Source organism: Trichosurus vulpecula, chromosome X, assembly GCF_011100635.1.
Source record: "Trichosurus vulpecula isolate mTriVul1 chromosome X, mTriVul1.pri, whole genome shotgun sequence".
NCBI lineage: Eukaryota > Metazoa > Chordata > Mammalia > Diprotodontia > Phalangeridae > Trichosurus > Trichosurus vulpecula.
The window spans coordinates 205008-273540 of record NC_050582.1 but is presented as its reverse complement, the minus strand read 5'-3'; the positions used below and the strand labels follow the sequence as shown (position 1 = coordinate 273540).

Here is a 68533-nt window from a genome sequence, read left to right as displayed (position 1 = left end):
TACAAAAACCCTGGATGGCTCCAGATTCCAGAGGCCGTGTGCTCTGTGGGAAGTCAGTGGGAGAAAGAAGAAAAGCTCTTAGACACCCAGGCCCAAATTGGGCCTACATACATCTACACAGGCCCAGACACACATACACGTTTACATAGATCTACATGGCCACCCACACATATGTGCATACATAGTACACATGTGTGGCATCATGCAGTGGGTGGGGATGGAGCAGGGAAAAGCATCAGGAATTGGGCTCTCTTTGCTATATTTCTTAGTAAACAACTTCCAAAGAAACCAGCTGAGGCTTTTGGTAGTGAGTTTGTGGAGTTCTTGCCATTTCTGTGATAGTTTGGATGGCAGCTGAAAGGGCAAGCCTGACTTGGAGGCATTTTTTTTCCTTACTCCTCCAGGTACCCATTTGGGGGTGGGGGAGGAATCCCACTTCTGTTAGTGCTTGTGGCCACGAGCACAGGGACCGGCTCCCAGGTTTAGACCACAGCTTAAAGACCTTCATGGGTGGTTACTTGGGACCAACTCCACCAATGGTTTGCTTGTTGAGCAAAAAAAAAGAGCCCAGGTGAAGTCGTGACAAATTAGGGGGAATGAAGCTGACCCCAACTTTGACTTGATGAAGAATTTCCTCTCCAACATTCCCAATCAAGCAAGCAGTGAGCAAGCACTGAGTGGGGGAGGGGCAGGCACTGCTTCCCATTCCATTTGTGGACAAGGTTTCCTGCTAGGAGACTGAGTCCTTTCTCACATATAGACAGCCTCTGGAAAACACTGATTTGATCTCCTGGAGCATTTGCTGTCTGTTTCCGCAAGCAAATCAGAATTTGTTGGCTTTTTTTTTTATTGAAGTGAAAGATTACCATCCAGAGGCAGAGGTGAGGCATGTGTGAGTGGATTCAGAAGCCCCTGAGTCCGACCCTCTCATTCTGAATAGGCCCGGAGAAGGGCTGGGGGTGACCATCCGTCCAACAGAAGGAAGAGCGAGCCTCTTCTCATTGAAGAGAAACAAGGATCTCCTCCATTCCTTGAAAGTTGGCCAGAGGAGCTTCCACTTGGGCTGAACACCTGAAGGGTCTTAAGGGGTGAATCCCACTTCACTTATTTTTCAGAAACAGGATGCTCTGTAGGCTCCTCTTGGTCTCAAAGGGTACAGTGGGACTTGAGCTGCCCCAAAGCACTAGCGGAACCCTCCCAATCATAGAGCTTCAGGGGGAAAGAGCTAAACTGAGTTCAGGTTTTTGGAATGTGAATTTGGGGGCAGGGGCTCCTAGCCTCCACACACACTCCTACTCTGGAACACGGTTGGTTTTTTCAAAATAGAAGGAAATGCTAACTTTGTTAAGAAGGGGATGAATTTTTTACTCCTACCCCAGTTCACAGACCTCCAAAATCCCTCCGCAGAACAAGTGTCTAAGAAGCCCTGCCTTAGAGTGAGGGCGCCTGGCTCTTTACTTCCTCCCCTGGCAGATGAGGGGAGCTTGCACTTGCTGGCCACCTCAGGATCACCCATCCGTCTTGTTTGGACTCTCAGCCTCCCTCCCGGAGGTTGTTGCCTATTCATCTGATTATCCCTCAAGCCAGTGCACATTAAGGACCTACTGTGTTCCAGACACTGTGCCACAGTTTAGTGAGGGCGACAACGTACAAGCAACAATGTAAAAGCAAGCTCTAGCCAGGCTAACTTGGGGGTTCCCAGTAGATTAAGGAGGCCTGGGAAGGGAAGCCACGGGGAGTGACAGAAGGGGATTATAATGATGGCAGCACCACTTCCGTAAGCTGAACTTTGCAAGGAGCAGTTTCATGGAGTTTATACATGTGTGGGCCTCTCTTCTATCGTTTCAGTAGTGCCCTTCATGACCCCATTTGGGGTTTTCTTGGCAAAGATACAGGAGTGGTTTGCCGTTGCCTTCTGCAGCTCATTTGACAGATTAGAAAACTGAGGCGGCAGGCAGTGACTTGCCCAGGGTCACACAGCCAGATTTGAACTCTGGAGATGAGTCTTCCTGACTCCAGGCCCAATGGCGCTCTATCCACTACAGGACCACCTAACTACCCATTGTGATGTGAGAGATTCCATCCTCTCTCCTGCTGCCACAAGGGACCCTCTCCTGTGCCACAAGCTGCAGAAGGTTCCTTGCTTCTCAGCCTTTCAGAAACTAGCCCCGTTCCACACTACTGACCAAGCCAAATAAACCTACTGACTCATGCATCAGAGGCCTTCGCAAGCTGCTACCCACTGGCCCATTCAGCGTCTTCTTATGCTGTTCCCCGCCAAGCACTCTGTGGTCAAGCCAAATGTGTGTACTCTCCAGCCCTTGGATCTTGTTCTGCTCTCTCTTGTCAGAGACACAAATTTATGTCCATCTGTCAAAGCCTAACCTTCCTAGCACGGGGAGATCATAGTGGCCCCTCCTCTAGTTCAACTGTAAGCCTCCTAAGAGCAGGACTATGTCAGCCTGTTTTTTCATCCACAGTACAGTACCGTGCACACAGTAGTGGGTGAATAAGTGTTTATCAAATTGAAGATCCCGTGAGTGTTTAATATGTTCCACTTCTCAGTTTTTCTCTGTTCATCCCTGTGTCCCTCCCCATCTGTCCATCCATATCTCTGTGTCCTTGTCTCTCCATGTGTGTCCACGTTTGTGTGTCCATGTCCATCTCTGTTTCCCTGTCCCATCCTTGTCTGTCTGTGTCCACGTCTGTCCATCTTTATGTGTCTCTCTGAAGAGCTCAGTCTGGGGCTCTAGATGGGAACCTAGAGGCAATCTGGTGGGGGCTTCCTAGGAGCCCAATCCCTTCTGTGCTCAAGATGGACATAGTGCTTGCTGCTACTCACTTTATCTCTGGCCTCCGAGTCGGGGTGAGATCAGGAAATCTGGCCCTTGTTCCTGTATGCTTTCTTCAGCACTTTGTGAACTAGATACAGAAAGAGTAGCAGTAAATTTGTACATTCCTTTGGGTCTACATGGATAGGTTTCAGAGACCAGAAAATCCCCCAAGCTACGTGAGCCATGGAAAATAGAAGAGTTCCAGTCTTAGAGCGCCCTGACCTTCAGCTGCCTGTGCATCCTCAGCACTGTGACTGTGTCCAAATAAATTCCCAAATCTCAGCTTCTCTACTCATGACTGTGTGTTAGTTTGTCCTCATCATTCTTCCTCCCCCATCCCACTTGTTTAGGGGGGCCATGAGCTGCCCTGTCCCATTTGGGGAATGGGCAGAAGCCAAGCCACCTAGAAACTGATGGAAATATTGAGAATGGATGTTAGAGAATAACATCATTTTGCATGACTTCACGTGTATTTGTTCAGTTGTTTCAGTCATGTCCGACTCTCTATGACCCCATTTGGGGTTTTCTTGGCAAAGATACTGAAGAGGTTTGCCATTTCCTTCTCCAGCTCATATTACAGATGAGGAAACTGAGGCAAATAGGGTAAAGTGACTTGCCTAGGGTCACACAGCTAGTAAGTATCTGAGACTGGATTCGAACTCAGATGAGTCTTCCTGACCCCAGGCTCAGTGTCACTCTATTCACAGCAGGACCACCTAGCTGCACCTTGACCAACTCACAAGGCAGGACAACAGGCTGGCAGGATTCCTTTGACAATGGGGTGCGTTTAAATCTCTAATCTCTCAAATTTCTCCTAATCTTTATCAAGAACTTTGCCTCTTCCCTCCTCTTTGGCTTCCAGGTATAGTCAGTGGTGGGACTTGAAGGTGGGACCTTGTGCTACCCCAGAATCCATTGGGCCCCTCCTGTGCTGTGGTCTGTTGAAGCCTCCTACTCTCACTTTCACAGTAGCCATAGGCTTAGATCATAGAGGCCAATCATGGGATGGAGGTTGGCTGGAGGAGTGAAGCCCCCAAGAGGAGAGGGGAGTTGTCCAAGGTGACACGCTGAGTAGAGGTAGGGCTCCCAGTTCCTTGGCTCTGGTAGAAAAGGGCCTAGGTTGTCTCTGGGAAGGGGGAGCCAGATGGAAGCAGGTATTAATTCAGTCAGGAAAGGGTAAAGCATCCTAGAAATAGGTGTTACACTCTGTACTTCTAATGAGCTCAGTGTGGTGGAATCTGCCAACACCAGCCAGTAGCCCCAGAAGGTGGTAGGAATTTTCTGGCTTTAGGCCTGGTGAGATAGAGCTGGAGGGCCAGTATATGAAGTGGAAGCAAAAGGGAGGGAGGGTCTATCCCCTTCACTAGAATGTCTGCATTGGTCAGACAGAGCCAGGGCCATAGTGTGCTGAGGTCATGGATATGCCCCCCATCACCGAATTCAGATTGGAAATCCCAACCTGGCATCGGAAATCCTACATGTGGAAAATTAGCAGGAAGAGAGCATACCTGCCTGATAAATACCAGTTCAGATCGAAGCAAGTGAGCAAGGACTGATGGGTGGAGAAAAGGTAGGAGAACTGGCCAGAGTCCCTCACCTCCCCATCACCAATACATGCTCCTCTTCCGTCAAGTGTAGGAGGCACCACCTGGCTCAAAGGCACTAAAGGATGCAGGAAAATACGGGGAGGGAGAGCTTCCCCCTACACCTCGTCTTCCTCTAGGATTGGGTGGCACACCCTGCCCTGCAGTGGCTTTGTAAAGAGCTCTTTAAACCAAAGGGTACTTTTGAAACTATGGAAGCCCTTGTAAATGCTAGAGGACTTTGTAAGCCATAGAAAATTTGTCCAACTTGAAAGGAATTTGTAAACCATAAACCTAGGGAGCTTGCTCACACATGCGTGCCACCACCCCTACCCCGTCAGTTGGGAGAATTGCCTACAGATTAATCAAGCAGACTGAGCAAGTCCTATGCTAGAGGCTGGGCATACAGAGACAAAAACCAAGAGTCCCTCCCTCCCACGTGGGTACAACTTGTGTTAACTTAAGTAAATACGAAGTAATAGAGGAAAGAAGGAAGGAGGAGGAGGAAGAGAGGGAGGGAGGAAGAAAGAAGGAAGGAAGGGAGAAAGAGAGAAAGACTACAGTACATGTAAAGGAGAAACAAAGGAGAGAGAATAATAGGAAAGAACTCAAACAGTGGACAGAGGCACTGAGCTGGAAAGAAGTTAAGGATTTTAAGGGGTTGGAGTGGAGGAGGAAATTAATTGGGGGGCGGGTAGAGGGTGGAGACAACCTCTGCAAAAGTATGGAGGTGGGAGATGGAATATTTCTTCCTGGGAACAGCTAGCAGGCCAGTTAAAATAGCTACGAGGTCCCTCAAAGGCAGCTCTCAAAGGAAGAAATCTGAGTCATCTAAAGCCAAATCACTAATAAGTGGAGAAACAAAAATTAAAACTACTCTGAGGTTCAACGTCACCCCCATCAGATTGGCAAAATTGACAAAAATAGAAAATGGCTTTTCTGGGCATGCCTAGTACTATTAACATGGAGAGGCCTTTAAGGGGTCTTTGGAGGTCTTTGTCCAGAGGCCACCATGGTAGACAAGCCTGGGTTACATGGCAAATGTTGGAAGAGCTGCAGGAAAACCAGCACATTAACATGCTATTGGTAGAGCCTTGGGTTGGTCCAATCATTGTAAAAAGCAATTTGGAACTCTGCCCCCAAAATCACTATGTGGTACATACCCTTTGACCCAGAGACAGCATTACTTGGCTTATTCACCAAAGAGGTTAAAGAAAGAGCGAAAAGTTCTGTGTGTCCAAAAATATTTATAGCAGTTCTTTTTGTGGTGGCAAAGAATTGGAAATTAAAGTAGTATCTATCAACTGGGGAATGGCTGAACAAGTTATGATATATGAATACAGTGGAATATTATTGTGTTATAAGAAACAATGAAGGGGAGGGTTTCAGATAAACCTCAGAGGACTCATACAAACTAATGTGGTGAAGTGAGCAGAACTTGAGAACAATTTATATAAAAAGAACATTATAAAAACAAACAACTATGAAAAACTTGAGAACTCTGATCAACACAGTCATACATGATGATTCCAGAGGACTAATGTCTAAGGGTAGCATTCCAGAGTGAGAAGCTGTTGTGGTCTATAGGCTGTGTATTGAGCTAGGAACAAGTTCAGAAATAAATAGTAGCTGTGTGACTTTGAGCCTAAGAGTGAAGTTGAGTCTCATTTTCAGCCAAGTCTGAAGCCTGAAGAACCAAGGCAGAAATTCTACACCAAAGGAGAGCCTGTATGTAGTTCTGTCCATCTGAAACCTACCAACCTTTCCAGCTGGCTGATAGTGGCTGAGTCCGGTACAGTCTACTGGAACTTCCAGTCAGGAGCAAGCCTGCAAGAGTGTTTCACAGACCTAAATGCAGGTCAGGAACTTGCAGAACTCAGATCAGGAAGGAAGTGCTTAGGTTTGCTCTGGATCAGACCACTTTGAGAGCAGTGTAAGCTTTCAGGTCTCCATCCTGAGTTGTACTTGAAATCCTGAAATATCACAATACTCACTAAACCAAGAAATCAAGAGGATCGAAGAGAACACAAACCCAGTTCAGACATTCTCCCCAGAAGTTCACAGAGACCAACCCTAACATAAAGTCTAAAGTCAAGAAGTAAGCTAGAAGAATGAGAAAAAATATCTCACCATAAAGAGGTATAATGGTGACAGAGATGCTCAAGACACAAACCCAGAAGAAGAGAATGACTCCAAAACACCTACAAGCAAAGCCTAGGAAGAAAGAAAGAAAGAAAGACAGCTTGGGCACAAGTTCAACTAGAATTTCTGGAAGAGATGAAACAAAAAAAAATCTTAAAGAGCTAAAAATGATTTTTAAAAACCAAATCCGAAGGTAGAGGAAAAAAAATTGGAGAAAAAATTAGTTATGGAAGAAAGATTTGGAAAGAGAATGAATAGCTTGAAACAAGAGATACTCAAGGAGAAAACTACCTACAAAGTAGAATTGGCCAAACAGAAGCTAATGATTCCATGAGGTAGTAAGAAATATTAAAAAGAGGGTGGAGCCAAGATGGTGGCAGGAAAGCAGGGACTCGCTTAGGCTCTCCCCCAAATCCCTCCAAACACCTGTAAAAATGGCTCTAAACAAATTCTAGAGCTACAGAACCCATGAAATACCAGAGGGAAGCAGGTCTCCAGCCCAAGATGGCACAGATGGTCGCTGGGAAGGGTCTATCACACTGTGCTAGGAGCGGGGCGCAGCCCAGCATGGGCCACACCAGGACAGACCAGGCACTGAGGAGATCGGGTGGAGCAAGCTGTAGGACCCTGAATCACTAAGCTGTGGCAGCTACCAGACTTCTCAACCCACAAACTCCAAAGACAACTTAGCAGGTCAGGGGGAAAACTGGAACAGGGTGAGAGGAGTGCATGGTCAGTCCCAGCCCTGGGGGCTGCAGAGGTGGTGCAGCTCTACGGCTGCAGCAGCAGGAAGCTCCTGCGGCTGCTTCCAGAGCTTCAGCTGTGGTTGCTTCCGGCCCTAGGCCAGGTAGGAGGAATCTAGCAGTGGATCAGAGCAGGGGTGCACAGAGGCAGCCCTGCTTGGATCTAGGTCGCTGTCCTGGTTGGTGGTTCTTGGGGGAGGAGGAGTGCTGGTGTGGCAGAGCTGGCTGCATAGAAATAGCTCTGAAAACAACAGCACATCCCCTCAAGCTTGGAACAAAGTACTCGCCATTCTGAAGCCAGTCATACCCTGACAAAAACCTCAAGGGTCAAGTAGTTGGCTGGGAACATGGCCAGGCAGTGAAAGACTCAGACTCTTGAATCTTTTTTTGGTGACGAAGATCAAAACATACAGCCAGAAGAAGTCAACAAGGTCAAAGAGCCTACACCAAAAGCCTCTAAGAAAAATATGAATTAGTCTCAGGCCATGGAAGAGCTCAAAAAGGATTTGGAAAGGCAAGTAAGAGAAGTAGAGGAAAATTTGGGAATAGAAATGAGAGTAATGAAGATGGCGGCTGGTAAGCAGGGAATAGCATGAGCTCTGTACTGACTCCCTCCAAAAACCTATGAAAAATGGCTCTGAACCAATTCTAGAACAGCAGAACCCACAAAACAGCAGAGGGAAGCAGGGCTCCAGCCCAGGACAACCTGGATGGTCTCTGGGTGAGGTCTATCCCACACGGAGCTGGGAGCTGGGAGCTGGGAACGGAGTGGAGCAGAGCCCAGCCTGAGCGGCCTGGACCAACAAGACCAGCAACCGGGCAGAGCATGCCCTAGCGCCCTGAATCAGTGAGCTGCAGCAGTTACGAGACTTCTCAACCCACAAACACCAAAGACTGCGGAGAAGGTTAGTGGGAAAAGCTGCGGGAGTGGAAGGAGTTCGCGGTTCGGCTTCCAGCCCCAGGGGCAGCGGAGGTGGGGCAGCTACGGCTGTTTCTGTTTCCAGCTCCAGGCCCACCTGGTGGGAGGAATTAAGTGGCGGATCAGAGCAGGGGTGCACAGCCTGCTGAAGATCTAAGCCCAGTTCGGGTTGGGGGTTCTTGGGGAAGGAGCAGTGCTGGTGTGGCAGAGCTGGCACCTCCCCCCCAAACGTGGAACATAGAACTCTGTAGTCTACAAGCAGTCATACCCCACTGAAAAACTCAAAGGTCAAGTTAGTTGGCTGGGAATATGGCCAGGCAGCAAAAACGCACCGAGATTCAGTCTCAGACTTTGCATTCTTTCTTTGCTGACAAAGAAGACCAAAACATACAGACAGAAGAAATTAATAAAGTCAAAGAGCCTACAACAGAAACCTCCAAGAAAAACATGAACTGGTCCCAGGCCATGGAAGAGCTCAAAAAGGATTCGGAAAAGCAAGTTAGAAAAGTAGAGGAAAAATTGGGAAGAGGAATGAGAAGGATGAGAGAAAACCATGAAAAACAAGTCAATGACTTGCTAAAGGAGACCCAAAAAATACTGAAAAATACACTGAAGAAAACAACACCTTAAAAAACAGACTAACTCAAATGGCAAAGGAGCTCCAAAAAGCCAATGAGGAGAAGAATGCCTTGAAAGGCAGAATTAGCCAAATGGAAAAGGAGGTCCAAAACACCACTGAAGAAAATACTGCTTTAAAAATTAGATTGGAGCAAGTGGAAGCTAGTGACTTTATGAGAAATCAAGATATTATAAAACAGAACCAAAGGAATGAAAAAACGGAAGACAATGTAAAATATCTCATTGGAAAAACCACTGACCTGGAAAATAGGTCCAGGAGAGAGAATTTAAAAATTATTGGACTACCTGAAAGCCATGATCAAAAAAAGAGCCTAGATATCATCTTTCAAGAAATTATGAAGGAGAACTGCCCTGATATTCTAGAGCCACAGGGCAAAATAGAAATTGAAAGAATCCATCGATCACCTCCTCAAATAGATCCCAAAAAGAAATCTCCCAGGAATATTGTCGCCAAATTCCAGAGCTCCCAGATCAAGGAGAAAATACTGCAAGCAGCCAGAAAGAAACAATTTGAGTACTGTGGAAACCCAATCAGAATAACCCAAGATCTGGCAGCCTCTACATTAAGAGATCAAAGGGCTTGGAATACGATATTCCGGAAGTCAATGGAGCTAGGATTAAAACCAAGAATCACCTACCCAGCAAAACTGAGTATCATGCTCCAAGGCAAAATATGGATTTTCAATAAAATAGAGGACTTTCAAGCTTTCTCAGTGAAAAGACCAGAACTGAATAGAAAATTTGACTTTCAAACACAAGAATCAAGAGAAGCATGAAAAGGTAATGAAGGAAAAGAACAAGAAAAGGAAATTGCAAGGGACTTACTAAAGTTGAACTGTTTTGTTGACATTCCTACATGGAAAGATGATGTGTATGATTCATGAGACCTCAGTATTAGGGTAGCTGAAGGGAATATGCATACGTATATGTTTATGTATATATATGGGCGAATGTGTATATATATATATATATATATATATATATATATATATATACATATACATATATATGGAGAGAGAGAGAGAGAGAGAGAGAGAGGACACAGGGTGAGTTGAAGATGAAGGGAAGATATCTAAAAGAAATAAAATCAAATTAAGGGATGAGAGAGGAACATACTGAGAGAGGGAGATAAGGAGAGATAGAATGGGGTGGATTATCTCGCATACAGAAGGCAAGAGCAAGCAGTTCTGTGGGAGGAGGGGAGAGGGCGGATGAGGGGGGAAATGAGTGAACATTGCTCTCATCAGATTTGGCCTAAGGAGGGAATACCATACATACCCAATTGGGAATCTTACCCTACAGGAAAGAAGAGGGAAGAAGATAAAAATAAATGGGGGGGATGACGGAGGGGAGGGCTGATGGGAGTGGAGGTAGTTAAAAACAAACACTTTTGAAAGGGGACAGGGTCAAGGGAGAAAATTCAATAAAGGGTGATGGGTTGGGAAGGAGCAAAATATAGTTAGTCTTTCACAACATGAGTATTGTGGAAGGGTTATACATAATGATACACATGTGGCCTATGTTGAATTGCTTGACTTCTTAGGGAGGGTGGGTGGGAAGGGAAGAGGGGAGAGAATTTGGAACTCAAAGTTTTAAAAACAGATGGTCAAAAACAACAAAAATGTTTTTGCATGCAACTAGAAAATAAGATACACAGGCAATGGGGTGTAGAAATTTATCTTGCCCTACAAGAAAGGAAGGGAAAAGGGGATGGGAGGGGAGTGGGGTTACAGAGGGGAGCGCTGACTGGGGAGCAGGGCAACCAGAATATACGCCATCTTGGAGTGGGTGGGAGGGTAGAAATGGGGAGAAAATTTGTAATTCAAACTATTGTGAAAATGCTGAAAACTAAATATGTTAAATAAATTTTAAAAAAATTAAATTAAATTAAATTTTAAAAAAAGAAAGAAATGAGAGTAATGCAAGAAAATCATAAAAAACAAGTCAATGACTTGCTAAAGGAGACCCAAAGGGGTAGCTAGGTGGCACAGTGAGTAGAGCACCAGCCCTGGAATCATGAGGACCTGAGTTCAAATCCAGTCTCAGACACTTGACATGCTTACTAGCTGTGTGACCTTGGGCAAGTCACTTAACCCCAATTGCCCTGCCTTCCCCTGTCAAATAAAAAAAAGATAAAAAAGATTAAAAAATAAAATAAAATTAAGGAGACACAAAAATACTGAAGAAAATAACAAAAGACCACTGAAGAAAATACTACCTTAAAAATTAGATTGGAGCAAGTGGAAGCTAGTGACTTTATGAGAAATCAAGAAATTATAAAACAGAACCAAAGGAATGAAAAAATGGAAGACAATGTGAAATATCTCATTGGAAAAACCACTGACGTGGAGAATGGATCCAGGAGACATAATTTATAAATTATTGGACTACCTGAAAGCCGTGATCAAAAAAAGAGCCTGGACATCATCTTTCAAGAAATTATCAAGGAAAACTGCCCTGATATTCTAGAGCCAGAGGGTAAAATAGAAATTGAAAGAATCCACCGATCACCTCCTGAAAAAGATCCCAAAAAGAAAACTCCTAGGAATATTGTCACCAAGTTCCAAACCTCCCAGTTCAAGGAGAAAATACTGCAAGCAGCCAGAAAGGAACAATTCGAGTATTTTGGAAACAATCAGGATAACACAAGATCTAATAGCTTCTACATTAAGGGATCAAAGGGCTTGGAATATGATATTCCGGAGGTCAAAGGAGCTAGGATTAAAACTAAGAATCACCTATCCAGTAAAAATGAGTATAACACTCCAGGACAAAATATGGATTTTCAATAAAATAGAGGACTTCCAAGCATTCTTGAAAAAAAAGGACCAGACCTGAAGAGAAAATCTGACTTTCAAATATAAGAATCAAGAGAATCATGAAAAGGTAAAAAGGAAAGAGAAATCATAAGGGACTTACTAAAGTTGAACGGTTTTGTTTACATTCCTACATGGAAAGATGATATTTGTAACTCATGAAACCTTTCTAAGTATAAGGGTAGTTGAAGGGAATATATATATAGACAAAGGGCATAGGGTGAGTTGAATATGACGGGATGATATCTAAAAATAAATACAATTAAGGGATGAGAGAGAAATATATTGGGAGAAGGAGAAAGGGGGAAATAGAATGGGGTAAATTATCTCACATAAAAGTGGCAAGAAAAAGCAGTTCTATTGGAAGGGAAGAGGGGGCAGATGAAAGGGAATGAATGAATCTTGCTCTCATCAGACTCGACATAAGGAGGGAATAACATACACATTCAATTGAGTATCTTACCCTACAGGAAAGTAGGGGGGAAGGGGATAAGAGAGAGGGGATGATAGAAGGGAGGGCAGATGGGGCGGGGAGGTAATCAAAAGCAAACGTCAAGGGGATAAAATTGAATAAAGGGGGACAGGATAGGATGGAGGGAAATATAGTCTTTCACAACATGACTGTTATGGAAATGTTTTGCATAATGATACATGTGTGGCTTATGTTGAGTTGCTTGCCTTCTCAAGGAGGGTGGGTGGGGAGGGAAGAAGGGAGAAAATTTGGAACTCAAAGTTCTAAAAGCAGATGCTCAAAAAAAAGTTGTTTTTTGCATGCAATGGGGTATAGAAATCTTTTGCCCCACAAGAAAGTAAGGGGAAAGGGGATGGGATGGGGAGTGGGGTGACAGAACGGAGGGCTGACTGGGGAATGGAGCAACCAGAATATATGCCATCTTGGGGTGGGGGGAGGGTAGAAATGGGGAGAAAATTTGTAACCCAAAATCTTGTGGAAATCAATGTTGAAAACTAAAAATATTAAATTAAAAAAAGAAATATTAAAACAAAGTCAAAAGATCAAAGAGTCAAAATCAAAAATAGAAAAAAATATAAGATACCTTATAGCAAAAACAACTGACCTGGAAAACAGATCAAGGAGAATCATTGAACTACCTCAGACCTATGCCCAAAAGAGCTTAGACATTATATTTCATATCATAAAAGACTGCCCAGATGTCTTAGAACTAGAGAGCAAAGTAGAAATATAAAGAATCCACTGGTCACCCTCTGAAAGAAATCCCTAGGGTGGAGCCAAGATGGCGGCTGGAAAGCAGGGATTTGCGTGAGCTCCCCCCCAGGTCCCTCCAAAAACCTATAAAAAATGGCTTGGAACAAATTCTAGAACTGCAGAACCCACAAAATAGCAGAGGGAAGCAGGGATCCAGCCCAGGACAGACTGTATGGTTGCTGGGTAAGGTCTATCACATAGAACTGGGAGCAGAGCAGAGCCCAGTGTGAGCCATGCCAGGACCAAGCAGACTGGGAGCCCAGTGGAATAGGCCCTAGGGCCCTGAATCTGTGAGCTGTGGCAGTTACCAGACTTCTCAACCCACAAACACCAAAGACAACAGAGAAGGTTAGTGGGAAAAGCTGCAGGGGACAGAGTGATAGGAGTTCGCAGTTCAGCCACTGCCCCAGGGGCAGTGGGGGTGGTGCAGCTACAGAACTACAGCTGCAGTTACTTCCAGCCCCCGGCCCACATGGTGGGAGAAATTAAGTGGTGGATCTGAGCTGGAGTGCAGAGCCTGCTTAAGATCTGAGTCAGGTCCGGGTTGGTGGTTCTTGGGGGAGGAGGAGCGCTGGTGTGGCAGAGCTGGCTGCATAGAAATAGCTCTGAAAACAACAGCACATCCCCTCAAGCTTGGAACAAAGTACTCTCTACTCTACAAGCAGTCACACCCTGACGAAAAACTCAAGGGTCAAGTAGTGAACATGGCCAGGCAGCGAAAACAGACTCAGATTCAGACTCACAGTTTGGAATCTTTCTCTGGTGACAAAGAAGACCAAAACATACAGCCAGAAGAAGTCAACAAAGTCAAAGAGCCTACATCAAAAGCCTCCAAGAAAAACATGAATTGGTCTCAAGCCATGGAAGAGGTCAAAAAGGATTTTGAAAAGCAGGTTAGAGAAGTAGAGGAAAAATTGGGAAGAGAAATGAGAATGATGCGAGAAAACCATGAAAAACAAGTCAATGACTTGCTAAAGGAGACCCAAAAAAATACTGAAGAAAACAACACCTTAAAAAATGGACTAACTCAAATGGCAAAAGAGCTCCAAAAAGCCAATGAGGAGAAGAATGCTTTGAAAGGCAGAATTAGCCAAATGGAGAAGGAGGTCCGAAAGACCACTGAAGAAAATACTACCTTAAAAATTAGATTGGAGCAAGTGGAAGCTAGTGACTTTATGAGAAATCAAGATATTATAAAACAGAACCAAAGGAATGAAAAAGTGGAAGACAATGTGAAGTATCTCATTGGAAAAACCACTGACCTGGAAAATAGATGCAGGAGAAATAATTTACAAATTATTGGACTACCCGAAAGCCATGATCAAAAAAAGAGCCTAGATATCATCTTTCAAGAAATTATCAAGGAGAACTGCCCTGATATTCTAGAACCAGAGGGTAAAATAGAAATTGAAAGAATCCACAGATCGCCTCCTGAAAAAGATCTCAAAAAGAAAACTCCTAGGAATACTGTTGCCAAATTCCAGACCTCCCAGATCAAGGAGAAAATACTGCAAGCAGCCAGAAAGAAGCAGTTTTAGTATTGTGGAAACACAATCAGAATAACACAAGATCTAACAGCTTTTACATTAAGGGATCGAAGGGCTTGGAATACGATATTCTGGAGATCAATGGAGCTAGGATTAAAACCAAGAATCACCTACAGCAAAATTGAGTATCATGCTCCAAGGCAAAATATGGATTTTCAATAAAATAGAGGACTTTCAAGCTTTCTCAGTGAAAAGACCAGAGCTGAATAGAAAATTTGACTTTCAAACACAAGAATCAAGAGAAGCATGAAAAGGTAAACAGGAAAGAGAAATCATAAGGGACTTAGTAAAGTTGAACTGTTTTGTTTACATTCCTACATGGAAAGATGATGTGTACGATTCATAAGACCTCAGTATTAGGGTAGCTGAAGGGAATATACATGTGTATATATATGCATATATGTGTGTGTATATATATATATACATATATATATATATGTGTGTGTGTATATATATATATACATATATATATATAGACAGAGGGCACAGGGTGAGTTGAATATGAAGGGATAAGATCTATAAAAAATCAAATAAAAGGATGAGAGAGGAATATATTGAGAGAGGGAGAAAGGGAGAAATAGAATGGGGTAAATAATCTTGCATAAAAGTGGCAAGAAAAAGCAGTTCTGTAGGAGGGGAAGAGGAGGCAGGTGAGGGCGAATGAGTGAATCTTGCTCTCATCAGATTTGACCTGAGGAGGGAATAACATACATACTCAATTGGGTATCTTACCCCACAGGAAAGAAGGAGGAAGAAGATAAAAAAGGGGGGATGATAGAAGGGAGGGCAGATAGGGGGAGGAGGTAATCACATACAAACACTTTTGAAAAGGGACAGGGTCAAGGGAGAAAATTGAATAAAGGGGCATAGGTTAATAGGAGCAAAATATAGTTAGTCTTTCACAACATGAATATTGTGGAAGGGTTTTACATAATGATACACATGTGGCCTATGTTGAATTGCTTGCCTTCTTAGGGAGGGTGACTGGGGAGGGAAGAGGGGAGAGAATTTGAAACTCAAAGTTTTAAAAACAGATGTTCAAAAAAAAGTTTTTGCATACAACTAGGAAATAAGATACACAGGCAATGGGATGTAGAAATTTATCTTGCTGTACAAAAGAAGAAGAGAAAGGGGGATGGGAGGGGAGTGGGGTGACAGAAGGGAGGACTGACTGGGGAACAGGGTAACCAGAATATATGCCATCTTGGAGTGGGCGGGAGGGTCAAAATGGGGAGAAAATTTGTAATTCAAACTCTTGTGAAAATCAATGCTGAAAACTAAACATATTAAATAAATTAAATAAATAAAAAAGTAAAAGCATAAAAAAATAAAAAATTAAAAAAAGAAATCCCTAAACGAAAAATCCCAGGAATATATAGCCAAAATCCAGAGCTTTAGGTCAAAGAAATAGTGCTGCAATCAGCCAGAAACAATTCAAATGCCAAGGATCCATAGTTAGTATCACACAAGTTTTAGCAGCCACCACTCTGAAGGAGTAGAGAACTTGTAATACAATATTCCAGAAGGCGAAAGTTATGGGCTTACAACCAAAATTAACTTACCCAGCAAAACTAAGTATAATCCTACAGGGGAAACATGGACCTATAATGAAACAAATGATATTGAGGGAGTTAGATTAAAAAAAAAAACCAGAGGGTCTGAGGTTGGATTAGTTCTGTTCTGAAGGTTTTAAGAGTGGAAAGAGAAGAGAATAAACAAATTAATTAATTACAAAAATACGCTCATGTAGGAGAAAGTGAGAAGGAGGTGGAACTTATTCTTTCTCCCAATTGGGCAAAATGTGGGGGGAGTAGGCATCAGGAAAAAACCTCACTCCAATCTGAACCAGACAAAGACACACAGAGATAAGTGGAGAAATACATCGAATTCAACAGGGAATGAAGGAAAGATAGAGAGGAGTCAATTAAGAGAGAGGATAATACCAGTGGTCATAAGCCAAACAAACTTTCTGACCTTGAAAAAAAAGAAAAGAAGAAAATAATCCTAATATGAATGGGTGTCCATCAAATAAAGAATGGCTGAACAAGATATGGCATATGAAAGTGATGGAATACTGTGCCAGAGAAATGATGAAGGGGATGGTTTCAGAAAAATCCAGGAAGATGTGTATGAACTGAGGCAGAAGAAAGGGAGAAGCAGGAGAAGAATTTGGCTCCCTTGGCCTCCCTGCCTCCAGTCCATCCTCCATTCTGCTATCCAAATGCTGATTCCGCATTCAATAGACTCCAGTGGCCCCCTTTTGTCTTCTCAGAACCTGGCCCCTTCCTACCTTTCCAGTCTTCTCACACTCGCCCTAACATAGTCTTCAATCCAGTGATATGGGCCTCCTTGCTATTTCTTGTACAAGATACTCCATCTTCTGACTCCAGGCATTTTCACTAGTTGTCTCTCGTGCTTGTAACTCCCCCTCTCCTTGCCTCCACTTCCTGGCTTCTTTGGCTTCCCTCCAATCTCAGCTCAAATCCCACCTTCTTCAAGAAGCCTTTCCCAGGCCTCCTTAACACTATTGCCCTCCCTATCTTGATTCTCTCCAATTTTTCCTGTCTCTAGCTTGTTTGTACTCAACTGTTTGCATATTGTCTCCTCCATCAGACTGTGAACTTCTTGAGGGAAAGGATTGTCTTTTGCCTTTCTCCTTTTCTCTTTATCTGAAATGAGGTAATATTTGTAGAAAAAAATGCTTGGCATAGTGCCTGGCCCCATAGTGGGTGCTATATAAATGCTTATTCAATCCATTTCCTTTCCCCTTCTTTGTATCCCCAGCACTTAGCACAGTGCCTGGCCTATAGGAGGCACTTGATAAGAAATTCAACTTTGAAAGAAGCCCTAAGACCTGTGAGCAGTGCAATGACCAAGCATGTTACCTATCTCCTGAGAGTGCAGGAAGACTCAGTATGGGTGGCCATGGCTCCTGCCTGGATTTGTCACAAGGCCCTTTATTTGGGAGGCTAGCATTGATCATGCCAAAACAAAGAAGGCCTTGGAAATGTTTTTTTAAGTACCCAGAAAGGCACAGAAGAAAGTTCAGAAAGCAGCAGTGGTAAGCCAGACAATTTTGAAAGTAATATGAGAAGGAACAGTAGGACAGGTAGGAGGAGAACTAGAAGGAGATAGCAGTGTTATGAAAACCTAGAGAGAAGAAAGGATCCAGGAGGAGAGAGTGACCAGCAAGGCTGCAGAGAGAGGTCAGGGAGAATGAGGATGGAGAGATCATTGGGCACTTTGGAGAGAGAAGTTTCTGTGGAATGTTGAGGTCAGAAGCCAGACTGAGGAAGGGCAATGAAAGAGAGGAGAGATCTAGGATAAGAGTGGAAGCAAATGTGAGGCCCTAGTAAAGCCTTTTTTATAGGCAAATTCCTGCTTTTATTCATGGGTTTTGGTGTGGGTTTTTTTAGGATGGAGGAGACTTGGGCACATTTGTAGGCAACAGAGAAATAACCATTAGACAAGGAGAGATTTCCCATTGAAAAGTGGGGAGAATAGCTGGGGGTGATCTGCTGGAGAAGGTGCAAAGGGCTGGAAGGAGTGTTGTACAGGGGCTGGCGCTGTCAAGAAGGGCCATTCCTTCATCAGAGATTTGAGTGAGGGGCAAGGGACATGAGACTCGAGATGACAAGAAGAGGGAGGACAGAAGAGAAGGTTTGAAGTAGCCACTGTGGCGAATGGGAGAGAGTGTATTAAGGAGGAGAAGCCTCTACCTTGCTGCAGTGAGGCCCCAGTTGAGATGAGATGATCCAGATTTGTGGTAGTTCAGTTTCATGACTTCCTCCAGCTCCCTTTAATAGAAAGTGGGTAGGATGGAAGGAGGCCAGATGGTGAGTGTAAACGAGGGTTGGGGCCTGCCAAAGCATGATGGCTATCAGAGGCTCTGCTGGCAATCTCTTAGTTTAGGATTGGCATTCGAATGAAATGAAGCATTGTCAAGTCATTCAACAGTTACCAAAAGGAGGTTTGCTTTGCCCTAACCCAGAAAGGGTATGGACCAAGGACGGAGTGGCATTTTGCTTCTCTGGACTTGGCCCCCCTGGTCTCTATATGGAAATTAGTCTGGCCATTGGGGCAGGATATGGTAAATGACCCCATCCCTTTAGAAATGGTCTTTGGAAATCCACCAAGTTAGAGAGGCCTTTACTGCTCAAAGCCTTTAGGTGACCAGAAAGCTGCAAGATCAGGTCTTAGGGACAACTTTGTCTCTTTTTAGGGAAAACTACTATCTAAGGATTAGGGAAGGAGGCTGGGCCTGGATCCCCCGCTGATGTGTCAGCCCTATCACAGATGGCCAAAGCACCAAGGCAGGTGTATGAGTGTGGAGGGACCAGATTCAAAGGTAATTGGGAAAAACTGAACATCACTAACATACATAAAGTTCTAGTGGACTGGTTTGGATTTGAGGGTCACTCCACTGGCGTAGAGGATGACATAATGTCAGCTTAGGTCCAGTTTGGGAAGGGGGCAGGGGGTGAGAGTCTGAAGGCAAAGTAAGGACACTTACTGAGTGTCCACATTTGCCTTTAATGACCCCTCCCCCAATCCACATCTGTCCCTCTGATTCCATCCACATCTGCGCCACAGCCCTCCCTCCTTGGCCAGCTGCTGCCTCCCTTTTTCTGTGTTCCCCCTTTCTCTTCCCCTTCCTTTCCTTTCCTCCCTCCTCCTCTCTCAGTCCCTTTATCTCAGCTCACCTTCTTTCTTGGCCCATTGTTCTTCTAGTCTCCCTTCCCCAGGACCTCCTTCTCCTATCTTCCCATCCCTTTTTCCTCTTCTCCCCGGTGCTTGGAGATCCCTCCCACCACCACCCACGAGGAGGGAAACAGCAGCAGGCTCCAGCAGCTCGGATGGGGCTCAGTTTTGTGACCCAATCTGTTCTCTAGCCAGTGGCCTTGGGTTCTGCCTAGATCGCTGCCTGGGGGCCGAAGCTGGGTGTGTGTTTTGGTGGGCCTCAGGGCTGGCTTCTGGGCTCTGGCCTGCCTCCCCTTCCTTAGTCTGGCCTCAGGTCTCTCCTTTGGGTCAATCCAGGCAGGGTGGGGGGTTGAGTATGGGGAGGAGGGGGAGAAGCTCAGGCCTTCCACATAGTTTTCAGTGACAGGAACATACAGTTTTGGTGGCCTCCTCTGGACTGGAATTCTGAACCTCCCAGCTGACCCAGTGACTGAATCAGCCCCTAGATTCTGGAAGGGAAGGGGGCTTGGGATGAGGGTGGGGGAGCATCATTTAGTCTGGTTTTCTCCATGTGTGTATTGGAGTATATCTCTTTTGCTCTGTGTCGCTCTCTGTGTCACTCTCTGTGTCTGTCTCTGTCTGTATGTATGTGTCTCTCTCTGTGTCTCTGTCTCTGTCTGTATCTCTCTGTTTCTGTCTGTCTCTCTGTATTTCTTTCTGTGTCTCTGTCTGTATCTGTTTGTCTCTGCGTCTGTCTGTCTCTCTGTGTTTCTCTGTCTCTGTGTCTGTCTGCCTCTCTCTGTGTCTCTCTCTGTCTCTGTGTCTGTCTCTGTCTCTCTCTGCCAGCGTCTGTCTTTGTTTCTGTAACTGGCATTCCTTGTCTCATGGTGGGTGTCTTGGCTATCTCTGTTTCCCTCTTTCTATCTCTATGCACGTCTTTTCAGCCAAGGCCTGTGGCTGCTTCCTTGTGGTCTAGGACAAAAGGGAGGTAGGAGCCAGAGCCTAGGGCATGGGATCACGCTGGCCTCAAGGGGCCGTGTGCCCGTAGGGGTGAGAGGGGCATCAAGGGAGTCCTTCCAGGCTTGGGCAGAGCTAGAGCCTTGTGTGGGATCTACGGCCTGTGGGCCATATGGGATCCATGTGATGTATGTGCATTGCCCACGTAATATTGTGGTGTGTGCCTCCCTCCCCATCCCCTCAAGAGCAGAGCAGACCCCTGGTTTCCAGGACAACGGGAGGAGAAGGGGAGGAGGGGGAGGAGGAGGGGGCGGGGGAAGGAAGGGGAGGGGGAGAAGAGGGGGAGGGGGGGAGGAGGGGGAGGAGAAGGAGGAGGGGGAGGGGAGGAGGAGGAGGAAAGGCTGGTGGCCTTTGGAGCCCTCCCCCCTGGGGACCACAACAAGGAGGCAGGAGACTGAGACACAGCCCGCGGTCCTTTCACCGCGGCCGCCATCACCGGCCCACGTAGCCCCAGCCCCGGAGCCCCAAGCTGCCAGGTGAGAAGGATCCCCCCTTTGTCTCTCCTTCGTTCTGAGGTTCCCTGGCTCCGGGACCCTGCTGCCTCACACTCCCTCTGGGTCTCGCGCTGGGGGTTTCCTTCCTCTCTCCTCTCTCCCACCCTAAATGCGCTCAGTGTTTCTCTCCCCCGGCTCTTTCTCTCTCTTCGTCGCCCTTCTGTCTCCCCTTTCCTGTCCGGCCCCTTGTCACCTCCTTTGTCTCCCCTGTCTGGCCGCAGCTCTCCGTGGTCCCCTCCCTCACCTCCCCGCCACTCTCTCGGTCTCTCGATCGCTGGCTCCATGGCTGGCTCTTGCTCCTTCCACTTCGGCCTCCGGCACCGGCTGCCCTTTCTCTCTGGGTCTCCGCTCTCTCCCTCCCCTGCCTGTCTCTCCGTCTCCTCTTTCTCTGTCTTTATTGAGCTCTGCCTCTTTCTCCGTCTCTCTGGTCCCCCCCTCCACCTCACGCCCTTGTCCTTCCTTCTGTCTCTCCTTTAATCCAGCTATAGCCCCCTCTTTTCCTGTAACTTCCCCCCTTTCTTAGTCTGTCTTTCCCCCCCGCACCTCCTCCACCTTTTCACCTTCCCCCTTGTCTCGGTTTCCTTTGGGATTTTCTGGTTCCCTATCTCTCTCCTATTTATTTGTTGGCTTTCTTGCTTTGTCCTGCTCTGGATCTTAGCCTGGCTCTGGGTTCTGGTTCCCTGTTTCCTTCTGTCTGTCCCTCAGTCTCAGTGTCCCCCTTTTGTCTCCCACATTACCCCACCCCATCTTTTCCTTCATTTATATCTCTGTCTCCTTCTTCGCCTCTGACCATGTATTTCTTTTCTCTCACTGTCTTTTTCCTTCATTACCGTCTCTTTGTATATCGATGTCTCCCCACATCTCTCTGTATCTTCCCCTCCATCTCCCCGTAGCTGCTTCGCTCCTTCTCTCCTCCTCTCTCTCCACCTCCATCTCTCTCTCTCTCTCCATACACCCTCTTTGTCTGTTTCCTTCTCTTTCCATCTCTCCTTTCATTTCTCTGTCCATCTTTCATTGTCTCCTTCCTTTCTCTCCCTCCTCCATGCCTCTGTATCTCCGCCCGCCTGTTTCTTCCTCTCCCTCTCTCTGCCCATCCTTAGAGGCTACCTCAGTATCTCTGGCTCACCACCCACCTTTCCCCCACCCCCCCAAAATGGAGTCCTGCAGAAACTGTTGGTCATCAGTGCCTCCTCCCCTTCCCCCACCCCACCCCCCACCCCGCCCCCGTGTTATTCTGTGTTTCTTTCTCATTATCCCTGGCTGTTCTCAGTGACTGTGGGTGGGCAGGAAGTGGGGTGGGGAAGGAGACCAGCTTCTCTCTTCGACACAGAGACTTTGCTACCTGTCTGACCTCAGGCCTAAAGGAGGGGCGCATGTCTCTGATCAGGTCTGTGATCTGTAGATGTTGTATGAGGGCTGCTGGGGTGCCCAGCCCCAGACTTAGAAGCTGGGGGGGGTGGCATGGGGGCTTGTCTTATCTGCTGGAATGTGGCAGGAATTTGAAGAACAGACACAAGCCTAGCCTGGGGTCCTCGCATGTCTATAGGGAAGGGGACCCCAGGCTTTGGGCGGCCCAGTCATCTCCCTTCCTCAGCTCCTCTTTGGCTGTGTCCCTCCCACTCTCTTTCTGTCTCCACCAAGTGGAGGAGGAGCCACCACATCCTGGAGGGGAGTGGGGGAATGAGGGGGGGAGGGGATGGGGGGGGTGGGCAGCCAGTCATTGGCGCTGATTGAGAGGAGAGAAAAGAGACAGACAGGGAGGGGGGTGGAGGGGGGGAAGCAGGCCGACTCCTCCTCCTTTGGGAACCTCCTAGCCAGCTGCCTGTGCGCACCCAGGTCGACTTGGGAGCCTTGGTGTGTGTCTCCGTATTGTGTGTGAGTATGTACAGACATTAGAGATGACAAAGAGACAGCTGATCTTTCTGCATTGTGTGTATCTGGAGACTGGCTCTGGGAGATCCTTTGCACGTTGTTGTGTGTGTATGTGTCCTGAGGCTGTGAATCCATTATATTGTGTGTGTGTGTGTGTGTGTGTGTGAGAGAGAGAGAGAGAGAGAGAGAGAGAGACAGAGGCAGTGACAGTACAAGTGTATATGTCTGTGGTCTAGTTTTTGTCTGTTGGAATTGGGAGCCTGTGTCTGTGTGCCTGGCAAGGGCCAAGATGCCCATAGGGGAGGAGGGGGAGGGAAAGGACGAAAGAGGGGGAGGGGAAGGAGGGAAAGGAGCGGGGAGGAGGAGGACAGAGAGGAGGTGAGAGAGGGGAGGAGGGGAGGGGGAAGAGGAAGAAGAAGAAATGATTCTTGGGGTTAGGACTTGGGTTCCAAATTGTTGAATGGGGAGGGGGGGAACCTGTTCTAGAAGGTTCACCTCAGAAGCCACACTCATAGAGACACACATTGAAACTCACAAACCCACAACATAAAAATACAATCCAGAGAAATATAGGCATACACACACAATCAGGACAGTGTACCCTGTCCAGAAAGATCTAGACATGGCAACACAAACATACCATACCCGGTGCCACAGATACAACACACAGAAGGCAGCCCAGGAACACACACACTTAAGATGGAGGAAGAGGCTATGGCTCCAAGCCTTTGGGTGGGGCTGAGGTGGTCTGAAAGCATGGGGTGGGAAGGATGGACTAACCCTAGTGTCTCTGCCCCCCTTCTATCTTTCCTGTCCTGCGTGTGTGTGCCTGCGTGCGTGAGTGCGTGCGTGCATGCGTGTGTGTCTGTCTGTCTCAATCCTTCTTGGTCTCTTTCTCTTTCTCTCCTTTCCCACCCTCATTTGCTCTGTCTCCCTCCATCTTTCCCTCCCTCCCCCCCATCTCTCTCTCCTCTCCTTCCCTCCTGCTCTCTCTCTCTCTCCTCTCATTCTCTCTGGTCTCTCATTCTCTCCCTCTGTCTCTGTATGTCTCTTTCTCTCTCTCCTCTCTCTCCCTCCCTTCCCCCACTCTCTCTCCCTCCCCCCTTCCTCCCCCCTCTCTCTCTCTCCCTCCCCCCTCCATCTCTTTCCCTCCCTATCTCCCTCCCTCTCTGTCCTTCCCTCCCCCCCCTCCCTCCCTGTCTCTCTCTCTCTCTCTCTCTCTCTGCCTCCCTCTGGATCCTCACATCTGTGCTCCTGTTTCTGTCTGGCCCCATCTATTGTCTTTCTGCTTCCTCTTTTCTCTCTCTGCCCCTGGTGTCTCATGCTGTCCCATCTCTGCCCCTCCTTGTCGTCTCTGCAGGAAGACCCCACCCTACCTGGCCCATGGCAGCCCGAAGGAGCTTCTGATTCCCAGCCCCTCCCTCCCCGGGCCAGCCCTCCTAGTGGCATGATGCCCAACGCCACTGGGCCAGACGACGTCAGCGGCAGTGGGTCCTCCCTGCCTCCTACTACAGCTGCCGCTGCTGCTGCCGCCGCCGCTGCCGCCGCCGCCTCCACCTCCATCAAACTGGTTCTCTTGGGGGCCATCATCTGTGTCAGCTTGGTGGGCAACGCCCTCCTGTCACTGTTGGTCCTCAGGGAGCGGGCCCTGCACAAGGCCCCATACTACTTCCTGCTGGACCTGTGCCTGGCTGACGGCGTGAGGGCTGCCGTCTGCTTCCCCTTTGTGCTGGCCTCCATTCGGCATGGCTCAGCCTGGACCTACAGCGCGCTCAGCTGCAAGGTGGTGGCTTTCATGGCCGTGCTCTTCTGCTTCCACGCCGCCTTTATGCTCTTCTGTATCAGTGTCACCCGCTACATGGCTGTGGCTCACCACCGCTTCTATGCCAAGCGCATGACCCTCTGGACCAGTGCAGCGGTCATTTGCATGGCCTGGACCCTCTCTGTGGCCATGGCCTTCCCACCTGTTTTTGATGTGGGCACCTACAAGTTCATCCGCGAGGAGGACCAGTGCATCTTTGAACACCGCTACTTCAAGGCCAACGACACACTGGGTTTCATGCTCATGCTGGCTGCCCTCATGGCCGCCACCCATGCTGTGTACGGGAAGCTGCTTCTCTTTGAGTACCGCCACCGCAAGATGCGCCCTGTCCAGACTGTCCCAGCAGTCAGTCAGAACTGGACGTTTCATGGGCCTGGTGCCACTGGCCAGGCTGCCGCAAACTGGATAGCTGGCTTTGGCCGAGGCCCCCTGCCTCCCACCCTGCTAGGCATCCGGCAGGCGACTGGAGGGGGAGGAGGCCACACAGCTAGCCGGCGCCTCCTAGGCATGGAGGAGTTCCGGGGGGAGAAGGAGCTAGGCCGCATGTTTTACGCCATCACTCTGCTATTCCTGCTGCTTTGGTCTCCCTATATTGTGGCCTGCTATTGGCGGGTTTTTGTGAAGGCCTGTGCTGTGCCTCACCGATACCTAGCCACTGCCGTCTGGATGAGCTTTACACAGGCTGGGGTCAACCCCATCGTCTGCTTCCTCCTCAACAAGGACCTCAAGAAGTGCCTGAGGACTCATGCCCCTTGCTGGGGGGCTGGAGGTCCCCAGGCCCCTCGGGAGCCTTACTGTGTCATGTAAAAACAGACCAGCAGATATGGGGAGGAGGAGTAAAAGGGAAAAGAGGATGAATGAGGGGAAGGAAACCAAAATGGTGGATGAGAACTGGAGTTGAGGGCATGGAGTTAAGGGATCCAGGAGTGGGTCCCTTAACTTATCTGATTCTCTGTGCTCCATCAAATGGTACTCCTCCATTACCGGTGGTATGCGGAGGGGCGGGGTCCCCTCTGGCCTGGCCCTGTCCCCAGCAGCTTCTAGGGCAGGAGGGAAAAAGGCCTTTCTGATTTGAGGGACCTATACACACATATACCAGATTGTTTTTTCCTTTTTTAAAAACTAGAAACAAAAAACCCAGAGTTTTCTATCAGTTGTGAATGTGCTGGGTTTTCATTTACATTAATTCCTCTCTTGGATTTGCTGTCTCCAGAGAGATATTGTTATGTCCTATATAACTTCTCTTCTCCAAACCCAGTAACACTGACTTAGTAATGAATGCCCCCCCAAGTGGGCAAAGGGAGGGGGACGCTCGAGCCCCATCCAGCGGCGCCCCTGCCTCAGGCCTGAGAGCCAGGCCCAGGAGGCCAAGGGGGAAGAGAACAACCAGGTCTCTTGGGGGCGCCACCAAGGATGGTCTTTGGGCTCAATCATGTCCCTTCCCACATTCTGTTCCCACTGGGAATTCCAATTTGCCCCCCTGTTGGGGCATGGGGGTGGCCTAGGACCAGCACTCCCCCCCCCCCCACTGCTGCCAGGTCACCTCCTTGGGGACAGGCTAGGTGACTCTCCTGCTCCCTGGTTCTCCAGGGTCCTTCTGGGAGCCTCAAGGGTCCTTAGACCCCAGCTCATCCCCACTGAGGATGGCTTTTCATCCTCAGCCTTCCTTTTTGCAAGCTGGCCAGCCCTGTCTTTTTTTCTAAGGTGATAGATGGTCCATGACTTGGGTCCCAGTGGTCCCAGAATCCTTGTGGATGTTGTATCACCTTTTCTTCTCCCTCTTGGGACCTCCTTCCATCCTCCTCTGAATCCTCCCTCCTTCTTCACTGACCTGGCTCAGTGTGTCTCAGGGACCCTCCTCCCTTCCCTAAGAACATACCTCTCTGGAGGCACCCTATAGTGGACCTCCTCTCTCACATGACCTCTGGTAGCCAACAAAGGCTCACAGGGTGTCAATGGTCAGGGATTCCCCTGCATCAGAGAGTTGACTCCAGACTGTCCAGCCCTCTGTTCCTGAGATAGATAGCCCCACCTCTCTCTCAAGGAGTTGGAACCCTAAATGTGCTGTAAGAGGTTAGAGAGGAAGGGGCAGGCTAGGAGGAGGGGAGAGATTCGAAGGGGGAATTCAGTGGAGAGGTGAGCTGGGTCTAGGGAAGATTTCCCAGAGGAGGTGCTGTATATGGATGGGAGAGGAGTCTGGGAGGGCCCAGAGAGCTGGAGGTATGTCTTAGGGACTGGCTAAGGCCACAGAGAGAAATTGGGGGGGGGAGGGATTTTAATGCCAGAGGAAAGGGTCATCATTTGATCCTGTGGCAGCCGGGGGACCTGTTAGGAAGGGGTGAGGCCCTGAGGCCTCAAGTGTTGCCGGGCTCAGACTCATTCCTGAGTTTCCACATAGGGGATTTGCCCCTTTGTCTCCTGCCTACTGGCTGGGGAGCACATTGGCTGTAGCTGCCCTGTATTTGGCCAGCCCCACCTACCACCCTTGGCCTCCCTAATTCTGAATTTCTTGGTTCTCAGCCCTTGCCTGATGTCCCCTCCAGCTTCTCTCATCTTCCTGTGTAGGGGCATGAGGAGAAAACAGGCAGGCAGTAGAGGGAAATGGGAACCAGGAAGGCAGCTGGGGTTCAAGCCTTTGGTTTGGGACCAGCCTAGACTTGGTCTCATCCTGGACCAGTTTGAAGAAGTTGTGGTCTGAGGCTGGGGGAGGTAGGGAGAGCCCTGGAGGTCTTCCTGAGGGAGTCAGGGCCCTTCTGGGCTGGGCCTTATGGGAGGAGGGATGTGGTGGTAGCTACAATGGGAGGGATGGGCCTGAGGGGAGGGCCCATGGGCAGGCAGCTGCCCTTCTGGAAGGGCCTCCATTTTTCTGCCTGTTTTTTGTAAACCAAGATACTGAAGTAAATAAAATCTCTCAGCCTTGTTTGTTTTCTTTCCAGGGGCTTGGTGGGGGGTTGGGTAAGAGTCTTGGATGGGCCAGGGGCAGGAATGCCCTGAGATGTGCCCCTGAAGATGTGAAGGTCTGGCCTAAAATTTCTCCTAAGACTCCCTTCATATCCCTACATCCAAATAATGTCTGAGAAGGAGGCCTTAGGGAGTCTTTGGTCTGTCTTCCAGAGGGGGAGACGGGTCCAGAGAAAAGACCAGGATATTTGCTCAAACTTTCACAGTAAGTTGAATGAGTTAAGCACCTACTGTGTGCCAAGCCCTGTGGCTCCAAACAGAAGAATCAGCTGGTCCCTGCCCTCAAGGGGCTCCCATTCTAGGGGGAGACGACAGTCAGGCTAAATGAAGCTAAATGCGGCCACAAGTCCGATGGAAGTAAAGGTCCCACGGTCCTGAGGGTGGGGCGGCCAAGCAGGTGTTCCGGCCTCTTCTCTAATGTCACCGATAGAACAGCAGCAGGCTCTGCCATTGAGCCTTCGGATGACCGTGCCCAGCACTTTCCTTCCAGGGCCTTGGGAGCTGTGGCCGGCCCCCTTGGGAGCAGCCCATCCCCAGGGTTTGCTTCCCAGAAAGATGATTGAGGGCCCGGGGTGGAAGCCAGGCTCATCCCAAGGCTCAGGGGCCTGGGTGTCTCTGTCAAGGTCTGAGGGGAGCCGATGGTCAATGGTGGTGGTGGTCTGCCACACGCTGCCTTCTCTCTCCCTCAGGGCATCTGGCTGCTTCAGCCAGGCTGGCCTGTGGGTGGCAGGTGGGAGGGATGGCTGGCCCCTTCTCCTCAGGAGCCACCTCCCCCAGTGGTGGCTGTGAGGCCCGGGCCGGAAGCAGGACTGGTTGTTGAGGGAGTGTGGTTCGTAGCAAACAGCCAGAACTCCTGGCTCCCCATGTCGTGAAGGGTCTGGACTGGGGCTGGGGCCTTCTGGGGTCCGAGCTTCCAACCCCAACCCAGGAGCCGGCTGCCGGCTTCAGACGTGGCCTATGGCTGCGGCTGCCCCTCCTCCCCCCCCCCCCCCAAGTCAAGTCCCGCAGGAGGCCCAGGAAGGCGGAGCCGGGTTAGGGCATTCGAGGACTGAGGCAGGAAGAGAGCTGGAGATGCAGGGGCAGGATGGATGCGAGGACGCGGGGGATGCTGGGATACCCTGGAAGGGGGAAGAGGGGGAATTGGGCCCGCCCTTCTTCCCCACCGCCTTGGCGTTCTCTGATTGGCCGGCCCAGGACCGGCTCCCAATAGGCTCCTGGGGGTGGGGCCGGGAAGCGGGAGGAGGAGCTAGAGGAGATCGGCAGGCGGGCCGGAGAGGCCGTGGGCGGGGCCCAGGGTTGGGGTGCGCATGCTCAAGATGTGAGGGCTGACGGCTTGGGCTCCAGCCTCGGCCTCTGAGAGGACGCTACCGGCTTGATGGGGGTGGTGCATCAGGGATGCGGAATGGGGGAGTGCGAGCTGAAGGCTAGCCAGGAATAGCCCAGGTAGTCGAAGAGCCGGGTTGAAATCCTCCCTTTGATAACTGCCCGCCTGTGTGTCTCGTCTAAAAACTATGTTCCAGCTCTATCCTTTTCCTCATCGGAGGCTCAGGGGCTAAGGAATGAATAAGTCACCTGAGAGAGATGTTGGGGCGGGAGGAGGGGGAGGAGAAGGGAGCGGGAAGGGGGCATCCGGCCTCACCTAGGCCCCGAAGCTCACCTGTACTCCCTTTTGCCAGATTACAGAAAGCGAGGAGTGACTCCCTCGAAGACCTTGGAAGCAACGGAAGGGCCAACCGACGCAGGCTCAGCTCAGTCAGCTAGGGGTTGCCATCAATCCAGCGGAAGGCCTGGGGCTTTCCCGGGAAGTTTGCCCCAGGGGGCTTCTGTGTGCTCTTCCTTGGCCTTGAGGAGGGAGGGGGGCAGAGCACTTTCCGTGTCCTTGGGGGCTTCTTTGTGTAGAATTCCCAGGTTGAGAAGGTAAAGCCATTCTGACCATGTCTAGGCAAAAGTTGGTGTTCAGAGGGCCTGGGCCTCCAGATTCTTCTCTGCCCCAAAGTTGTTAACGCCAAGGTCAAAAGCAATCTAGGGCCAGGCTGGAGAGGGGCCACCGCTGGGGCGCCATGCCCTTCAGGGAACGGAGGAAGTGGACCTGGGTCAGCTTGGCTGGGTCAGGGAAGCTGATCCCTGACTCACCTTCCAGACTTTGGACTCAACGCTTGTCTCCTTGGATCTCTCCCCAGCTGGAGGCCAGGGAGGGAGGGGAAGGGGAAGGATTGCTCCCCCCCCCCCTCCCCCCCGCCTAATAGCATAGATAGGGTTCAGCTGATCAGGAGACCAGACGAAACAAAGCACTCAACAGCTTTGGGGGGATGGGGGGGGGCGGTGTGTTCCACAAGGTATTTCTAAAGTAGGGGCCAGAGCCCAAAACAAGCCAGAGGGAGGGAAGAGTTCCAGGCTCCTCAGGCTCCGCAAGGGACCCTGGACCCAATACCACTAAGCTGTCTCTGAGCCAATTTATCCAGCACTCGGGTTCTCCCTGGCCTCTGGCAAGAAACCAACAATTTACTAATCCCCACCCCCCCTCCCAGTGGAGGACACTGGAGGCAGGAGAGATCTGAGGCAGGCGGGCATCCCAGCACCTATTACAACAGTCCAGACCTGCGGAGGTGAGGGCCTGCATGGGAGGGGGGGCGTGTCAGATGAGAGAAGGCGACTGGATGCCAATGCCAGGAGCTGAGCCCGGGTCTCTGCTAGAGGCATCATGACTTCTAGCAACACTGTTTTCCCAGAAATTGAACTTCTCCTTTGAGTGACAGAAAGTGAAAGACTGAGGCTTCAGAGAGGAGAAAGTTGACCAGAGAAGAGAGTCTGCATGGCGCATTTCGGGAATTAGCTCTTGCCCTCTCTGGGCCCCCAATTCCCTTCCTGTGTGAGAGGATACAGACAATGCCATATAGGGGCCATGCTGCATGCTGCCTTTGGGTTCAAATCCTGACTGCTCAGTGCTACCTAGGTGACCCTGGACCATTTGCTTGATCTCTTGGGATCTCAGGGGGCTACAATAGATGACTTTGAAACTCTCTTCCATCTCTAAATCTAGAACCTTGACTTAGATGTCATTAAGGCCCACATGATATGGGGGAACTTCCAGTCCTCTGCTCTTATCAATAAAATGAGAAACTGAGGCCTGGTTGTCTAAGGCTACTTCTACTGTCTGGAAGATTAGGGCCCAAGCCTTTCCCTGTAGCCACAGATGAAATTGGCTGATCCCTCCCTGCCCCACTTCCCAAAGACCCTGTAGGCTACATGACCTCATTGTGTACCAGCACATAGTAGGCACTAAATAAATATTTATTGACTGACAGACACAACCTAGGGCCCAGAGGAAAAGAAGCTCAAATCCCTAATTACAAAAGTGGGAGTCCAAGGCCTCAGGGCCCAGACCCACATGAAAAAGGCTTCCTTGAGGACACAACAGTCTGCCACCTCAGCAGAGACAAAGCTTCTGGGGAGTAACAGACCTAAGCCAAAGGGCTCCAGAAAAGCACACAAAGTACTCGGCCTTTTTGGTTTTCATTACACTTTCTGTTTTGTCTTCTTTCCCTGTTTTTATTTTGTTAAATATTTCCCAATTACATGTAAATAAATTTTTAACATCCATTTTTAAAACTTTTGAGTTCCAAATTCTCTCCCTCCCATCCTTCCCCCTGCCTTGAGAAGGCAAGCAATTTGATTCCAATTATACATGTGCAGTCATGCAAAACATATTTCCATATTAGCCACATTGCAAAAGGAAACACAGAGCAAAAAAAAAAAACCAAACCCAAGAAAAATAAAGTAAAAAAAAAATGCTTCATTCTGCATTCAGTTTATCAGTTTTCTCTCTGGAGGTGAATAGCATTTTTCATCATGGGTTCTTTGGAATTGTCTTGGATCACTGTCTTGATCAGAGTAGCCAGGCCTTTGATCACTTATCATCATAAAGTGTCTCTGTAACTGTGCACACTGGTCTGCTCACTTCACTCAGCATCCGTTCATGTGTCTTTCCAGATTTTTCTGAAATCATCTTGCTTGTCATTTCTTATAGCACAATAGTATTTCATCACAATAATAGACTACAACTTGTTCAGCCATTCCCCAAGTAATGGGCATCTGCTTAATTTCCAATTCTTCACCACCACAAAAAGAGATGCTATAAGTATTTTTTTGTACAAATAGGTTATTTTCCCTTCTTTGATCTCTTTGGGATAGAGACCTGGTAGAGCTTTTGCTGGGTCAAAGTGTGTACACAGTTTTATAGCCCTTTGGGCATAGATTGAAATTGTTCTCCGGAATGGTTAGAGTAGTTCACAACTCCACCAACAGTGTATTAGTGTCCCAATTTTTCTACATCCTCTCCAACATTTCTTGTTTTCCTTTTCTATCATGTTAGCCAATGTGTGAGGTGTGAGGTGTGAGGTGGTATTTCAGACTTGTTTTAATTTGCATTTCTTTAATCAGTAGTGATTTAATTTTTTCATGTGACTATAGATAGCTTTGATTTCTCCTTCTGAAAACTACCTGTTCATACTATCTCACCATTTATTCATTGGGGAATGGCTTGTAGTCTTATAAATTTGGTTTAGTTTCCCTATCTAGCCCTTGTCAGTGAAACTTGCTGTAAAATGTTTTATTTCCCAGTTTCTCTTTTCCTTCTAATTCCAGCTGCTTTAGTTTTGTTTGTGCAAAAGCTTTTTAATTTCATGTAATCAAAATTATCCATTTTATTTCCTGTGATCCTCTCTGTCTCTTGTTTGGTCATAAAATCTTCCCTTATCCAGAGATCTGAAAGGTAAAACCTCCCATGTTTCCTTGATTTATTTATAGCACCCTTTATGTCCAAATCCTATATCCATTTTGACTTTATCTGGGTATATGGTGTGAGATGTTGGTCAATACCTAGTTTCTTCCAAACTGCCTTCCAGTTTTCCCAGCAACTTTTGTCAAATGTTGAGTTTTTGCCCCCAAAGCTTGTATCTTTGGGTTTATCAAATGCAAGATTACTATGTTCATTTACTACTGTGTACTGTAGTAAGTCAATTCCACTGATCCACCACTCTATTTCTTAGCCAGTACGATTGTTCTGATGATTACCATTTTTTAATAGTTTGAGATTTGGTATGGCTATTTTTTTTCATCAATTCCCTTGATATTCTTGACCGTTTGTTCTTCCACATGAATTGTTATCTTTTTTCTAGCTCTATAAAATAAATTCTTTGGTAGTTTAAATTAACTTAGGTAGAATTGTCATTTTTATTGCATTAGCTCAGCCTACCCATGAGCAATTAATATTTCTCCAATTGTTTAGATCTATACTCATGAGAGGTATTTTGTAATTATGTTCATCTAATACCTTAGTAGGTTAATTTCCAAGTATTTTACGTTGGCAACAATTGTTTTAAATGGAATTTCTGTATCTCTTCCTGTTGAACTTTGTTGGTAATATATAGAAATGCTGACAATTTGTTTGGGTTTATTTTATATCCTGCAACTGTGCAAAAGTTGTTCATTGTTTCAATTTTTTTAGTTGACTCTCCAAGTACACCATGATATCATGTGCAAAGAGTTAAAGTTTTGCTTCCTTGTTGCCTATTTTGATTCTTTCAATGTCTTTTTCTCATTGCTATGTGAGCATTTCTAGTACAATATTGAAATAGTGGCAATAATGGATAGCTTTGCTTCACTGCTGATCTTGTATGGAAGGATTCTAACTTATCCCCATTACATATAATGCTTGCTGATGGTTTTGGATAGATACTACTTATCATTTTAAAGAAAGCTCCATTTATTCCTATGATCTCTGGTGTTTTAAATAGGAATGAGTGTTGTACTTTGCCAAAGGCTTTTTCTGCACCTATTGAGATAATCACATGATTTTTGTTGTTTTTGTTATTGATATGGTCAATTATGCTCATAGTTTTCCTAATATTGAACCAGGCCTACATTACTGGTATAAATCCCATCTGGTCATAGTATAATCTTTGTGAAATAGGGCAGTAGTCTTTCTGCTAGTGCTTTATTTAAACTTTTTGCATCCATATTAAGGAAATTGGTCTCTAGTTTTCTGGGTTTTTTGCTCTCCCTGGTTTAGGTATCAAAACTGTATTTGTGTAATAAAAAGCATTTGGTACTACTCCTTTACCTATTTTTTCAAATAGTTTATATAGTATTGGGATTAATTGTTCCTTAAGCGTTTGGTATAATTCACTTGCGAATCCATGTGGTCTTAGGGAGCTCACTGATGTCTTGTTCAATTTCCTTTTCTAAGATAGGGTTGTTTAAGCATTCCATTTCCTTTTTTTAATCTGGACAGTCTATATTTTTGTAAGTATCCATTTATTTCACTTGGATTGTCAATTTTACCAGCATACACTTGAGCAAAATAACTCCTAATCATTACTTTAATTTCATCTTCATTTGTGATGCATTTACCTTTTTCATTTTTGATACTGGTAACTTAAAATTTTTAAATTTTTTCTAAAATTTTCTTAAAATTAACCAATGGTTTATTTTATTGTTTTCTTCCCCACCCATCCAAACCAGCTCCTAGTTTTATTTATTAGTTGAATGTTTTTTTTTCCTTTTCAATTTTTATTAATCTCCAATTTTCAGCATTTCCAATTTGGTTTGATTTCTAATTGAGGATTTTTAGTTTGTTCTTATTCGCGCACACACGCGTGTGTATGTGTAAGTTGCACACCCAGTTAATTGCTTTTTCTCTTTTTTTGACATATGTTAGAGATATATTTTCCCCCCAAGTAGTGCTTTGACTGCATCCCACAAATTTTGGAATGTTGTCTTATTGTTGTCATTCTTTTTAATGAAATTACTGTTTTTATAATTTGTTCTTTGACCCATTCATTCTTTAGAGTTATTTATAGTTTCTAATTAATTTTTAATCTATGCTTCCACAACCCTTTACTGAGTGTAATTTTTTATAGCATTATGGTTTGAAAAGGGTGCATTTAACATTTCTGCTTTTCTGCGTCTGTGAAATTTTTATGCCCTAATACATGGTCAATTTTTCTGAAGGTGCCACATACAGCTGAGAAAAAAAAAGTATACTCCTTTCTGTTCCAGTTCATCTATTCAGCCACCAAAGTGAAAAGCATAGTTATGATCATATCACCACTCCACACCCCCACTCAATAAACCCCAGCAGCTCCCTAGGGCCTCCAGGAGCAAGGACTAGATGCTCTCCTTCATGCCCCGCCCCCTCCTCCCTTCCCAGTCTTCTCACACCTCACTCCCCAACATGTCCTTTTCCACACAGGAAGCCGGCCTCCTGGTTGTTCCAACCCCTTCATCTCTGGACTCTGGGCCTTCCCTCTGACCATCCCAGGAGCCTGGAATGAACTCCTTCCTCTGCTCAGCTACTGACTTCCCTTGAGGCCCAGCTGAACTGTCATCTTTCACTGGAAGCTTTTCCCAAACCCATTCATTCAAATGCCTTCCTTTTGAGATTTCCTATTTATCAGCTTCCTTTGCATTCTGTATCCCCAGTGCACAGCACAGCACCTGGCCAGCCAGCTAAGGCACCTCTCTGTCCCCATCCCCATCTACCCTGACTCCTGAGGTTCCCCCCCCATTTCATCATCACAAGTCTGGTGCCTAGAAGAGCAGAGTATTCCACTAATGAGAGTAGAGAAAGGTGGAGCCTTGAGCCCTTCTTGGCCAGGACAGCCTCCTCCCCATCCCCTCCAAAAGCAGGAGTGCCTTAGGGCTAGCCTAAGCCAGAGATTCCTAAGGACATCACCCTTCCCCACCCCAATTAAAGCCCTGTCTCTCCCAACCCCCACCTTACTGATGACATAGGCCTGGGGTCCATCATCTCCACCCCTCTTTCAAGGTCAGGCCTGGAACCCTCCTCCACCAGAAATCCACTGATGCCTCTAGGCTTAACCTCCTGTGTCCTCACTTGCCCCTGCAGTGCCCACTTAGCCCAACTCCCACAGGCTTGAGCTGTCTCTAGGCCATGGATGCCATTCACACTATTTTGAATTGGCCCTTCAACCAGAAGATGGAACACACTCATCCAGATGCTGAGGTCCCAGATGACCTGCCCATCCCCCAGTCTTACACAGTCTAGTCCATTCTCCCTCCAGAGCACCTTTCAATGTCAGTGCAGGCCCTGACCCTCCAACCACAGAAGGTTCTTTAGAATCCTTGAGTTCTCCCTTGTTCCCCTTGACCTCCCTCAGTTGCCTCTGTTCCTCCTCCCAGACCCTAGCAGATTCACTGACCAACTCCAGACAGGTACTCCTCAAGCATACAGGTGGAGGTACCCAACTGGGATGCCTGGCACTACCAGAGGTCCAAGATGGATTACAGGCAGCAGAAAGGCACCTTCCCTAACATCGTCTGCCCTTTGTCTCTTGGTGCTCCCTTTTTCCTTATGACCCTTTGGGCCTGGTTCTTGGCAAGCTGGATGCTATCGGCAATCATGGTCAAGGGCAGGAAGGGCTTGGGGGAGAGCTGAACTTGGCTGTGCTCCCTAGCAGCCCCACATCCTGGCCCCATTTCCAGCTGAAAGGGTCCTATGGCTCCAGCTATTCAATTGGAGATGGAGGCTCCCACAGGTGTCAACGGGCATGCTCCCAGGTGGCCCTTGGATACATGGGCAATAGACTTTGGGGTTCCAAGTAGGAGCTTCCTGGGAAAGGAGATCCTTAAGGCAGGGTCCAGCCCTTGGGGGAAGGGGATGGTCTGGGCACCACCCAAGTTTATGGAGCAGACCGGGTATAGGTGAGGACTGGGCTGGAAAAGTCCTTGCCTTGGAATGGTGGGCATGACCCTTGGACCTCATGGGCTTCTTCACCAGCTTGTACATATGAGCAAACCATATGAATCCAGAGTCCCTTGGGGTCTACGTGGAGGCCAGCAGCTTCTCCATTCCCAACTCCCAGTCCTGACCAGATTCTGGGCCTTCAGCTCACCTCCACCAGCCACCCTGGCCCTGGGTTTGCCCATGACCGTCAGGAAGCCTAAGATTGGGAAGGGCAGGGGCAGCTAGGTGGCGCAGTCAGTAGAGCACCGGCCCTGGAGTCAGGAGGACCTGAGTTCAAATCCGGCCTCAGACAATTGACACATGTACTAGCTGTGTGACCTTGGGCAAGTCACTTAACCCCAACTGCCCTGCCAAAAAGCAAAAAAAAAAAAAAAAAAAAAAAAAAAAAAAGATTGGGAAGGGCACTGAGCTCCCAGGAGAGAACTTCGCTGTCCTGGAAACTCAGGGGTGGAGCAGCAGGCAGGCCTTATTCCCTATCCTACCCCCACACCACCAGCTGTGGCCAACTTCTTGGGGAGAGGGATCTTTGTGTACACCTCCAGGTCTTGGCCCTGGGGGGGCGGGTAGGGGAATGTTCCTGGAGCTTCTTAGTGCCCCTCTACTTGGGAATGGATGAGGCTGGAGGCCAAGGGTCCTTCCTTCTTTCCCTTCTGGCTCATTCATCCAGTACAATGACACCTGGGCCTGCCCCCTCCCCTCCTGGGGCTCTTTTCCTGCCCAGCCCCACCCCCAAGGGCCAGAGAAGGAAAGGCCAGGGTAGAGGCGGCTTTCCAAAAACCACTGCTAACAGTTTTATTTCTAACAAGAGGAAAATAATAAAATAAAATTAAAAGAGGCAACTTCGGGAACGACGTGTTTCCTGTTGGTTTGTTTTGCGGGGGAGGGGCAGTTCCTTCGTTTCTTCCTCCCAACAAATGCATGAGGTGGCAGCGGCCAGAGCCGCCATCCCTTGTCCCCTTACAACATAATCCCAGGGCATGGGGGAGGGGAAGGGGGGGGTGGGGTGTCAGAGGGCAGGCTGCCAAGGCCTGTGGGAGCAGCACCAGAGAAGCTTTCTTTCAAACCTCCCAAGTTTAATTAATTAAAAAGAAAACCATGAGGGGTTGCTCACCAAGGGCTAGTTTCCCTCTCCTCCTCGCCTCTGGGTGGGGAGGGAGCAGAGGGTTAGTGGAAGCCTAGCCCAGAGGAGAAGGGGCTAAGGGCCCCAGGCCCAGAGCCAGCCAAGCTGGCCTCTGTCCTTCCCCACTCCTGGAATGGTGCTGGCTGGGGCCAGAGGAAGACAGGAAGAGGCAGACCACAGGCCTGCCCATCCAAGGGAATGAATGCTGGTAGGAGGCCGGCCCCCTGGGGTAGGGGAGCAGGAGAGGAGGGCCCAAGACTCCTAAGGGCCAGCCCTGCCCCCCATCCCCATCCCCAGGCTGGCAGGAGCGCCCAGGCAGGCCACAACCCCAAGTTCTCTCTCCCTCTCCCAGGGTGGGGGGGGGGGGGGGAGAGGACCAGTAGGGGGTGCAGGGACACGGGACTGTGCACATGTCCAGCTCCGAATTGTCACAACTGCTGCTGTTCAGAGGGACAGGGGGAGGTGGGCAAGGGGCAGGCAGAGGGCCCACCCCCCTGGCTCCCAGGCCTCCCCTCCAGCCTGTTCTGGCTCATGCCGCCACCAGGGGGAAGGTCCTCATCCCTGGCTCTGATCCCCTCAGCCTCCCCTTCTTCCTCCTCTTCCTCCTCCAGCATCTCCTCTGCCTCGGTGGTCACTGGGCCCCGGGCTCTCTTTGGCTCCAGCTCCTCCCTAGTCACATCCGTGCACTCGCCCCCAGCGCGCTCCCCCTTCCGCCGCCGCCGCTTCTCCGGAGCACGGCTTCGCCCTCGAGTGCCCTGCCTCTCTGCCTTCTCCAGCTGAGAACGTGACAAGCATTGGGGGTAGGTTGGTAGCCTCAGGCAGCCCAGCTTCCCCAAGCTCCCCAGCCCTCTGAGCCTCACCTCGATCAGCGTGCGGAGCCGGCTCAGGTCTGGGGGGCGGCCAGCCTGCAACAGCTGCCAGATGCTGTGGTTCTCATCCAAAGTTACCTCAAGCAGATCCCCCTCCATCATCAGCTCCTCCAGGGGGCCTCGGGCTGCCTCAGGAAGCTCGAGCACAGGGCCTTCCAGACGGGGCAGCAGGGATGTCAGCAGCTCCAGGTCTGCAGAGATGAGCATGGCAAAAGCTTGGCTCCCCTGAGCCCTGACCTCCAACCCCCTTTTGCCACCTAACCCCAGAGACCCCCACCTGAGCCGCCAGGGCTGGTCTTCTCAGGGTTCTTCACGCCATCTCCATTCTCCAAAGCCACCTGAGGTCAACACAGAGTGAAGGGAAAAAGGTGGGGAGAGGAAAGTGAGCAAGCCAAGGCCTGCCCACTGCCCCCCAACCCCCACCAACCTCCCCCATGGGCACCCTGAACAGGGCCTTACCTGAAGTTCATTGCTGCTGCCGCCACTGCCTCTGCTCTCCCTGAGTGGGGCCGGGGCCAGGCTGCCAGGCTGGGGGCAAGGGGCAGCTGGGGGTTGGTGCAGTCGCTGCCGGAGTTCGGCTAGACGACTCAACAGCGCCGACACATCCCTGGATGCCAGGGCCCTGCGGGCCCTACCCTGCCAGCCAATGGCCCTCTCAGTCAGGCACTGCAGGGCCTCCCCCTCAGGCAGTCGAACAGGCAGCTTCTGCAGGGCCACCAGGAGGGCCAAGATGGTTTCTAGGCGAGGTCGGCGGGAGCGCATGCAGAGTGGGCAGAGGAATTTAGTGTCCCACTCCCACCAGGCCAGGGGCTGGAGCCCACTGAGGCGTGGGGCTGACACACAGCAGCCATGGAACCAGTCCCTGCACAGGTCACACTGCAGGGCCCCCTCGCCCACTGGTGCCTGCCCACACACACAGGATAGGGACTCGGGTGAGGGCACAGCTGAGGGAAGCCCGGTGAGTTTGAGAGCTGATGGGCAGGGCTTGGCTGCATTGGCACGACGCAGATGTAAGATGCCCTCTTTCTCTTTCTGCTCACCTTCCTTGAAGGCCAGGATCTAGGCCCCAGAGAAAAAGACAGATGGCACTTCAGGAGGCTGAGCCACCCCTTCTGTCCTTCCCGCCCCACTCCCGTCTCCTGGCACCACAGGGAATCACCAAGAGGAAAAGCCGGAGGGTTGGCACAGGTGCCCTGCACCACTCTGCCCCAACCTTGCTCCCCTCCTCACCACAGAGCCTGGGTCTCTGAGGTCCTGGGCAGACAACCCCAAAAGCTCAGTATCTGATCTGTAGAGGCCTGGCTCCTTCTCTCTCTTCCATCGATCCCTCTTCATGCTCTCTGAGCCGGCATCTGCACATGGACACAACACCTGGGCAGGGGATGAGGGCAGGAACAAAAGTGAGGCCGACAGCCAGGGCAGCAGACTGGGAGGAAGAGAATGGGGCCTGCCTCACCTCGAGCAGAGTGTAGCAGGAGTTCTTCTTGAGGAAGGTCTTGGAAGCTTTCTCTCGCCAAGAGTGGGCCATCAGCACCTGCAACTCCAGCTGCCTCAGTTCCTCAAGGCCCACAGGCAAGTCCCGGCCCACAGCCACCAGGCCCTCCAAGTCATCCAGACACGGGTAATGATCACCGTTCTGAAGAGCAGGAAGACAAGAGCTGCCCACTCTCAGAACCCCAAGGCTCACCACCACAGGGTCAAAGTGGAGCTGGCCAGCTTCCTGCCTTCTACCCTCTGCCTCATCTCCCTAAATAATGGGACAGCTAAAGAACAGGCCGGAAATGGTGAAGGGGGTGGGAGACACACATAGCCTCACCTGGATCTCATCCACATCTGCGATCCAGGCCCGCGCCTTGCCAAGGGCCTCCTTCAGGGCCAGGATGTTGGGCAGATGCACTGGGAGGTTTTCAGCCTCTCGGATGATGGCCTCGAGGGTGGCAGGAGGGTGTTTTTGCCTGGCATGGAAAGAAGGTGAGTTGTGGAGGTGCCTCCCTCTCAAGAGAAGGCCTGGGAAGCCAGAAAGTGGGAGAGGCCTGCAGCCCAGAACAAATGGGGACTCTGGAAAGGGTAGGGAACTCCAGGAGGTGGGTGAGGCAGCATTGGGCTTCCAGAACAACAGGCCCCCTCCTGCCAGGGCTCAGCAGTGCTGAGCGGCACAAAGGATATGGTCTGAAAAAGCCAGAGGGAAATCTGGGGAAGGCTGGGGGGGGGGGGGGGGGGCGTGGAAGCACCTGGCCTCGAGACAGAGATGGGCCTTCTCCTCCCAACGCTCAGCAATGGCGAGCAGCTCCTGCAGTTCGGCCCGGGCTTTGTCCACGGCAGGGCTGGGTGCCACATCGGCCCCCGATGCCAGCAGCCCCCGCATGACCGCCAAGGTGCCCCGATGGGCTGGGGGGGCCAGGGCCCTCTTCACTTCATCTAGCCAATGGGCCTGCTGCACCTGCAGCTTCAGCTGTTCAGCCTCAGGCACCTCCACAACCAGGCGATGAGCCTGTTCCAGCAGGCCCGAGAGGTGGCCCAGGCTGGCTGGCAGGGAGGCCAGAGCTGTCTGAGCCTGGGCCTGGAAAGCCTCCACCTGCTCCAGGATGTCCTGTGTTTGGGGGGGTAAAGGAGACGGAGAAGGGGAGAGGGAGAAGGGAAGAGCTCATTCCCCAGCCTGGCCTCCCCTCCCCGAAGGTGCCTTCAGGCCCAGCCCAAGGCCCACCCAGGAGGGTACCCCCCTCACCTTGACCTCTCCAATCTGGTGCATGGCACAAGGTAGGCTGCTCATCTCCTCAATGAACTCACGGAGCTCTTCCAGGGTCAGCTGGGGGGGGACCACCCTGGGGACCTGGCATTCCCCACTGGGCTCCACACCCCCTGGCTCCTGGCTGCTGACCAGCCTCAGGGCCCGAGAGACGCAGGCCTCAGCCTGGTGCAGGCAGTCCTTCAGCCGCTGCAGGAGCTCACTGTGGGGGAAGCGGCGCTCCCGGGCCTCAGACTCCAGAGCCCTGAGCTCCTCCAGACCTGGGGAAAGCACCAATCCATGAACTTCTGGCTCTCCACAGGAGCCCCCCAGCCCCCAGCTGCCCTTCACTTACTGCGCTTCCGCCCATCCTCCAGCTCCAGGGCTGTGCGCACTTGACTAGCCCAGGTATCAAAGGACTCAGCCCGCACTTTCAGTTTGTGCAACATGGCAGGTAACTCATCCAGTGTGTATCGATATCTGAGGGAATAGTGTGGCCAGAGTTGGCATCCTGTCTTTCCCCACATGGCCCACCTAGGTTCTCTGTCTTCCATCCTGGCCTTCCCCAGAGCCCCTTTAAGACTCAGCAAGCACCGCACCGCCGCCCCCCCCTTCTGCCTCAGGCCTTTTGCCAACCTTCCCCTCACCCCGACCCTACCCCACTGCTCTGCAGGCACATATAACAGCCCTTGAAGGTGTGTCAAGGCCTCTCCACACAGCTTCCTTGGATCCTCACAAAGACCCTGTGAGGTCAGTTATAGTTGAGGAAACTGAGGCCATCAGAGGGGGAAGGCCCTCCCAGCTGCCTCCACACCCAGTGCTCTGTCCACTGTCTCCCTGGGCCCAGGAGCCCCCTCACCTCAGATACTGCTTGCTGGTGGGGCACTTGCAGAGGTCATCGATGTGGGAGAGGCAGACAAGGCCATCAGGACAGTCATAACAGGCCAATGCGGACAGGAAGCACGTTGTCTTACACTTGGCACACTGGCGCTCGTCATCAGGGAGCAGCTCGAAGGCTTCCCGTTCTGCCTCTGTGATGCCCTGTGCACACGTGGGGGGGGGGGGGGGGGTCATAGGCAGCCCCAATGACAGGCAGAGAACATATATGGAGAACTTGAAAAAGTTGGGCCCCACAGCGGGCAGCCCAGCAAACCAAGAGTGTAAGTGGGGTGGGGAGCTGCTGAGGCCCACCCTGAAGCACACTCAATGTCACCACCTCCACCACCAAGGCCCACCGTACCACTGAGCAGGCCCAGTGAGGGCCAGCCACAGAACAGGTCTTCCCTCAGCCCTGGAGATACTTGGCCATGATGCCAAGGGGAAGCAAATCCCGGCAATTTGGACATCTGCATTATAAATGATGCAGAAGATGGAAGAAAGCTGATGGTGGGGCCCTCCAAGGCTGACAGAGCAGATGACAAAAAGGGAGAAAGAAGCCTATGGAGAAGTGTGGAGAAGCCCAAGCTCTCCCCCAATCAGTGCCAATGTGGGCAGAGCAGCTGGACAAGCCCTCCAGAGAACACCAGCACAAGGGGCCAGAGGCAAGCAAAGACAGGACTACTGCGGCTCCCACATCCTCGAGCCAGCCATCAAGGAAAGGGAGGGTCAGCTGCTGACCTCCGTCCTTCCCTTTGCGCCAGACTTCAGCTGGGAGATGAGGGGGCTTGACAGGAGGAGTGGGGAAGTCTGTCCCTTCAGCCCCTCCGTCAAACAAAAGACTTCTGCTAAACATTCCTAGTTCCTTCCAGTGAGTCCCTAGCTCTCAAGGGCAGATGACCCAAAGTGAACACAACAGCATTTCTGAGAGTCTGGCCCAGGCTGAGGAGGCCCCAGAGGCCCTTGTTTCCTGCTGCTGTTGGGCTGAAGCCTCCAGGTGTGAGGCTGGCCATTTCCACACACCACTCCCACCCTGAACTTCAGAAAGGGATCTTTGCAGCCCAAGGAATACAACCCTCCTTCTTTGTCTATTCATGTTCAGCTGGGATTTCAGGCCCCTTTCTTTGGAGATCCAACATCTGCACAAACCCTCAGAGCTTGGGGGTGCCATCTGTAAACCCAGCTGCAGGCCCAAGATCTCCCTCTCTCTGGTCAGCCAACACGGACTCTTGCAAACTTCCGAAGTACACAGTGAGGTTGGTGTTTGTCACCAAAGCCAGATGCCCACCTCCCCCACCTCCCAAATTCCACAAACTTAAGGCCCTTACGGTCCTTCTCCTCTTCCTCCTTTCCCTACTGACAAGTGGGTCCCCCTTGCCAGCCCTAGGCCCCCCACTGGATGGCTCTGGGCCAGAACCTCCCTTGGAATCAGAGGGTGAGGGCTCCGCCAGCCTCTCCCGGGGTCACGCAGGCCTCTCCTGGGAATTCTCAAGGTTTTCTCCAAGATTCCCTGCTCAACCAAACCACCGTCTCCCTAGTCGTCACCTTCTCAAGCAGGGCCTTTCTTAGTCGGCGCTCCTCCTGTACCATGATGAACATTTCCTTGTGCACAGCCGCAGCCAAGTTCAAATCCAGCTTCTCCGGGCAGGCTGCCATCTTGCAAATGAGCTCTTCATGGGAGAAGACACAGTAACGCCGGAGCCGCCGATAGTGCTCGATACATTGACGCCCTGCAGGCAGCTGGAGACAGGGGAGGATGAGCCTAATCTGGGCCACCCCTTGACCCTGCCAGGCCCATTCTGCCCTCCCCCTTGACCCTGCCAGGCCCATTCCGCCCTCCCCCAAGCAGACCCAGGACCCAGCTTACCCAGTCAGCAGTGCAGAAGTTGACAGCCTCAGCAAAGTTGTAGCCCTGATTGAAGCCACTGTGGTAGGCTCGAGGAAAGGTGATGACGAATTCTCCCGCACACTGGTTGGTGCGGACAACCTAAGAAAAAAAGGATAATAGGCTCGGGGACAGGGGAGTAACACTCAAGATTTTGGAAGCCAAGCCAAGCCCTAGCCTCACAGAACTGCCTTCCTGGTCCCCAGAGTGACCACAGAGGAATGGGGCGGGAGACATCCGGGTTGACAGACCCAGGCAGAAGGTGCCCTACAGAAGGCTGAAGTTTCCCTTGGGTTCCCTGGAGACCATCAAGGATGGGAATTTGCCAGGAAGGCTATTCCAAGAGCTCAACGGAGGAAGAAAGGGGAAGACTGCTCCTGGAAAGTGGCGTAGGCCAGCGGCTGGGCCCTGAAGTAAAGGGGTACCACCCTAGACCCCACAGAATAAAAGGGCAGAGAGAACAGGCCCAAGCTGACCGACTTTGGATGGAGCCCAGGCACAGGGGAGAGAAGGACTTTTGGGAAAATGGAAGTCACCCATCTGCTGTCCTGCCTAGCTTGCCTAGAAGAGACCTCCACAGAGCCAGGGCACTGACCGGCACACCGTGTGCCATGAGTGTGTTGGGATTCATGAGCGTGACCAGCTGATGAAGGAGGTCAGGCTGGCTGTCAAACAGCTCCGGCGTGAGCTTCTTCATCACTTCCTCCAGGTGCTCAGCTGCGAAGGACGGGACACCGTACCACGTCTTAGGCTCTCCCCTGCCCACAGGGTAGAAGGCGGTCAAGGGCAGGGCGCAGACACTCAGGGACGGCCTGGCCCTCCCTGAGCCACCCTGCTGGGCGCCTGCCTGCTCACCAGTGGAGGTAGTTAATGGAGTAGCTCCAGTGATCTTCAATGTGCCAGCAGAAGGCTGAGAAGACCATGCCCACATACAACCAGGGCACTTTCATGCCAGAGATGTCGGCATTGATGTGGCACAGGACCGACTGCTCCAGGACAGGCATGACATTCAGGTTCCAACCACTGGCCGCATATTCCTGGAGTACAGCAGATATGGGCTGAGTCCCCAGGGCCTTCCCAACTAGAGGTTCCAGGAGGCCATGACACAGCCAAGGCTTCACTGCGGGCCTGTTGGCTAGCCTCCTTTCCTCCCCAACCCTCCGAGCTCTAGGTGATCCAGCCTCACAGATGGTACAAGAATGGAAAACGTCACAAAGCCCTCAAATAGAAGGAATCCATGTGGATTCTCCATTTTTCCAGGGGATGAGTCAGAGGCTTTGAAATGAATTGGTTTGTGCTAGGGTACATGCATCTGCCAGGTAGGTGGCAAGAAGCCAGAATGTGCCCCTAGGGCCTTCCTGACTCTCATGGAGCAATCCCAGCCTGGCAACACCAACACCTGTAGCACCTGAGAGTGAATGCCCCCCGGCTGGGCCCAGGGAGGAAGTAACAGCCACCAAAGCCCAACTGGACCCAGCTCAACCTCCAGAGACAGCCCCTGATCTCAGGCCCTGGCCCTCACCTCCTCCTCAGGGGACAGGCGCCTTGTGCTGTCACTGATGGGAAAGCCACTGCCAAACTCCTTGGAGTGGATGTCAGCCCCATACTCCACGGTCACATCTTCCTCAATGCTGTTCACAAGACGCCAGAATTCCTTCTCTACTAACTCTGTGGGTACCATCTGGGAGCACAAAGTGTGGGGTGTGTGTGTTGGGGGGAGAGGGGAGCAGGGAACAGGACTCAGACCACCCAGCTAACTCTGGCCTTCAAGCCCTGTGTCCAGAATCTACCCAGAACCTGCCCAGCCCAAGGCACATACGTGCACAGGCATGTTGAAGTAGTCAGCCTTGAAGGAGTCGGCCATCTCGCCAAAGCTTTGCAACGTGTATTCCCGTGTGGCCTGCTCAAAGCCAAAGGCCTCTGGAGGGCGTTTACATTCCTGCAAAGCAAGCCACAGCCATGGGCTGCATGGCTTGGTGGCTAGGATGGCAGAGCCACTGGCAAAGGGCCCAGCCTTCCTACCTCCCACCACCTACATCAAGCACCTTACCGCCATGACACACTTAGGGCAGCGCCAGATGCCCTTGGGGATCTCTGGAAGGGGGGGCAGGAGGCAAAAGATGTGGTAATTGTCATCACAGCCATCACAGAGCAGGAGTTTGTCATCTTCGTCCCCTCGGGCACACATCCGGCACACATAGGACTCAATCTGACCACATGGAGGGAGAGCTCACCAGTGGGCCGGCCCTCCAAGGCCCACAATTCCCTCACTTGAAGGGTGCTTCTGGCAATCATGCCACACCAAGTGGGGTCATTCAGCCTCTGCCTGAGCCCCCATGGGACCAAAGCACTCACTACATGCCCCCTTGTACTTGGGGGCCCCTCTAATACTCTTTAGGCACACATCTGGGTTTGGACACCCCCAGCACCCAGGCCCCTGACCTGCCTAGCACAGTCCTCCTCCCTCCAAAGCCCCAACTCTTAGCCTGACCAAAGGGCAGGGGCAGGAGCAAAGTCTTCCTTACAAACTGGGCATTGCTGTGACTCCTCCTCAGCCGCATGGTCATCTTGGTGCAGGGCTCAGGGCTGTGGCTGAGCTCCTCTTTGCCATCCATGAAGGCTTTAGGGGAAGCTGGCTCCAGCTTTGGCTCTGTGCCCACCTCCTCTTTCACCACCACTGTAGGGGGGCACTCGGGGCCATCCTTATCTGGGGAGGACAGCGAGTCAGTAGGTCTTGACGGAAGCAGGCTTCCCACCCCCACCCTGGTGCCTGATGACTGCCTCACCCTTCTTTCGAAGACTCTTGTCCTTGGCCATGAGGCCCAGGCCCATCATCTTCGGGCCAGCCCCATAGATCTGCAGCTTCTTCAGCTCAGGGTTCTTCTCAATGTCCTCTTCAGTGGGTTCCGGCTGAGAGAGTGTGAGGAAGGGAAAGCAGAGGCAGACATGTTGTGTGGGAGGGGCAGGAAGGAGAGAAAGGAAGAAGGAAAAAGAGCAGGCAGACACCAAGATAATGTTCAAACTAGTAGCCCCAGTAGGCTGGAGCAGTGGGATGGTAGGGGTGGCACTCACATCAGGCTGCAGCCTCTTGGCCCGCCGTCCATAGCTGTTAAACTTGGAGGGCTGCACCGACTGCCGCAGGGGGATGCTGTGGGGCTTGTATTCTTTGTCCTTCTCTTCGCTATCAAACGGACGTGTGTTACACTGCTAGAGACCATTGCCGTGGCATCAGTAACTGCACCCAAAGCCTCCTCCAGAAAGTCCTGCCTGACTAAACCCCTCCTTCCCTTCCCCTCCATTCTCCCCTTGACTCAGTTCCCCCAATATACTCGGTGCAGAGCCCAGCCCAACTGGGCAGGCAGCCCCTGGGTGACACTGGAGTGGGTAGGCCAGGACTGGCAAGGACTCCTGGATGCCAAGCTTGCCAAACCAGTTCCAGGAGGTGATTTCCCCACCCAGTCTACCGTTTAAGAACAGAGCCTAGCTTTAGCCCAATGAGGTAAGAGGAGGCTGAGAGCTGGGCCAGGCCGGCATGTGCGCATGCATGTAGCGAGGAGTAGGGGGGTCAAGAGCATCTCCCTCTCCCTTACCACCAGATTGGCTCCAGACTGGTACATCTCATAGGGGTAGACAATACGCTCATAGTGAGAGCGCAGCAGGGAGCCAATGTTCTTGCCTGCTGGGTAGTTGAGGCGCTGGGCCACACGTGCCCATCGGCGGTCCTTGCTGATGGCCTCATAGCCTCCCTCCTCTACCACAATCTGGAAGGGAAAGGATGAAGGGAGAGAAGTCCCAGCTGGGCTGAATCCCTATGTGCCCATTTCCTCCCACCCTGTTGGGTTCATCCACAGGCCCAGGAAGGGAATGGGGCCTACTTTGCTGAGGCTGTAGAGGTCCAAGATGCGCCGCTCCACATTCGGGATCTTCAGGGAGGAACCCTGGATCTCCCAGAACTTGGCGATCTGGTCCAAGTAATTGAGCTTCACCCTGGTCTGGGCCTGGGGAAGTGGGGGAGAGTCACACATGCTACACCTGTCCTGACCGCCAGGAGGCCACCAAGTGTAACTCCCCCAGTGCCACGGCCTCCTCCTGGGCATCCCGACGGGAAGAATGGCAAGAAGGACAACGGTACATGGCTACAAGGTGCTCACTGTGCCCCAGACACCGTAACCCCTAACACCAATCCTGGGAAGCGGGTGCAGAAGAAGAAAATGAGGCAGACAGACCAGTCGCACAGCTCAGAGGTACCTCAGGCTGGATCTGAACTCAGGTCTTCCTGACTCTATTTACTGTGGTGCCACCTAGCTGCCACAAGAGCTCATCTGAGCCTCAGGAGAACTAAGGGAATAGACCCCAAAAGGGAGGAAGCTTTGTCTGTAGGCCTGAAAGTTGTTGCCTCATACCCAAGCCATGCAACACACACACACACCACGGGGACGGGGGGGATGACAGAGGGCTCTAGTCATCCCCTTTGCCCAGGCCCTACAGCTGCCAGCCTTAGCCAAGGAGCAAAACAGGAGCTTCTCCCCTCTGGCCTTAAGAGGCCAAGGAAGTAACTTTTTTCCCCAATGGTCAGAGGGGAAAACTCAAGACCAGCCAAGGCAGGGAAGGGTTCCTTGCCTATATGGCAACAGGGCTGTCCCTGTCCTTATGGTCCAGGCCAGGCCTACAGCCAGCTCCTGCTTTGTTTGTTTGGGGGGGGGGGGGGGCGCGGTGTTTGAGCCAAGCTGAGCATGGGCCCCTTCTCCCTTCCTGAGATGTCTTTGGCCCCAGCCAGAGAGGACAGGGGAGCACAAACACAGCTTAGGCACATCTGCCCACCCTCGGGCATGGGCATCTAGTGAGGTCCTAAGACCTGGGCTAGCCTCAGACTACTCCAAGGGTGACAACCTGCAAAGGCACCTAGCTTGCGTCTTGGTTTTTCCCACTTTCCAAAGCAGTCAGGGAGCCTGGACTTTGGGTTAAGGAGAACACTGATGCAGAAAGCTGCCTGTGGCTGGATCTCTGAGCCTCTGCTTCCTCCTCAGCCTGAGAGCATCCAGGGGGCTGTCAGAGGAGCTCTGCTCAACAGGGCTAAGCTGTGCCAAGTTCTCCTTGAACCCTCTGGACAATATGCAATCTAAAGAGCTGCCCCAGTGTCCTTGCCAGGACCTTTAGGAACAAGGGCTAAAAAGCCAGGAGCCCACCAAATTAGTCCAGGCCTCCTCCTCTCCCCAAGTAGGGAGGCCTGAGCTGGCATGGTCCACCAGGACATCTTGCTCCGTCTGGCCTTCTCTCTGTCTCCTCCCACCCCCAGCCCCCTCCCTTTTACCTCCAGTTCATTCAGCCTCTGGATCCGGGGGGTGAACCTAAAGTTGTCCACTTCCACAGCAAAGGGAGGCTGCCAGTCCTGCAGGAGGACAAAGCCCAGGTTTAGTTGGGCAGGGGCAGAGACAGCTATGGGGCAAAGCCAAGTCAGGCTTCACCCCATGCTGAAGAAGAAACCTAAGGTTGTATCTGAGGTCAGACTGTGGGGCACTGGGCGGTAAAAGGGCATGGGGGCAAGCCTCCAAGGGTGGGCCCAGGGAAGAGGAAATAAGAGGCCAGAAAGGGTCTTTGGGGAAAAAGGGCAGGAGGAGGGGGGCACTGAGCTACCTCTGCTGTGCCCTCCCCTCCCCTATCAGGCAAGAGGCCCCTTCCCTAAATTCCAACCCAAACAGAGACTCTGGAAGTGCCAGAGACTCTCTCTGACTCAGTGATAACTTCTCCTAAGCTACACAGAACGAAGGCTAGAGTGGAACCCAGCCCTTTCTGTTGCTAAGGCTGGCTCCTGCCTCTCTTACCACCACAGAGACACATCAGAGCACAGCTCAGAGGTGCTTCCCAAGTCACAGGGCCAGTGACCTTTGGCTCCCATCCTGTTCACTTTTACAGAGGAATGGAAGACCCAGTATGCCATTCCTCAAGGTCACAGGGTCACGGTTTTAGATCTGGAAACTTTGTGTGACAGCTGAGGAAACTCCTAGCTGGCCCCTGCAGCTCTGTCAAATGTGTGTGTGTGTGGGGGGAGGTACCCACACTCAGCAGCCACCACCTCTCAAGGCTTTTGGTCAGTGGACGAAGCAGGATGGGCAACAGGTGCCTTTTCTCTCCCCTCTAAGCCAAGCCCTGTTCTAGCACACCTGAGTCTGGACTGAAATCAACTAGGTCCACAATGCCCAGGACAACTGCTGGCAAGGAACCAAGGCCCCTGTGCTATTCCCCTTGCTGGCATCTCTAGAACTGCCAGAGAAGAAGAGCTTGGGACGGACAAGATGCAGGGACATTGGAGACAGGGGGGATGCTGAAGGCCCAGTGAGACGAAGGGATCCTGGGGACACCCGGGGTGTTGGGAAGAGGCCTCCCTGGGGCACTGCTCTTCCCCATCTGAGCTCAAGAATGGGCCCTGCCCCCAAAGAAGCATCAGCGATCAGTGCTGTCCAGGTGGCCAGGCTCCCAAGTGGTTAGTGCAAAAAGCTGGGCTCGGCCAGCACTCCCAAAAGCGCCAACCACGACTGCAGCTGAAGGGAGGCCCGCCCGGGGCCCCTGCAGGTGGAGCCCTCCCCCAACCCACGGCCTTTCCCGGCACGGCTTCGAGTCCCGCCCTGTCTCCTTCGGGACCCACGAAAGAGCTCGAGAAGGACGAGGACAGGGAAGGGCGCTGCCTCAACCTCCCTTCCGGAACTCGGACTCTGGAACACTCCCCCCCTCCCCAAGCCGGTTCCAGGGGCGCACGCGCACACGCCGGCCCCGGGGGCGGGAGGGGGGGGCAGGGCGGGGCGCGCGCGCCCCGGCCCTGCCCGAGGGGCGCCGCTCGTGCACGCGCCCCCACCCCCACCCCCCCCCCGGCGCCTGGACTCGGGCCGGGGCCCGGTCTAAGCCCCAGTCAAGGCCCAACGCGCGCGCGCGCCGGCCCAGCCCAGACGGCTTCCCTCCCTCCCTCAGGCACGGTCCAGGCCCGCCGACCCTTCCGCGGTCGGGCCGGGCTGGGCCCGCCTCCCCGCTCACCGGCGGCGGCCGGATCTTGCAGATGCCCGACTTCTCGGCGATGGGCCGGATCTTGGCGATGTAGCCCAGTGGGTCCCGGAACTCGGCCCAGCTCGGCTCGAAGACGGGGCACTCGGGCGGGGGCACGAAGTCCTCGGGCCCGGCCTCCATGGCGAACGCGGGGGAGGACGCGGACGCCGACGCCGCCGCCGCCACCGCCACCAATGCGGGCGCGGACCAGGACGAGGCCTGGCGTGCTCGCGTGCGTACGTGCGTGCGTGCGCGCTACCCAGAGCGCCCCCGGGCCGCCGCCGCCGCCGCCGCCGCCGTTGTCGCCGCGCCGCCCCAGGTCTCGACCGCTGCCGCCGCCGCCGCCGCCGACGACGACGACGCCGCCGACGCCGACGCCATCTTGGGACGGGCCGTCCCTTTCTGAGCAGCTGAGAATCCCTCCGCCGCTCCGGCTCTCGGCCCCGGCCGCGCCGAGTGGCCCCGTCGGGGCCTCGGCGGATTGCGGGGCAGAGGAGCCGGGTAGGTTGGGAAGGGGTGGGGTCGTGAAGGTGCAGGCGGCTTGGGCTCGTGGGGGAGGAAAAAGTCCCTGAGGCGAGGCGGCGGAAAGGTACTAGGAAAGGTAAACAAAAGCCGGATCTTCTTGAGCTGTCGCTGGCTGTGCACGTTTAAAGGCCAGATCTGCGCAGGCGCACTGGAGGAGCCAGGAAGCGAGAGGGCCGGGGACGGTGATGGGAGAGGCGGGGCCAGAACGGGAGAAGGGGCGGGGCCAGCGGGAGGAGGCCAGAAGAAAGGGGAGGGGCGAAGGATGGCTAGCTGGGAGATGGGGAGGAGGAGGCATCCTGGGGATAAAGGAGAGTGCAGCCCAGCTCGCTTGGCCCTACAGTGACAGCGTGGCCCCTGCAGTGGAAGTAGGTGAGGCAGGAAACCTGGGTTCAAGGTCCGCTTCTCAGTGTCCCCTCTACAGTCTGTGAAAGCTAATGCTAAAGTATCTGGACTGGCAGCCAGCAAAATGACAGATTATGCAATGGTCCCAACTGGCTGGCTGAGAAGCCTCAGTGGACCCCAACCCACACCCCCGATTCCCAGCCACAGCCAGCCTCTTGGGCCCCTCTGGCCCACCAAAGGTATAGCCAGCCTGGGGAGAAGTCAACTCAATGGCAGTCCCAAGAAACACACAGGAGGCAAGATGAGCACAGGCCAAAGATGGGGGTGTTTATAAGACATCAAATATACATTCTTATGTACAACAAAGAGAAGAAAAAGAACAGACCAGACCCAACCAAGACAACGAGGCCCCTCCCTCAGGCTTTGGACCAGCACTTTTCCAGCCCTCTCTGTGCAGAGAATGGGCCGGGCCCCTTGTCCACTCCCTGTAGGCAACAGGGGCCAGGTAGGCAGGGAAGAATGGTGAGGGCTGCAAGGACATGCGGGCAGGAAGGGAGCAAGAGGGCGAGCTGGGCGCCAGGTTTGGTACAAAATAGATTTGTAGTAGACGAACGTGGAGGAGGCCGCCAGGGCCAAGGCCATCCAGGCTGAAAAGCCAAGGATTTCCATGGCTCCCCTGGGTATCCCAAGAGGGCCCTTACTGAGTGAGCCTGGGCCTGGAGCTCAGCTTTTCTCCCCTTCTGCCTTAGCCTGGCCTGCCCAGTCTTGCCCATTCTGTAGGGCTCAGACCTTGCTTCAGCTGTCTCCCACCCCCACCCCTCAACACACACACACACACACACACACACACACACACACACACACACAGGCACACTCTCACTCTCTACTCTCCCAAGAGCTGGAGGGGGGGTGTCTCTGAGAGGCCCTGTCCCAGCATTTGGGGGGGAGATTGCAGTTCCACCCACCTCCCAGACCTATAAAGTGCATTGGCTCATGGGGAGGGAGTGAGAGTTAGGGAAGACATGAAATGGTGGGGTTTAGTGTTTCTTCCTGATCAGCATAAATCCGGATTTTTAGTCTGGGTGGGGAGAGAAATAGTAGTGGGGAAGGATATTCCCCAAACTCCAAGATCAGAGGAGGCAGATTGGTGAGGAAAGGGCAAATCCAAAGGTGGAAGAGGACCAGGAGGCCAGCCCAGCTCCAAGCCTGTAGCCCTCACCTCTTCCCTAACGTATTTTGGGGAGGGGGGAGTCCTTCAGAAGGAGAAGGAGAGTAGGGCCAAGCCCCAAACCCCTGTGGCCCTGGGGGATGGCCAGAGGCACCTGAGGAGGCCTCAGACATTCCCTCACTAGACCATCTCCCTCAGTTCACACAATCTCCAGAGACAGGTGAGACTTTACTCCTTCCCCACTGGCCCCTCGAATATCTCTTGCTCAGTGATTGGGCCCCTGAGAAAAACTCTGGGAAATGTGGGCCCCCAGGTAAAGATCCTAGGCTGATGCCAGATTGATTTAGACCCATCCAGGTGAACCTTCATGTTTTACAGGAGAAACTGAGCCTGGGGGGTGGGGTGGGGAACAACTGAAGATTAGAGACTGGAAATCTAGAAGTAACCCCCTCATCTTACAGAGAGGAACTAGGACCAGGGAGGGGAAGTGGGGGTTTGCCCAACACCCACCTAGGAGTAGGACTAAGGACAGGGTCAGTTGGTGTCCACATCTCTCGTGTTTTCTGTACACGGATGTATTTTTTTTTCTGAAGGGCAGGAAGAGAGTGTCCTAGGAGGATCCAAGGCCAACCCAGAAGGTGGGGTGAGCCAACTTTCTGCTTACGATTCAAACGACAGTGCTGATTCTACTTGCTGGCTTGGGCTTGGGGTTCCCAGGACCATGGCCATGACCATGGGGGTGGCCATGACTGTGGCTATGGGGTGGTGGGTGGGGAGAGGTGGGTGGTGCAGGTGAATGTGGGGTAAGCGGGGTGTGGGGTGAGGGTGGAGGAAGTGGTGGGTATGAAGGGTGGGGTGGTATCACAGGTGAGTGAGGTGACAGTGGTGACTGAGGTGGGTGCCCTGGGCCAGAGTGGCCCCCGACACCTCCTCCACTCCCATAGGGCCCTCCAGGTGCTGAGCGTGACATCATTGGTGGGGGGTGCCCACCAAAGATAAAGTGCTTAGGGCCCTGTTTGGATGCACTGGCCACATGGTGGACACCAGGTGGTGGTGGACCTGGTGGGGGGTATGCATGGTGGACCAAGCCATGGTGTGGGGCAGGACTATAGAGGGGCAGAGGTGAAGTGGGTTGGTGGAGTGGGTAGCGACCCCCCATGGAGGCTGCCCCGGCTGCTCCTCGTTTGGCTCGGCCCCCAGCCCGGCCCAGTGTAAAGTGCTGAGGCCCATGGCCACCAAGAAAGTGACGGTGTGGCCCCACGGGCGGCGCAGAGGCAGGTGGCGGGGGGATAGTGCCCACCTGGGGTAGAGGGGCTGGCTGAGGTGGGGGTGGGGGCGGGGCAGGCTGTGGGTGGTAGGGTGGGGGAGGCGGGGCTGGTCCCCCGGGCACATGGCAATACTGGGCATGGAGTGCCTGAAGCTTGGAGGGGCCATCAGTATGTATGTGGTGCGGGGCCGGGGCTGGGGCTGGCGGTGGGTGGTGGGGTGCTATAGCTGGAGAGGGGTGGTGGTGGTGGTGATGGTGGTGGTGATGGTGGTGAGAGGAGGAGGCGGAGGAGGAAGAGGCAGATGTAGGCCCCGGAGGGGTCTGGAAGGGGCCTTTGCCCCTTCTACTGCCGAACAGTGAGCCCAGAAAGGAGGATGAGTTGGATGCGGGGCGCTGCTGTGTCTTATACTCCTCAGGTGGCGGTGGCGCTGGAGGCATCCGCTGGTGTGGGCGGGGGCTGCTAATAATAGAGCCCTGGCAGGATGGGGGATACCAGGAAGTGGGGAAAGGGGGAGGGGAGAGGGAGAGGGGATCAGGCCCAGCTGGACGCAGCAGCCCCTGGGCCTCCCCACTCACGCTCCCATCTCAACTCCCTCTTCTCAGTTTGGCTTGCCTTCTATGGACACCTCATCAATTACTGGCTTCCAAGGTGGTGGGGGAGACATGAGGAAACAGGCTGGGTGCCTTCCTGCACTCCCTGGTCTTCCTGGCTGCAGCCACCGCCTCCCTCTTTTCCCTATACTACTCCTCCCTCTTCTCCTCCTTCCTCTCCTCCTCTGTCTCCTCCTCCAGGAAGATCTCCCCCAACCCCATCACTTGGACATCACCAGAATCACTTCCCTGGAAAATTGGAGCGGAAAGAGAGAATGGGAAAGAAGGAAAGACGGACAGACAGAAGGAGCAGAGACAGAGGGGGCTCATGTCTCGCCATTGTTCCTCCTCAGAAGGGGCAGCTAGGGGTTGGACAGGCACAGGTGGGCAGGCACTCAGCCCCATGCAGACAGGGGGGGGGTCAGGCCGCCCCACTTACTTCGATGGTGCTGTCCAATGATCCCACGCTGTTACGTCGCCCCCGCTTCCCTGTGCCCGCAAGCAACGAGGGTCAGGGTAGGGCTTCTCGAACAACTCGAACCCAAGGCCACCCCCTGAAGTATCTTCTCCTCCCCCTTGGGCTCCCCTCCCTTCTTCTACCCCTCCCTTCTAGGAGGCAGATGGAGACAGCAGAGGAAAAGGAGAGAGGCAAGAGGAGGTAGAGAGGGACAGGAGAGAGAGTGTACAGCCCCTCCTGGTTCCCTTGCATTGCCCCCTCTTCAGCTCTATGTTGCTCACTCCCTGTACTGCTCTGGCTACTAAGCTCATTTCTAGCCAACCTTCTAGGCACCTAGACAGGACAAGGCCCTGGGCCCTGGGTCCTGGGCCCCTGTCAGAGGAGTAGGGGAGGAGGAGAGATGGCCCAGATAAGGAGGAGGGGGTTCCTTCCCCCTTCCCTGCCCTGAGCAAAATTCTGCTGACTACCAGTTTTCCCATCACCACACCCCAGGGGAGGCAATCCTGACCTGCATCAGAGAGGTCACGTAGGGAGCTGCTAAGGGCACTCCGCTTCAGGCCATCACCAAGGCCATATGTGTCCTCCAGGCTGGACCGTGGCAGTGTGCCGTTGACTGCATCCTTGGAGCCAGTGGGCTGGGAGGTGTTGGGGCGCATCACCCCCTTCTGCTTCTCTAGCTCCGCTGTGTGTATGAGAGCAGACCTCTTCATTAATAACCTTGGACCTTCCCTCTCTCTAAGTGCACCTCTCAGTCTCCAGGTCCCCTGAGGGCTGAACTGTCCCAACAGGGGTTTCCCAAAGATGGGGGCACAAGCCTCTATACAAGTAGATGGGTAAGGCCTGGGCCAGAACCTCTTAGACACAGAATTACAGACTTCTAGACGCTCAGACTCGTGTCCTCAGTTTCTCTTTCATTCTTAGAATTGTGCATTCATTCTCCCAATCGCTAGATGCCTGAGACTGTTCAACCCAAACACCCGAAGACTTTGAAACTTTTGGAGATTCATCTTTGACTTGCTTAGTCCAGAACTCTTTCCACTCCACTCCAAGGCTAAGATCAGGGTGCAGTCCTGGCTCTGCCATACAGAACAAGTGACTTCCCTCTCTGCCTTGGCCTCCTGCTCTGTAAAATCATCATAATATGACTTAGACTCCCAACCTCTGAGATCCTGAAAGGGAAGAGCTTTCAAACCCTTCAGATATTGGAGACTGGCTGCTGTCCCAAGGTCCAGCCTGGCAAAGTTTAGAGATTCATCACTTATTTGCCTACAGAAAGAATTTTTCAGCCCAAACTGTAATCTCTCTCTGTCTCTCTTCTCTCTCTGTATCTATGTGTGTCTATCTTTGTCTCTCTCTGTCTCTGTGTGTGTGTCTCTGTCTCTCTCCCCCCGCTTCTCTCTCATCTATTTATCTACATATCTGTCTATCTGTATCTATCTTTCTATCTGTTATAGAGGGTCTGAAATCTACACCGGTGGAGAGCCAGCTCATGACAGACCCTTAGTAACCCAGAAGTAACAATTCTTGCGTTTCCAGACTCAGAGTAAAGAAGTCACAACAGTGATTCCTCCTGCTCCAGGAAAGCAAGATATTCAAAGTGATTCAGCATCTCGAATTTGAAGCCGCTCAGCTCCTTAAACCCTAAAATTGAAGCCCTTTCCTCTTGAGAATCTTTGCTTCCTCAAAACCCCAAAGAGGAGGAGGAGGAGACCTTCACGCTGAACCCGCCCTGTTCAGGACCCTCCCTTGCCAACTGTTTGAACTCCATCAGTGGCTGTGTGTAAACTGGAGGACGGCTAGCCGCCTGCAGGGTCAGAGTTAGGCGGGGCGGGGGGGGTGGGGGGGCACTCACATTCCACACGGTATTTCTCCATCTCTTGTACTTCAGCTATGGACTCTCGGAGGTCAGATGTGAAGCGAAGCCGATCTTGGAGGCTGGGTGCGTTGAATATGATGAGCACCTTCCGCTCCCCACCTGGCACTGCAGACAGCAATTTAATGCCAAACTGGTAATCTGCCAGGTGCCAGTGAAAAGAAGAGATATGGGCATCATCAGGGTAGAAAGAACCTCATTCTTTCCACCCACTTCTTCCCCCAGCCTTTTCAAAGGTCCTTCAGCATGGGACTCACATGAATTCTGGAAGAGCTGGAGATGCATCTCGACAAGGGGAAAGGACTGGCGGAAGCTGTAGGTCACCAGGATCTTCTTCTTCTGGAAAATTTTGGTTACCTGTGGTATAGAACAGAGCTATGGGAGGGAGGGAGCTCATTATCAGTGACACCAAATCACAAAAATGCAAGAATGCCCATTGAACGAGCTCCCAGCCTGGCTCCCTGTAGCCCTCCCACTTGGCAGAAGTGGTTCCAAAATAGAAACGAGCCTGCTGGAGGAGCTGCAGGACACCAGACACACTATCCCACCACACTGCCACAAACTGGCTCCATTTCTCAAAAGTGATTCCAAGCAGCCTTGTTTGGAGGAGCCCAATGCTGGAAACAACATGGCTACTTGGCTGGGAGGCCCATTGCTCCACAGCTTGGAATGAGGGCTGTGAGGGAGCCAGAGAAGTAGAACCCAAGAGTGAGACACAGTGACTCTGACACCACCCAAAGGTTGCTCCGCTCAGACTAATTGCACTGTGGTCCTCCTGGGACCTTCCTTGCTACCCACTCCCCACAGAGAGGTGGGGGACTCCGGGTTTAAAATGGTGCACATGCTGCTTCGGAACATGGTTGCTTTCTTTGTTGGATTTAGTTCGATGTTTTCTTTGTTCAAGGGAGGATTCAGTGGGTTGCCAAGAGCTTATCAGTCACTTCTTTGTTTGGTCCCAACTTGAGACTTAATTGGTGGGGTGGGAAGAGCTTGTGGTGTTCAAATGCTCCCTTCTCCAGTGCAGATCTGCTTGTTAACCTTCCCAACCTTGCCCTACCTGCCTGGGGCATTAAGGTCCTACCGCTAGTGTGTGCCAGAGCAGGGGAGCAAACCCAGGTGTTCCCACCAGCCATCACCCCAGGAGTTCTTATTTCTTGCTGTGGGAATTTGCTCAAGGGCTCCATAACCAAAAAGGGAAAGAGTCCCTGCCTTATACCACACTGCCTCTAGCTGGGGGATTGGAGTATAGAAAAACAAAAGCCAGCCATTGTTTTTTTTTTTTTAAATAAGAAAAAGGCTCCAAATTGACAATCTTGGTAAGACACTCCCCCTCCCCCAAAATTGGCCTCTGTACCCATGAATGTTAAGTTTGAGGCAACTGAAAGTCTAGGATATTTAGAAAAGCAAAGTCCAACTGTCTACCCCATGCTTGCCCTGTGGAGAGAAGGGAAGGCAACAAACCATGACAGAACTCAACATGTCCACACCTGCCCCAGCCCCCCTTTGACAACCCAGCTACCCTAAATGCACTCATACCACAAGTAGGTCATTGAAGAGAAAGACTTCACGCTGGTGAAGACCGAGCCTCTGTGGCCTGTTGGGGTCAGGTACCTCATACAGTTGGCAGCAACAGACCAGGCGCCGGTGGGGCAGGGAGAGGACCTGGATAGGTGGGCACCAAGAGGTGGCAAATCAGGGGAAGAGTAAAAGCCCATCTATTGTCCATTTGGGCCAGGCCCAGCGTGCAATACTTACTGGTTTCTTTCCTACGATCATGCGTTCCACTGCCTGCACCTGGGATACATGGTCATCATTGGTCCTCAGTTCTCGGCCCTGGATGCGCTGGTAAATGCCAACCAGTAGGTCCCGGGGGATATCTTCTCCGTTGTCGACTCCTGGAGAGAGCACGAGATCCAGGTCCATCGGAAACATTTCCACTCACTCCCTCCATCGCTGCTTCTCTCACTTTTCCACTCCTCTGCAGTCCGGCTTCCAACCTCATCATTCAAAGTCACCACTGACCTCTGCCTTTTCTCAATCCTCATCTTCCTCATACTCTCTGCCCTTCTGGACACAATTCACGACCCTCTGCTCCTCGACATTCTCTCTGGGTTTTCCTGACGTGGTTTTTTTTCCCGGCTCTTGTCCTATCTGGCTGATTGTTCCTCCTCAGTCTCCTTTGCTGGGATCCTCATCCAGGTCATGCCCTCTAACTGTAACAGGTGTCCCTGAAGGTTCTATCCTGGATCCTCTGCTCTTCTATCCTACTTCACTGGGAGATCTCATCAGCACCCACGGAATGAATGAACACCGATGATTTTCAAATCTGTTTAGCCCTAGCTGTCTGCTGACCTCCAGTCTCACATCTCCACCTGCCTCTCAGACATCTCAACCTGGACGTCCAGTGGGCGTCTGGAACTCCACATGTCTCAAACAGAATTCCTCTTCCCCCCACCTCTATCACTGTTGAGGGCCACCCCACCATCCTCTCAGTCCCTCAGGCTCCCCACCTAGGAGTCATTCCAGACTCATCACCATGTTTCCCCACCCCATATCCATATTGGGCCTGTTAATTTCACCTCTGCAATGTCTGTCATCTGAGACTGCCTGGACCCTAGCGTGGGCCCTCATCTCCTCGCTCCTGGACTATTGTAATAGCTGTGGAGGGTTGCCCGCCTCTGGTCTCTTCCTCCCATCCTGTCTGTTCTTTGTTTGGCCACCAGTGGCTTTCTGCACACCCCACCGCCTCGGTTCCTCACACATGGCACTCCCATTTCCCATGTGTGTTTGCACAGGATGTCCCCCGAGCCTGGACTGGCCTCCCCTGACTCAGCAGCCATCTTCTACATTTCCTGATGCGCTCCCTCCCAAACTGCCTTGGACTGCACGATTTGACATTCATTCCTATTTCTTATGAGCATGTTGTCCCTCTTATCTGTTTCCCCCCTTCTTTTTGTATTCCTAGCTGCTAGCCTGGTGCCTAACACATTGTAGCTGCTCCATCAATGGGCATTTAGTAAATGCTTGCTGTATGCCAGGCGCCATCTTTGTGTTACCAAATAGATTCAGGGTAGTTCAAAGAGGGAGGAAAAAGCTTCACGTACATACAAGGTAATGAGCACACCCAGCATGGGGGTCACCAGTGACAGTGACCTGAGATGGGAGGGGCCAGAATGAGGCCTATATGTTTGATCCCAAAGATACTAGGCAGCCATTGGAGCTTATGGGGATGGAGATATGGTGAGACCTAAGCAGCTGAGGATAAGAGCAATGGGGAAGAGATGAGAAAAGGAGACCACAGAGGAGGCCATTGAAATGGTTCAGGTGAGAATGGGTGTTTCTAGGTTGACTGAGTGGATAGTGGGAATGACAAGATTCACAAAACATCTGAGGAAGGTGGATGCTTCAAGATCACAGTTTACTAAGGCCCAGAGAGGGGCGACAACAATGGGTCACAGGTGCTCAATGTCTCTCTGGTCAAGAGTTGGCAACCTCTCAGATTTGAATCCTAGAGCCTCAGAAATAGAAGGGGCTTTCAATCAGTTTACAGTGGGAGAAGCTGAGGGTTTCAAGTATGACACAGGGAAGCAGGGAGTTAGGGAGTCTAAGTATCTGCAAGTAATCCCACTCTTCATTAAACCTCCCTGATCTGCTACATCCAAGTCATGGAATCTCATCATGTTGGATCTGAAGGGAGCCTTTGAGGTCACTCATGGCAGGGTGGGAGGGAACCAGGCCCAACAGGGGACAAGGACCAACCCAAGGCCACAGTATACAACACGTAATGCAGGCATCACTCAATGTACCTCTGAGATTCTTAATGAAGTCTTCAGGCTTCATCTTGCGTTCAGCCTTTACATTGGGGCTGTACATGTCTGTGTTGAGCAAGATGATGGCGAAGGCCAAGATGAAGATGGTATCCGGGTTCCGGAACTGCCTCACAAGGGCTGGGTTGCACACACAATACCGCTGGCTGCTCAAGGAAAGGAAGTCACATGTACTCACCTCGCTTTTGAGTTCCCCAATCCTTTCTCCATGGAAAGGAGACAGCAGTCCTCCTCAGCTCTGGCCTTACGTCACGCCACCCAAGAGCCTGTATCTTCCACATTTCCACCCACCCCTGCACTCAGCTCCATCTGGAGCTACTTCCATCTCCAGTGGCCTTTCCGTTCCCCAAGTTCCTTAAGAATAACAGTTGGTATATTTTGACTTCCAAAAGCCCTGTGAGGTAGGTCATTCAAGAAATATTATCACATGAACAAGACTTTCTCAAAGACATCCAAGCTATCAATAACCATGTGGGAATTACACATTTAAAGTAACTCTGACTAAAAGTAACCCATCAGAGTAGCATGAGGCCCATGACAATTGTTGGAGTGGCTTTGCATTACGCCTCCAAAGTCATTAAACTGGGATACCCTTTGACTCAGCAATACTATTACTACATTTATACCTCAAAGAAAGAGGGAAAAATGTCATATGTACAAAGATATTTCTAGCAGCTCTGTTTGTGGTAGCCAAGAACTGGAAGCTGAAGGGGTGTCCATCAATTGGGGGATGGCTGAACAAGTTATGGTCTCTGAATGTCATGGAATGCTATGGTGGTGGAAGAAATGAAGAAATGTCCGGGTGGTACACTCCTGTAATGAGGCGCAGATTGGTGGATTACTGGAGTTGCAGTGGCTAAAACCTATCAGGTGTCTCCACTGAGTCAGGCACCAACATGGTGAGCACCCAGGAGCAGGGGTTACCAGGATACCTAAGGAGGGCTGAACAAGACCAGGTGAGAAATGGAGGTCAAAGCTTCCTTGCTGATTAGCACTGGGATTGAGCCCATGAGTGTCTGATGCACTTCTAGCCTGGACAAGATCAGGAGACCCAGTCTTGAAAAAGAAAAAAAAGCTCAAATGAATGGTTCCAGAGTAAACTGGAAAGACCTCTAAGAACCGGTGTAGAGAAAAGTGAACAAAATGAGTACAATTTATACACTGACACAGAAACAACTTGGAAAGACTTTAGAACTGTGGTCAATGCCACGAGAAAGCCCAGAGGGCTGAAGATTGAGTGCCACCCACCTCCTGCCAGAGAGGTGATGGGCTCACAAAGCACAGCGAGCCCCCCGTGTCTGGACACAGCCAATGAGGCGGTTTGTTTCGCCGGATACGGCCCATTTCTTAGGAGGATTTTCTTTGCCATTGTGGGGAGGGGGAGGATAAAATGGGAAGGAGAGGTTATAAATGGCTCTAAAATTTTTTTGAAATTAATATCCTTATTTTGCAAAGGCAGAAACTGAGTCCTAAAGAGAGGGAGGGACTCATCTAACCAGCCTGCCTCTGCTTGCCTGTCTGTCCTCACAAATGCACGAAAGTTTCCCAAGTTCTCATCATCACCAAGTCTCCTAGGGATGGTGCCAGGGGCTTACCTGAAGGCCTCAATAAGCCTCTCCACTTTTTGGGCCTCTCCCTGGACTCGAATGTGGGACTGGAACCTTCGCAGGGCGTCATCCAGATCCATAGAGGAGAAATCCATCTCGTCCACCACGCAGCTATTTGAGGACCCAAGAGAAAGAGGGTATGCGTTCTTTAGCTGGCCGTCAGCCCACCCCCTTTCTCCTTCCCTTGGAATCTGTAGGGGAATGGGTATAGTATGGCAGAAGTGGCAGGGATCTAACCCTAATCTCCAGTCCAACCCCTTCACTGACAGGCTCAGAGAAGGGACGGGACTTGTCCAAAGTCACACTGCTAGCAAATGGCAGAACCATCAAGGAATGACCTTCCCCACCCCCTTTTTGTAGAAAGGAGTAAGGCCTTGAGAATTGAAGGGACTTTCCCAATCTGGGGGCATCAGACAAAGGGAGAGGATCACCCAGGGGACCACCCTTAGGCCACACCTTTCCTCCCACCCCACCCCTTCTCACTCGAGCACATCCCTGTTGAACTGTTTTTGACGGTTGCCTAGAAACTCCCCAATCATCTGGCGGCTCAGGCCCTTCCGCTCCAGGATGAAGTGGGCCACCCCCACAGGCGTGTCGGACAAGAAGCCACGCTCGATCAAGTACTGGATGCCTTTCTCTGGTTTCCTGGGGAGAATTCAGGTTAGACCAATAAGTATCATTGTTCACAATTATAAATGAGTGCTAGAATGCCATGTACAGGTGAACATGTGCACACTCACAGATGTTCACACCTACTGTATATCACGTATGTCTACACATATGACACTCTTGAGCGCACACATGAAGCACTGGGTGGTCTGCATGCTCTACTGTTTCCAAAATGTTCAGAGATTGAGGCCCAAGGTCACAGAGAGTATAATCCCATGGAAACCCATAGGACTCCCAGATCATTGGAGTTCAGGGATAGGAAGGGGTTGAAAAAAGTTGAAAAGAGGAGGAGATAGTGGAAGGAAGGAGAGACACAGGAAGGCTAACTCTGAGGAAACCTACTTGTTAAAGAGGTTGAGGCCTATGCGGTAATGCCGTCTCTGGACCACATCATTGTTAAAGGCTGGGGAGTCCCAACTGTGCCTAGTCTCCCGCTGATAAGTCTGGGAGCCCAGTGGGGCAGGGGGCTCCCGCAGGCTGTCTCGCGATGAAGATCCTGAGCTGCAGTTGATGGTCTCATTTGAGTTGGTGGTGCTGTTCAAGCTATCAGGCTCCCCGTCAGAGTTGTCCCCACCACCACTGCCACCGGCACCACCACTGGCAGCTGGAGCCGTGCCAGCCTCACACTTGCCCATGAGGATTCGGCTGCTACTGCCTCCAGGCGGGGCACCGCTATTGAGAGCAGAGCTTCCAGGGGGTGGTGGTGGGGGCCCCAGGCCACTAGCCTCAGGGGCTGGGTAGTGCCGGAGGGGGTGAGGGGGTCTCCCAGGTGGTGGTGGCTCTGGATGCTGCTGCAAGGTCCCATGAGGGCTGCCAGTCCCACCAGCCTCATAGTTGCCCAGCTGCCGGTGAATAGAGCCCCGGTCAGAGCGGTCACTGAGGTCCACAGAGCTATCACTGGGTGGTTCAATGGTCAACAGTGGGAGGTGGGCTGCCCGCAGGCGGAAGTCCCTGCATTCAAGGCAAGGGGGGCCCCGGCGGGCCCCCATGTCCTCCTCCCGAGCATTGGAAGCCCCAGGTGGGGGTGGCGGCAGAGGTGGCTGTGGAGTATCACCACTGCTGGCAGGGTGGTCTGGGGAAAGGGGCGACACAGGTCCAGTAGCTTCATCTAGGTAGAGAGTGACATCACTGAAGGAAGTGCCTGTGCTATCCCCGTGGTGGTCCCGGTCCCGGGCCTCTGCCTGCTCTGGGAGGGGCCCTGAGACCTCCACTCTCCCCGTTTCCACTGTCTCCTCCTCTTCCTCCTCCTCCTCCTCTTCCTCCTCCTCCTCCTCCTCCTCTTCCTCTTCCTCCTCCTCCTCCTCCTCCTCTCCCCGAAGACTGTGGCAGTTCAGGGCCTCATCAATCGATTCTGCCAAGGACTTCACCTGCTCCTCATAGGTTTGCCAGGAAAACGGAAAGAAAGGCCAAAAGGCAGAGAGAAAAAGGTGCAGGCCCAATCAATCAGGACAAAGAAAAGATGCTCTGGACCCTGCCCTTTCCTCCTGCTCACCCAAACCCCCAGAATTCCTTCCCCAAGGGGCCATTCATGTTTGATTAGTTTGGGGCTTGACTTGGGCTTTCTGCAGGGTGGAGCACTCCCAGGATGGAAACTCCTTCCACTGAGGCAGAATAGCTACTTGGCTTTAATTTCTGGTCTCAGGATGTGTCAGTGGGACTGGTAACCTCAGAGCCCCGTTCTCTCTCCAAATCTGCCAAAAATTGAGTAACTGTTTGTGGGGAAATGAACGAACCTTGTCTTAACCCAAATGGCCTGGGAGCTCCATTGTTCCCACCACAAAGCCCTGGGCCCAGCAGTGAGGACCCACCAGGCCTTCACTGCTTAAAGGGAGGTGAGGGAAGAGGCCTCACCTGCTTGGAGAAGGAGTCTTCCAGTTCGGTGATGTCATTGGAGAATTCCCCAGAGGTGGTGGCAGAGCTGCCTCCATCCAGGCCACTGCAAGAACCACCATAGGGGAGACCACGCTCTAGCCGGTGGGCCCGGGCCCCCACCATGGCACCCTCATCCAAAGAGGCTGGCTTGCCCTCAAAGTAAGGAGCAGTCTGGCCCTTGTCATACTCCTCAAAGGAGAACTGCATGCGCATGTTGGACAGGATGATGCGCCGGGACATACGGCTCTCTGAAGCCGAGCTGCGAAGCCGCTCAAAGTTCTTATTCATGCGATACTGGCGGAAGGCTGTCTGGATGGTGCGTGCTGCCCGCCGACTGAGAAATGGGCCACCGTACTTCCTCTCCAGCATCTCCACCTGAACAGGAGGAGAGCAAAGAGAGGAGGAAGGAAGAAGAGTACAAGGAAGGAGAGAAGGAAGAAAAGAAAGGAGAAGGAAGGAGAGGATGGAGCAAAGAAGACAAAGGGAGGGAAGGAAGAAGGAAGGAAGGACAGAAAGAAGGAATAAAGGAAAGGAGAGAAGGGAGGAGGAAGAAGGTGCCTTCTAGGGGCTGGCTCAGTGAAGCCCTATCCGGTCAGAAGGGTCCTAAATAGATGACCCCCACCCCTGCCACACCTACCTTCTTATCCTGCAGGTCTGTGGAGAGCTCATAGCTGTCAGACAGGGCTTTGGACCTCTTCATCTCCTCCTCCTCCTGCTTTCGCAGTGCCAAGCTGGCGGGCTGAAGGCGAGCCCGCTGGGCCCAGGGAAGGCCAGTGGCAGCAGACGGACCAGGCATGTGGACATGGCAGGCAGCCGGGGGCAGCTCATAGGGGTCCGACAACTTGGCGAACTCGCTGACAACAGCACTGCCCCCGCAACGGTAGGGGGCCTGGCTTTCCGGACTGTCGGCCCCGACGCCCAGATCACTGGCTGGGGCATCGCCCTCCACACTGCAGGAGGGTAAGGGATGGATGGGGCCGGGGACCTGAGCAACCTTGCTCTGGGGTCCCTGATGGCCCCCTCCCACTTCTAACTGGCCACCTGGTCTGGGTTTCAGCTTTCCCACAGATCAGGGGGCCAGGGAGTGAACAGAAACACGCAGGTACACACAGGTATGAGGCCACAAGGCGGAGTGCCTTCCTTCCCTCCTTTCTCATTCCACTCCTTCCTCTTCTCCACCCCACCCCTCCTCTTTCTGCCTCATAACCTGCCTCTTCCTCCTCCTCCTCCCTCCAAGCCCCAGGTTCCTCTCTCCTCACAGGTAGAGGGTAGCTCTTCGGGACCATCTCTCCTTCTTCCTCATCTCTTCCTCCTCCTCCTCCAGGGTGGGAACCCAAGGGAGCAGAAGGCAGCATTGGCAGGGGGTGTCAGGCAAACTTCCCTCTTTCCCACCCTGGGCCACTTGGGTCCCCAGCACCTTTGGGAGGCACCTGGCCTCTTGCTGCTATGACAACCTGGCTGCCAGGGAACAGAGAACAGCTAAGGATGCAGCTGGCCCAAAGCTGGGGGATACTTTGGCCCTGGCTCCAAGACTGCAAGAACGTAGTAAAGGAGGGAATAAGCTCCCAGAAGGCCAGGAAGAGCTGATAAAGAGGCCATAGCACATGGGGGCGGGGGAAGGGATGGGACGGCGGCACTGGCTCATCAGGGGACCTTGGCAGAGAGGTACCAGGCTGACAGGACTGGCCAGATCCTGCCCCAACACCGGGACCCACGACCCTCTCCCTCGTAGGAGTGGCTCATCTTGTCTCTCCCCTCTCTTTCTGTTTGTTCCTGTCTCTGTCTTCCTCTTTCTCCATTTCCCAACCCCAACCCCACTGCCATCTCCTCAAACCCTGGCAGATGGGGGGGGGGGCTGGGGATGGACACAGTTGCCATGGAAATGGAAGAGGGGGTTGGCCAGTTGCCATGGCTTCCAAAGCAGGAAGGAGCCTCTGGATGAGGGGAGGCATCACCTTGGCAACCAGGGACCTGTCAGCCCCCCAGGCCTGGAATGGGGAACCTGCTCTTCCAAATCCCACCCCCAAACTCCAAGCTCCTCAGCCCAGATCGCTTACACAAGCTCATCTGAGGCCCACGGTGAAGTGCCCCTGCCTCTGGCTGCTGAGCCCAGCCTTTCTCTCACCCCACGCCCCCTGACCCACACTTGAGCTTTCTCTAATTGGCATTCAAGGCCCCAGCCTCTGGCCCCTAATTTTATTGTTGAATCCAGTCCATGAACACCCCCTTCCACCTCCCCATAACGTGTCCCTTTCTCAGCCTCATCTCTTCCAGGCAGCCCTCTGAATGAAATGAACTGAAGGGTTCAAAGTCAGAGAGTAGGGCACTGCACAACTCCAAATTGCTGAGTTGTGGAGGCCCCAAAATAATGAGGAGCCAATGGGGGCAGGAAATAGCAGAGGGCCCCCAAGGCAGGCAGGAACAGGGCAGAAGCCTCTGATGGGGGCTTCTCTCTCTGCCCTTCTTGGCCTAGTCCACATTCCTCCCTTTCTTCTTCCCACCTGCCCTGGCTGAATGGGGCGGCTGGGACAGTGGCCTGCCACCGATCTGCTCCCTCAAGTTCCAGGGCTGCTGACCCAGCTCACAGAAGCCCCAACGACTGACGGCATCTAGGGCTCATCCCCAGCCCAGATCTCGGACTCTCGGAGAAGCAAGTGGAAAAGGAAATTCTGAAAGTGAGCCGCTGCCCGGAGCCTGGGCTTTCCTAGTAGAACCTGACCGCTCAAAGTCGATTTGCATCCAAATCTCTTTGGTGGACACTGGACCAGTGGGTCCAGCACCTTGGAGTCTTCCACAGGCACAGTGGAAACAGGCAGACCTGGGTTCAAGTCTGGCCTCTGACATCTACTGGCCCTGGAGCCCTAGGTTCAAATCACTCCCCCATCTCCAAGTCTCAGGCAACAATCCAGAACTCCAACTTGGGCAAAGGGGGATCCAAGAAGCCCTCCTACTTGTTATTGGTCCCATTTAACTTCGAGGCCTAGTCACAAAGGCCTCAGAAAGGGTAAGTGGCTAAGTGATTTACCAAATGACTGAATTCTCACCAAGGCAAGGATGCTAATGAGTCTTCAGAGCCCCCCGCCCCCACCCCATACAGGCACACAACAGGCATACTGTTTACAGAGCGCTTTCCTCACAACAACCCTGTGAGGTAGGGGGGGGCAACTGTAAGTCAGATTTTACAAATGAGGAGACTGAGGCCCAGACAGAAGTGACTTGTCCAAGGTCACACAGCTAAGATCTCCAGGAACCAGTGAGTGACATTTTCGGTCAACCCTAACCCACCTCATTTTACAAAGAGCAGAAAGCAATGCCCAAAGAGGACTTGCCAAGGTGGAAGAAGGAAGAAGACAGATTTGTTTTTTTATTGAAATGGGAGAGTAGAGGGAAGAGAATGTCTGTCCGGGTCCAAGGCCTGGGAAGGGGCAATAGGCAGAAGTTGTGAAGTCAGCAAATGGGAGGAATGGGGGGAGGGGACATGTTCCCCGTAAGCGTCCTCTGAGCCACCCTCAATCTATCCAAACCAGTGGGACCAAGTTCCTAATTCAGCTCCTTTCTCCACCCGCCCTCCCCTGGCCTCCTCTCCCCTAGCCTCTCCTCCCCTCAGACCAGCTACTTTCCAGAGTAATTGGGCGCCCTGAGTCCATGGGTTGGTTGAGGTCCTTGTCACCATCGGCAGTGCTGTCCCTAAGGCCAGGGGAGAGAGGAGACGGGGAAATGCAAGAGCTGTGCGCAGCCAGTTCTTTCCACTTAGGGCCTGAGGA

The 68533-nt window shown here is 52.0% G+C and overlaps 4 protein-coding genes across 5 annotated transcripts in view; 2 read left to right on the top strand and 2 right to left on the bottom strand.

The window, feature by feature from the left end:
• The window catches only part of PPP1R3F (protein phosphatase 1 regulatory subunit 3F), a 20415-nt gene extending 17301 nt beyond the window's left edge, over nucleotides 1-3114 (top strand). Inside the window, exon 4 of the mRNA XM_036740109.1 lies at nucleotides 1-3114. This exon is cut by the window's left edge and continues 1116 nt beyond it. The gene's annotated coding sequence lies outside the window, so the exon portion shown is untranslated.
• Nucleotides 3115-23846: 20732 nt separating this feature from the next.
• Nucleotides 23847-25725, top strand: GPR173 (G protein-coupled receptor 173). The gene has a single exon (XM_036740110.1). The coding sequence runs from the start codon at nucleotides 23959-23961 to the stop codon at nucleotides 25138-25140; it is 1182 nt and encodes a 393-aa protein (XP_036596005.1). The 5' UTR covers nucleotides 23847-23958; the 3' UTR covers nucleotides 25141-25725.
• Nucleotides 25726-36828: 11103 nt separating this feature from the next.
• KDM5C (lysine demethylase 5C) lies at nucleotides 36829-50774 on the bottom strand. Of its 2 annotated transcripts, none has more exons than XM_036740107.1 (25): nucleotides 50563-50774; nucleotides 48848-48925; nucleotides 47412-47534; nucleotides 47127-47297; nucleotides 46609-46743; nucleotides 46323-46446; nucleotides 46062-46243; nucleotides 45587-45745; nucleotides 45356-45475; nucleotides 45059-45217; nucleotides 44392-44573; nucleotides 44132-44294; nucleotides 43519-43638; nucleotides 43197-43391; nucleotides 41635-41816; nucleotides 41131-41255; nucleotides 40776-41056; nucleotides 40282-40640; nucleotides 39867-40005; nucleotides 39507-39686; nucleotides 39281-39421; nucleotides 38510-39109; nucleotides 38328-38388; nucleotides 38042-38241; nucleotides 36829-37957 (listed from the first exon to the last, which is right to left on the bottom strand). In XM_036740107.1, the coding sequence occupies exons 1-25, from the start codon at nucleotides 50710-50712 to the stop codon at nucleotides 37610-37612; spliced, it is 4677 nt and encodes a 1558-aa protein (XP_036596002.1). In that variant the 5' UTR covers nucleotides 50713-50774; the 3' UTR covers nucleotides 36829-37609. The 2 variants fall into 2 exon arrangements, with proteins under 2 accessions (XP_036596002.1, XP_036596003.1); XM_036740108.1 differs by having other exon boundaries at nucleotides 36832-37957; nucleotides 46609-46740; nucleotides 50563-50758.
• Nucleotides 50775-51740: 966 nt separating this feature from the next.
• On the bottom strand, nucleotides 51741-65689 carry IQSEC2 (IQ motif and Sec7 domain ArfGEF 2). The gene is made up of 14 exons (XM_036740111.1): nucleotides 65407-65689; nucleotides 64749-65144; nucleotides 64149-64264; nucleotides 63240-64049; nucleotides 62712-62873; nucleotides 62217-62339; nucleotides 60601-60767; nucleotides 58550-58689; nucleotides 58331-58456; nucleotides 57052-57151; nucleotides 56774-56935; nucleotides 55430-55603; nucleotides 54904-54953; nucleotides 51741-54347 (listed from the first exon to the last, which is right to left on the bottom strand). Exons 1-14 carry the CDS (start codon nucleotides 65563-65565, stop codon nucleotides 53274-53276), a joined length of 3759 nt encoding a protein of 1252 aa, XP_036596006.1. The 5' UTR covers nucleotides 65566-65689; the 3' UTR covers nucleotides 51741-53273.
• Nucleotides 65690-68533: the final 2844 nt, after the last annotated feature.

Excerpts from the sequence above, each read along its gene's own strand:
- KDM5C (XM_036740107.1), bottom strand. The coding sequence starts at position 50,712 with ATGGAGGCCGGGCCCGAGGACTTCGTGCCCCCGCCCGAGTGCCCCGTC. Across the intron at positions 46,447-46,608 it reads CCAAGAGGCTGCAGCCTGAT|CCGGAACCCACTGAAGAGGA; the intron begins GTGAGTGCCACC and ends ACACTCTCTCAG. Across the intron at positions 44,295-44,391 it reads TCCATTAACTACCTCCACTG|GGGAGAGCCTAAGACGTGGT; the intron begins GTGAGCAGGCAG and ends CCCTGTGGGCAG.
- IQSEC2 (XM_036740111.1), bottom strand. The coding sequence starts at position 65,565 with ATGCCTGGTCCGTCTGCTGCCACTGGCCTTCCCTGGGCCCAGCGGGCT. Across the intron at positions 60,768-62,216 it reads AGGCTTATTGAGGCCTTCAG|CCAGCGGTATTGTGTGTGCA; the intron begins GTAAGCCCCTGG and ends TTCCTTGAGCAG. Across the intron at positions 58,457-58,549 it reads TGATCGTAGGAAAGAAACCA|GTCCTCTCCCTGCCCCACCG; the intron begins GTAAGTATTGCA and ends CCACCTATCCAG.
- GPR173 (XM_036740110.1), top strand. The coding sequence starts at position 23,959 with ATGATGCCCAACGCCACTGGGCCAGACGACGTCAGCGGCAGTGGGTCC.